The 61084-nt window shown below is 37.5% G+C and overlaps 5 protein-coding genes across 9 annotated transcripts in view; 2 read left to right on the top strand and 3 right to left on the bottom strand.

The window, feature by feature from the left end:
* The first annotated feature begins 9252 nt into the window (after positions 1 to 9252).
* On the top strand, positions 9253 to 12554 carry LOC117924529 (protein IQ-DOMAIN 14-like). Of its 3 annotated transcripts, none has more exons than XM_034843163.1 (4): positions 9253 to 10056; positions 10351 to 10921; positions 11235 to 11435; positions 11532 to 12554. In XM_034843163.1, exons 2-4 carry the CDS (start codon positions 10511 to 10513, stop codon positions 12225 to 12227), a joined length of 1308 nt encoding a protein of 435 aa, XP_034699054.1. In that variant the 5' UTR covers positions 9253 to 10056; positions 10351 to 10510; the 3' UTR covers positions 12228 to 12554. The 3 variants fall into 3 exon arrangements, with proteins under 3 accessions (XP_034699054.1, XP_034699056.1, XP_034699055.1); XM_034843165.1 differs by having other exon boundaries at positions 10478 to 10921; XM_034843164.1 differs by having other exon boundaries at positions 9253 to 9869.
* A 1259-nt stretch (positions 12555 to 13813) lies between these two features.
* Positions 13814 to 17035, bottom strand: LOC117924643 (probable pectinesterase 53). Its single transcript, XM_034843329.1, has 5 exons — positions 16609 to 17035; positions 16045 to 16234; positions 15762 to 15968; positions 14748 to 14983; positions 13814 to 14155 (listed from the first exon to the last, which is right to left on the bottom strand). Exons 1-5 carry the CDS (start codon positions 16965 to 16967, stop codon positions 14008 to 14010), a joined length of 1140 nt encoding a protein of 379 aa, XP_034699220.1. The 5' UTR covers positions 16968 to 17035; the 3' UTR covers positions 13814 to 14007.
* A 3675-nt stretch (positions 17036 to 20710) lies between these two features.
* Positions 20711 to 28290, top strand: LOC117925170 (probable glutamate carboxypeptidase LAMP1). The gene is made up of 12 exons (XM_034844080.1): positions 20711 to 21832; positions 21975 to 22042; positions 22234 to 22315; positions 22420 to 22512; positions 22599 to 22751; positions 22945 to 23013; positions 23248 to 23335; positions 26476 to 26559; positions 26970 to 27058; positions 27174 to 27290; positions 27374 to 27517; positions 27875 to 28290. Exons 1-12 carry the CDS (start codon positions 20888 to 20890, stop codon positions 28055 to 28057), a joined length of 2115 nt encoding a protein of 704 aa, XP_034699971.1. The 5' UTR covers positions 20711 to 20887; the 3' UTR covers positions 28058 to 28290.
* Positions 28291 to 30017: 1727 nt separating this feature from the next.
* LOC117925169 (serine/threonine-protein kinase VPS15) lies at positions 30018 to 41997 on the bottom strand. Of its 2 annotated transcripts, XM_034844077.1 has the most exons (11): positions 41605 to 41997; positions 40934 to 41056; positions 40725 to 40770; positions 40458 to 40618; positions 38736 to 38815; positions 36751 to 36856; positions 36265 to 36441; positions 33044 to 36190; positions 32246 to 32493; positions 32061 to 32160; positions 30018 to 30496 (listed from the first exon to the last, which is right to left on the bottom strand). In XM_034844077.1, the coding sequence occupies exons 1-11, from the start codon at positions 41875 to 41877 to the stop codon at positions 30320 to 30322; spliced, it is 4638 nt and encodes a 1545-aa protein (XP_034699968.1). In that variant the 5' UTR covers positions 41878 to 41997; the 3' UTR covers positions 30018 to 30319. The 2 variants fall into 2 exon arrangements, with proteins under 2 accessions (XP_034699968.1, XP_034699970.1); XM_034844079.1 differs by lacking the exons at positions 40725 to 40770; positions 40934 to 41056; positions 41605 to 41997 and adding an exon at positions 39178 to 39238 and having other exon boundaries at positions 40458 to 40614.
* Positions 41998 to 42860: 863 nt separating this feature from the next.
* Positions 42861 to 61084, bottom strand: part of LOC117925605 (arginine--tRNA ligase, chloroplastic/mitochondrial-like) — a 26928-nt gene continuing 8704 nt past the window's right edge. For both annotated transcript variants that reach the window (XM_034844666.1, XM_034844667.1), the window contains exons 8-18: positions 48634 to 48717; positions 48317 to 48421; positions 47237 to 47415; positions 46965 to 47049; positions 45717 to 45903; positions 45560 to 45629; positions 44615 to 44684; positions 44296 to 44385; positions 43773 to 43841; positions 43566 to 43664; positions 42861 to 43206 (exon numbers count right to left, since the gene is read on the bottom strand). In XM_034844666.1, coding sequence (XP_034700557.1) covers positions 43096 to 43206; positions 43566 to 43664; positions 43773 to 43841; positions 44296 to 44385; positions 44615 to 44684; positions 45560 to 45629; positions 45717 to 45903; positions 46965 to 47049; positions 47237 to 47415; positions 48317 to 48421; positions 48634 to 48717 — 1149 coding nt within the window. In that variant the 3' untranslated portion in view covers positions 42861 to 43095. The remainder of the gene's footprint in view (positions 43207 to 43565; positions 43665 to 43772; positions 43842 to 44295; positions 44386 to 44614; positions 44685 to 45559; positions 45630 to 45716; positions 45904 to 46964; positions 47050 to 47236; positions 47416 to 48316; positions 48422 to 48633; positions 48718 to 61084) is intronic.

The following is a 61084-nucleotide window of genomic DNA, read 5'->3' on the forward strand; positions in this document are numbered from 1 at the left end:
CGGAAAAAGGGAAAAAAAAAATAGGCACGTTAATGGCTCCAAAGGAAGCAAATTGAATCCAATTGGCCCCAAAAGAAAAGCAAGCCCGGAGTCCATATTCAAGTCAATAATTTCCATTATTTTATTTTATTTTTTAAGTTTTATTCTGCATTTAGATTGAAATATTAGATAGTAGTAGTATTATTAGACTTCAAAATGTAGACATTTTGAAACTTTCTTAATTTTCCGTCTCCAAATTGGGAAGAAGGTTTAAAAGGATTATTGAATCAATTTGTAGTTTTAGTCCTTTTTTAAAAAATAATTTTTGGATATTTTATGGGACAAAAGTCAATTTAGAATTTTGAAATGTTTTTAACCTAGCTTTAAAAATGATTTTTTTATCCGGTGCTTTATTTTTAATGATTTTATATGTTTGTATAATAATTTTTTAAAACTAATTATGTAAACTCAAAATAATTAAAAAAAATTATCATAGTTTCCATTTTTAAGAATAGAAAACATAAAATGGTATTTTAAATACTAAATATGTTTTCCTACTTTTTGTTATAAAGAATAGAAAATAGTTTTTCAAAACTTTAAACACTGTTTGATAACTGTTTTCGAAAATAATTCTAAAAATCAGTTTTTAAGAATAGTTTTAGGAATTTGAAATATTTTTAATTTTTTTAAAAATAAATTTTGTATTTAGTGTTTTATTTTTAATTATTTTATATGTTTATATAATTATTTTCTAAAACAGTTTTCACAAAACAAATGAAAATAATTAAAAGATGTTATCTGAAAACACCTTATTTTTTGTTTTTAATAATTAAAAAAAATAGTTTTTAGTTATTTTTTACGTTTTTATTTTAGAGAATAAAATATTATTCTCGAAACGGTTGCTAAATAGGCCCTATTTTCCTATGAGGGGGGTGGATGGGGCCTTAGTTTTTTGTTATGGGTCAAGCATATAATGATCAATACATGGGGGTATTTTCGTAAATATGAGCCATGAATTTGGTTTGTATGGAAATACGGATTACGGACGCCATATCAGAGAAAAGCCAGCTAAGTTTACAAGCCCGAATCATAAGTGATTGACCATTTTGACCCGATTGAAATTTGGGCATGCTGGTACATGGACTCTAAAAAATCAAGGACACATCCAGAGACGTTTTTGTTTTCATTTGTCTGCATAAAGTCAGAAAACCCAAAAGGCTAGTTTGAAATCCATGCATCTTTAGCTCTTAAATTCAAACATCATGATTGGATATTTATTTTGGTTTTTTACTTTACTTTTAAATTATTAACTATTTTAACAATTTTTAATTTTAATTTCATATTATAAAACATTTTTTACGAAATTATAACAGCCATTTTAAAGACATAAATTTAATAAGTTTATCACTTTTTCTTTTTTATTTTTTAGACAAACCAGTTAGTTCATTTATTATATATAATTAAGAGTATTTATGTCATAAATAAATGAGTTATTTGATCAAAATAATTCAAAACCTAATTTTGAAAACTTAACTTTTATCATTTTTTGGTTTTATTTTGACAAAAATACCCTTATCATTTTCTTACAAAAATAACTATTTATTTTAAAACTTACATATAAATACTTAAAATTGTAAGTATACTAATTTTCAATTATCTTTTCCTTAAAAGTTTTTTTATATTTATAATTATTAGGAATCCACATGTCATTCTCTTATTAGAGAAAACAATAACTTCTTATAACACAGATGAACTCATTTATGTTATAGGTTATAATAAGAATGATTCTCTTTCAATTATATGTGATCATATTCTTGACAATACATTGTTTAGTTTGTATTCTTTAGAACATAGCACTTGATTCGTTTTTCTTAAGAACGATATTTAGTTCGCGTTCTTATGAACACAACTTGCTAGATATCGTTTTATGTGACCATAACATGACCATTCTATTAATGGCTCCTTCAGAAATGGTAAAAGGAATTTATGTCCAAAGTATGTTACTTTTCAAATAAAAATATTGGAAGGGTCAAGTTCACAAATTTAAGGATTATTTCATTATATTTAATAGATTCATTTTAAATAAATCATAAGCTTGGGGATAGTTTCTTATTCATACTTTTATTAGAATTAGAAATAGAAATATAAGCTATAATTTTTATTTGGTTTATAAGTCGATGTTTAGAAATTATATTTTAAAGATATTTTCAATATTCAAAGGTTTTTGTTTGTTTGGTAAAAATATTTTTTAAATGTCTTATTACTTTATAATGACCATTTTTTCTTCTTAAAAAAAAATATTTTCTAGCCATTTTTAAAAAATTCATTTTATACCTAATAAATATGAGAAAAAGTGAAATTTGATTCACTAATATGAAAATATATGATAAAAATACCCAAAATATTTTAAATTAATATTATCTTCATCTATTTAAAAATAATTTAAAATACATGTATTTTTAATGAGTCATTTAATTATTTCCAAAAATTCCTTTTTACTTGTTATGTTATTTAAATCAATTGACAACTAGACTTCTTGATATAAATATTTCCTTTCTTTTTAGATAATATTTTATTATTATTTTTATTATTTGATATTTTTTTCACTAGAAACAAATACCCCCTTAGTATTCTTATTTTAGTTTCCTAAAATTTTAGGAAATATTGTGCAAAAAATATCATATTTAAATAGGATTAATATTTTTTTATTTTTTCAAAATTTAAGAGGAAATATTATCAAACAAATCCTATTTAATAATAATTACTAATTTAAAAAGTAATAAAGGTTGTTTATTAAATAATAAATTTAATAATATATAATTATTTTAATTATGATTAATTTATATAATATAAAATATTTATTTATTTTTGTACTATATATCAAAATACAAACATATATTGTAAAATATTTTATATCTAAAAAACTCTTATAACAAATTTTATTCGCTATTATATTAAACAATTATTAATATAATAAATAAAATTTATTTTTGGTTTATTTATTATCAAGAATATGAATTTATTTGTAATTTATTAATACTATAATAAACTCTTTTTTTTCTTTTCAAATTCTTACATTAAAATGTTTATAGAGAAAATAAATTCTCAAATAATAAAATAATTATATATATATATATATATATATATATACATACACTAGGAGGAGTCTAGTTATTAATTGATTTAATGACATGACAAATAAATGAATATTTTTAGGAATAATTAAATGACTAGTTAAAAAGTGTATGTATTTTAAATTATTTTTAAATAGATAAAAAAAATACTAATTTAAAATATTTGAGGTTATTTTTCTTATTTATTTTTATATTAATGAATTAAATCTCACTTTTTTTAATAATAGTTATTAAATAATAAATTATCCCATCTAAAAGTCACTGTGGACCCCGCATTTCGCGCTCAATGCGTTTCCCACTCGATGGCGAACTCGATTTTTATTTGAAAAATTGATTTTTATTGATTATTCGAAAATGACTTGGAGTCGCCACTTATTTTTGTTTTATTTTTAAAGGGTAAACAAAATAAGAAAGAAAAACCCTAAGTGTGACTCCTTATTTTTGGAAAAGGTGGTCTGCGAAAAACCGGATCGGGTTCGGGGGTCAGGTTACTTATCGGGAAGGTACGGTAAAGACCGTAGCACCCCTCTAAGTCCCTAGAGTCGGGTCTCTACTAATGAAATGAAGCTAACATGGCAACCAATGAAAAAGTCAATGAATACTCAAATCGATCATGCACGTATGAGAATTAGAAACAAGCATAAAGAGTGACAATGATGCGAAAAAAAAATACGTACCTGGGTGGCGAACCAATATGCGCTATCAAGAGGAGGTTAGTGCATAATAACAATCACGAGATATGTCACAGAGCATAATAAAATCAATCAGGTATGATAATCAAGTTAATCAATCAGTCAATCAATCAATCATAAAATCATGTATGTGGGGCCCCCACCAAAGCCCGATCTATTTTAGCATGAATTAATTTCGTAAATTCCATTAATTGGAATTACAAAATTAAAGTCTGGCTTATTTTTAAAACCTTTTAAGAAAAGAGAAAATGTGAAAATTGCTCGCCATGAAGAAAAATGGTAGCAGAATTTTATTAAAAGAATGGGTTTTTGGAATGTAAAAATAATGCTAAGGAGGAAATATAAAAGAGTCTGAAATTATTTTAAAACAAATTAAATCTAGAAAATTATTTGAAAAGAGTTATTTTCGAAATTAAAGAAGAAGGGATGCAAGGATGCCCAAGGGGCGTGAAGACTTCACCTCCAGCTCTTGGGAGATTTGATCCTCACAATTTTGTTAGGCGGCAATCTAAAGCATCAACAAGGAAATCCGCATCATCTTTGCAGAAACTCATAGGTGGCTTGATTCTGAAGACGTTTCCATGGAGTTCTCCCTTTCTGATAAGAATACCGAGCTCTCGAAGATCCTCAAACAGGACTGCGGTTTCTGTTTTGGCAGGAGTTTGCTCTTGTCTGTCAATTACAAGTTCCACCCCTCCATTAGCTGCGTGACTCGGGAGGCTATCCATACATTTCATTCCACGTGGAATTGAGACGACACTTTCTAAAGATCGAAGGGCAGCAATAGCATTGTCGCATTCCAGAAAAGCATTACCACGCTCAGATATGGCAGCATTTTGTTGCATTAGTGCCTCATATCTTGGGATTGTCGATTTGGAAGCTATTGTCATGAGGATCTCACATAACTTTGTAAAGCCTCAATGTGGAGACAAGGATTTATTATTTGAGCAGCAGAAACAGTGACAGCTGGTAAAACAGGGTGGTTCTCTCGCTCGCCACTTTGTTTCAAGCAAATTAGTACAATTGGCAAAGCAAGCATTGCATTCCAATAGCTCATCAACTGCCTCTGTGCATAGCCCGAAGGTGGGTCTCCTTCAAAGCCATATGTATCGGAAGCTTCCTGATGGTTACTAGCATCCTCCACCTCTTTCATACTCCAGCTGTTACAGAAATAGCGATGAGAAAGCCACTAACAACGCAGTGTAGATCGCCATTGACAGCACTCTACAGAATTATCTCCAAGGTAAGCAGTCCCCGCAACACCAATAATTCCTTCCCCTTCTCCTTCAAGATCTCTATCATGCCTTCCTCTGAATTAAGATGGTGGAGCTCATTGAAGAGGGTGATGGGGTACCATTACCATCTCAAACTATAGCCAATATTGGGAATGATAATTGGTGGCAAGAGGGAGTAAGGAAGTGAATCTCCTGATTTCCCTTCAACATTAACAGGTAAATTTGCCAAAGATCCAGAAACTTTCTTCTCTGACAATGTATCAGCCGATGCTGAAGAAGAATGCAGCACCTTACCAGGTCCTTCGTTTCCTGGTATGATACAACCAAAAGGTTGAGGGTCTGCCTCCAATGTATCAAACGAAGAGCAAAAGGAAACGGCAATAGGCGAAGCCAAGCCATTTGTACTGTAGGGTGAAGAGAAAGCAACCATGTCATCAACAACCCTATTCATGTCTGCTTCGTGCTAAGCTCGCTTATTATTGAAAACACCTTTATTTTAATCACTGACAACTCCCACCACTTCTCCATCATGAATACAAAGTTGCTCCAAGCTGAAGTAGTCAACTGTTCGAGGACCACATCCTTGGCCACTGTCTTTGAATCTTTCTTCCCTTTAAAAAAACTTATCCAGTAGTGTATGCGGAAAATGTCCGAAGGGCTTAAGATGACCAGATCCAAGAAGCACTTTGAGAAAGAGATGCTTCAGTTGAAGTTTCTGCATACCCGATAGCTTTGGAGAAACTGTCACTGACAACTGACAACACAGTCGCTATAATGGTCTTGATTCTCAAAGGGTGACGCTGAAGTTGTAAAAGGTACTGCTGCAAACCCTTCTTCGCCAATGATCCCATATTTCACCTCTTCTCAACCCGTGATTTCTTGTTAGAGAAAAAATGGGAGAGTGAGACTCTGTCCTTGTCACTTTTGCAGATGAAGCCTCTGCTTCTAAACTTCTATAAATGGCTCTTATAATCCGCCAATTCTGATTGCAACTGACTAACAACAGTCCACAATTGAAACATTCTGTGCTGATTGATTTTCCCAGAGTCGCTGGTGCTTCTGAGAAAGCTTCGCTGGTAGCTGGATAGTTCCTCGTTGAAAGTGTTGTTCAACAGTTGCTGAGCAGCCTGGCAATGGTGATGGCCTGCAGGCATGGCTCCACTGTAGAGTAACTCGAAGAGAGAGTCGAGCTTTTCATGGATTAATTCCGAGAGGGTTATGGTGTTATTTGGTGCAGCTTTGCATCTCTTTGAGTCCAGCATGTTCTTGAAGAAGTCATGATGTCCAGGAGCATCAGTGACAGTGCATTAGCATTTAGTGGTCTCAAACTTCCATGAAACTTGCCGATCTCAAGCCAATTTCAAATGTCCACCAATCTGTTATTTTCCGAACACAGGGTGGTCAGATCTGCCAAATTTCTCAACTCCTTTGGTGCTCATCAGTAACTTCATTCCCTTTCGACATGAGCGGTCAGAATTCCAATTTAGAGGAGCAAAGAGTCAAATAGTTGCATGCATGGCATGGGAAATGGGTATATACGTGTAAGAATGACATGGGTGGGAACGTAGGCATAATGGTATGAATAGAGTTGAAGATGGAGAGGGAAATGGGTATGATGAGGGTTTAGAAATGGAATGGGGTGGAGTGGTCACGCACGCATGGTTCAGGTGCATGTGGGTATGAAATGGATGTGATAGTTAGAGAGGGAAATGGGTATTGGTGAGTGGTGGTTTTTGGGTTTGACGTGGGCATGCATGAGATGGGAAATGGGTATTGTGGAATGTAGAGAGAGAAAGTAGTGGACGGGTATATGAGAGTAATGGAAAGTGGTGATATGGGTAAGGTATTTTCATGCATGGTTGTTGTCTTGGTCTAATATCAGAACCAGCTTCAGTAGAAGTAGATTTACCACCGAAAAGGAAACGACCTGGGGGAGCAGCTGCTGTGGGACCTGACTTTGCCACTGAAGAAGGTCGAGCAGGATGGCATTGCTGATCTTGATGGTGATTTGGAAGCTGTGACGGATGGTCTGGTAGTTGGTATAGGATGACGTGCAGCAGATCTCGTAGGCGTGGAGGATCTCACAGGAGGAACTGTGCGCTTTGCAGAAGGCAATGTGGCTCGTGAAATAGGTGTAGAAGGTCTTGAGGACTTTGATATTGCTGGTAAAGCGGACCTTCCAGTTAGCGTAGCAGGTCTACTTGACGTTGATTTTGGGCCTTCTGATGACAACGGTCTTCTATTTCCAGCATGAGAGGAGCTCAGTCCAGAGAACATAGCTGGTTGCCTAGCTGCATCATTACTCCTTGAAGATTTCCTAAGGCACTATTATTGATCTCATTTCACACATAACCTGAAGTCATAGTTGAAAAATGCACCAGATGTCTCCCCTAGCTTCTTCTCTGGCTTCCTTTCCTCATTTTCCTTAGAAACAACTACTACTCTTCCCCTCTCATTCAGAGAAACTACTGGGATCTTGGAGTTTCAACAGATAAATGGGGAATTATAGTAGCATGTGCCCGAGCTGGGCCTTGAACCAGTGTTTCTGCCATATTAAGGCCACTTGTGGTGCTTGGAGACACGGGAGCTGAACTTGTAGACACAGAGGGCTGAACAGATGAGACGCTTGTGGTGTTGCTTCCATTTGAAAGTTCCAGAAATGTTTCAGTCACCTTTATTTTACATCTCATCTCTTCCACAAAGCTTTTCTATATCATAATAGTCCCATCAACCCGTACAGAAATGAGATACCTCCATGGATAAATCAATGCAAAAGCTCAGACCCATCAACCAACTTACCATAAACTGTTAGGCTCACCTTCGATCCAAGTCCTCACACTTTTACAGCTGGAGGCATGTATTCAGGGGAAAACATAGAGACTTGAGGATAGCAACAGGAAACGAACACAAATCCTTTAACAACCATGTCGAACCCATCTCATTATTTTCTCCATGGGTCCAACAATCAATGGGTTATGGTGAAAAGATAGAGTATAAAACACCTCAAACTCTGAAAGTTTCAAAACAATAATCGCCAAACCAAAACAAACCAGCAAGCGGGATAAAAGTCACAGAGGAATGAAACAGGGGTGATATGAAAAATAAAAACATACGGGGAAAAGTACAGTAACCAAACCTGAAAGTTTCCCCCTCTTGCTATGTTCTTCCCTTCTCCAAAGCTCTCTTCAACTCCAAGTCTCTCTCACCTTGCCTCCTCTTCGACTTGCCTTCTCCAGCTAAGGAATCTCTCTGGTAGCCTCCTCTCTATCTCTACAGCTATCTAGAATATCTCGTCCCCTTCCTCACTTCCTCCAAACTAACTTGCTCTAGGCCTTCAAGACTCTCTCAAGATATCTCACTGAAAACGGCCAGGAAGACCTCTCTCCCGGCAACCCAAAAGCACCCAAAAAACTCACTATCCTCTGCAAAAAAACCCCCCCCAGAAGAAAAACCTCACTCAAAATATCTCTAACGACGGCACTAAAAGCATCTCACCCTTACCTCTCCACTATCCTGCAGCTGGCCTCTCTCCCCTCCAAAAACGACCCAAACAAAAGCCTTCCCCTCTGAAAGCTCTCTGTCCTCTCACCAAAACCCAGGATACCTCTCCACAAAAATCCTCTCTCCTGCAGCTTTTCTTTTCCTTTTTCTTTATCCCTGATCTGCCCCTCTAACCACCTGCAGAGACAGCCACCCAAAAACCCCACTACCAGCCTGCAGCCTGCCCTATTTCTCTCTCATCCGCTCCCATGCAGCTGGCAGGAAACTTCTAGAAGACCCCTCCACGTGTCATCCTTCCATTGGCACTTCAAAAGGCAAGGTTGATTCACCTGTGGCTACTGAGGGTGCGACACGTGGCTCGCTGGGGTGGTGACACGTGGCTAAAAGATCTGCAGAAAAGAAAGACCTAAATGGGGGTCTACAGTCACATATTCATATTTTATGATTTAATGGTAATAAATAATTATAGAAAATAAATTAAATAATTTCAGATTTTCAATTTGGGAAAGAACGTTAATTCGAACTTTTTATTTTTTAAAGTCATAAATGGCCTTTAATTTTGAGTATTTTTCAAAGTTTTTGAAAATGAAAATCTTTATACATAAATTTTCTTATCATTTCCTATAAAATGTTATTCAAATTCTTGTCCACCAAACATGTCATTTTCTTTACTCTCCGCTTTCTGTAGAGAAAAGGAAAAGGAGGAGGAAAGAGGAGAGATTGCTTCAGCCTCCAGCTCAACTCTGCAAAAAGTAAATTCTCTGCACCAGAGCCTTTTTCCGTCAACTTTGAGCTGAACAAAAAAAAAATGACATGAGCCTGGAAGATTTGAGCCTAGAAACTGTACAGTCAAAAGAAATATTGTGAAGTCACAGTAGATACTGCAACCAACCGAAAGATCTTTTTTACCCCAAAAGAGAGAGAAAAAAGAAGGGGGTGGGTCTGTTTCAAGGGTTGGATATGATGATGATCATTTGGGGACAGAGAAGAAGACGAAAGAATTCAATGGTAAAGTCGCTTTTAATCGGTGTGATTTAATGGGGAAGCAGAGAGATGATTGAGAGAGAGAGAGAGATGACTTGTTTCTGCTTAGGAGCTAAGGAGCCGAAGACTACAGTTGCTTTGGGTTTGAAGTTGAGGAGCTGAGCAAGGTAAGGAAAAGATTGTTTGCAGGATGATGAAATGGTAAAAAAATGATTCGTTTTTTCTGGGTTATGAAGAATAAATACTGAAAGGGAACAGTTGCAGAGAATAGATACAGAGTTTGAAAAAAGAAGCATAAAAAAATGGAAGGCTTCACGAGCTTGTCAGAGCCTGTGGACTCTGAGGTATCTTTCTTTTTAAGGACACGTCGCTCCAGAAAGTAAGAATCAGAGAGAGAGAGGGGTGCTTTACTGCTTTTTCTTTTCAAAATCCTTGCTGAGTTTCTCATTGGAGGGAATGAAAATTCGAGCACTTCCCTTTCCTTGAGTCTTCCTCATTCTTTCTCTCTTTTGGGAATCTGATTATAGGAAGGTGGGTTCCTCTCTCTCTTCTATTACTTCAATTTTTTTAATGCTTCTCTTTCTTGGATTTTTCTGCAAACTCCAATTATTTGTTTATAATTTCTGCGTCTCTCAGCGGCATGTTTTGTCTTGTAATGCAGTTTTTTCACGAGCTCGTGACACCTTTTCTTTTCTTTCTTTTTTTTTTTTTTTCTTAAAGATGGAGAATTCATCACTGATCTTTGTGGGTCTGGTTTTTCTCATTTTTCAAAAATGCTTTTTATGTTTTTGTTTTTTGACAACAATGTATCATACCTTTCTGCAGCATGGAGAGAGTCTAGGTTGGGAGTTGGGACCCAGCTGTAACCTAAAAGAACAGTGCCTCTGTTTCTAAAAAATTCACTCTTTTGGGCTTTTGCTCTTTGTAACGTTCCTTTTTCTTCGCTGCTCAGTGGTATAGTATACTGCTCTTCCACTGAGAGAGAATGGGAAGGGCAACACGGTGGTTCAAGGGCTTGTTTGGGTTGAAGAGAGACAAGGAACACAAGGACAATTCAAATCCCGGCGACCGGAAGGACAAGAGAGGGTGGAGTTCTGGCCATTCCGGGAGGGACTCCGTTGGGTTGTGTCACAATCCAACCACTATACCGCCGAACATATCGGCGGCGGAGGCAGCTTGGTTAAGATCTTACTATACCGACACTGAGAACGAGCAGAACAAGCATGCAATTGCAGTGGCTGCTGCCACGGCGGCGGCCGCCGACGCTGCCGTGGCTGCCGCTCAAGCGGCGGTGGCCGTCGTCCGACTCACCAGCCACGGCAGAGGCACCATGTTCGGTGGTGGCCGTGAGAGGTGGGGTGCCGTCAAGATTCAGACTGTTTTTCGAGGATACTTGGTGAGTGGGTGATGTTAGACTTGAGAACTGTTTCTCAAAAACACTTCATGTGCTACGCATTTTTTAAAACACTCCGGTTTTTTTAGTGTCTCATGCGCATGAATGAAGTGAACTGTTTTCAAAAAACAGATTAGGATGCGTTTTTGAAAACGCTTCTGTTTTGTGGTGTCTCGACTCTCCTGTCAATCAATTTTGCTTAGAAACGCTTGTGCTTTAGCACTCCCATTTCCGCTTCCCTTTTCGGCTTCTGTTTTCTTTGCTTTGGAAATCAAAATCTTGTTTTTTTGTTGCCTGATTTTGGGCACGAAAACAGGCGAGGAAAGCCCTGAGAGCTCTGAAAGGACTGGTGAAGTTACAAGCGCTGGTCAGAGGCTATTTGGTGAGGAAGCAAGCCACAGCCACACTTCACGGTATGCAGGCTCTGATAAGAGCCCAGGCCACAGTTCGAGCCCAGAAAGCTCGAGAGCTGATCAGCAATGAGAAAAGATTCGAAATCCAAACTAGAAAATCTATGGTAAAGGACCCGAAAGTAGTCTGGTTGTGAAACTGATTCAATGTAGGTTTTGAAAAGCAATTACATTTTGTTGTTTTTGGTTTGTGAAAATTACAGGAAAGGTTTGATGAGAGTAGGAGTGAGCACACAGCATCAATCCATAGCAGAAGGCTTTCAGCATCTCTCGACGCTACTTTCAACGCCATTGATGGAAGCCCAAAGATTGTGGAAGTTGATACTGGGAGGCCTAAGTCCAGATCCCGGAGAACCAACACATCGGTTTCAGATTCAGGCGATGACCAGCATTACCAAACACTCTCCTCCCCCCTCCCATGTCGAACTCCAATTCCAGTTCCAGTCCGTTTATCAACACCCGATCACCGCAATTATCAAGACTCCGACTGGGGTTTAACGGGTGACGAATGCAGGTTCTCTACTGCCCAAAGCACCCCTAGGTTTATGAATTCAGAAAGGTCCAATGTGCCTATTACACCGGCCAAGACCGTATGCGCTGACAGCTTCTTCCGGCAGTACACAAATTTCCCAAATTACATGGCCAATACACAATCGTTTAAGGCTAAATTAAGGTCTCACAGTGCTCCAAAACAACGGCCGGAGCCAGGGCCTAAGAAGAGGCTTTCACTCAATGAAATGATGGAGTCAAGGAGCAGCCTAAGTGGGGTTAAGATGCAGAGATCATGCTCAAGAGTTCAAGAAGCCATTAATTTTAAAAATGCTGTGATGGGGAAGCTTGAGAGACCCTCAGAGATTGTTAGAGAGGCAGAGAGATGCAACTTGCAGAGGAGATGGTAAATATGTATACATATAGAGAAGAAACGATGATGAGAGGTAAACCACTGCTTGTGTGCTATGTTGTTTATTGCTCCAGTTGGTCTCTCAGATGTGCAAGTTTGAAAAGGAATAGGTGACAAAAACAGAAAACAATGTGTGTAAATTTAGTAATTTACAGATGATCTTCGTTGGAATTCCCTAGTATCTTAAGCTAATGTCTGTTGTTTAGTTGATTCAAATCTTTTTTCTTATGGAAATGTAGAATCATTTGGCTATAAAGGCTGCTGACCCACAAATCTATGGGTTTATTTAATAGATGTAAGTGTACAAAAATGAGGTTGAAATTCATTGATGTTTTGGCACAATCATGAACAAGTAGGTGGGTTGATGGCCAACCCATTTATAAAGGCTATTAGGGAAATCCATTCTAGCCCAATCTAAACTTGGAGGGGGTCAACTAAAGTTTCAATTTGATTGATTTCTTTTGAATGTGATGAATTTTTAAGGGTATTTTGTCCTTTTGGGAAGGTTTGAGGCATGGAAGAGAACCACCCCTATAGGGTAGTCCATGAACCTCAATGAAGAACTATCCCTATTAGCTTAAAGCCCCAAACCTGTCTCAAGTTTGTGGACACAAGTCTATTTATTGTAGGTTTCACTCAGCCCATTTTATTCTGGGTTTTTTCATTATCTATAAAGAGACTGAACTCTACCCATGTTTAGGATATGGCATCCACATTTGACTAACAGAGAATTTAGCATCTTTTTGCAAGAAATTAGCCTAAGATCCAAAAATAAACCCATTGAAAAGCAATAGTAGAACTGCAAAATTGCAAGGTGCATGAGCCTTCCCTTTAAGGGTGGTAATGAATTGTGACACATCCTATCACTGAAAAAAGGTAGGGAAGTAAAGAGATTCGAAAAGTAAAGAGATTCAAATATTTACTCCTTTTTTCTCTTTCAGAAGGTGATGCACTGTACATATACTTCCCTTCTTCAAATTCAGCTACCAAACACTGTTGGAAGAGGTGCCTGGCCCCACCAAGTGCTTGGTGTACTGTAATGGCTTTCTTGTCAAATTTCTCGGCTAAAACAGAGTTGGAGGGTGTTTGGCTCCCACCAGCTCCCATGCTTGGAGTCAACTATTCACAGTTTCTGATCTTTTCCTAGCTAGCCAAACAGTCTTGTTAGGCGTAGGGAGCAGCCCATGTATGTAAAGTTTCAAAATTTGTCCACATTTCACATTGCACTGTCCCTCCCATGCTAGACATTTCCCTTAAGTGATTACCATACAGTATATACTACATTTTGTTTTATATCTCCATTAACTAGCATTCACCACCTAATTGTCATCACACTCCACCCCATCTTACTCATAATGCGTATTCAAGGCAACCCAAAAAATGCAACAGCCAAGAGATTTAGGTTCTTTCCCTACCCCAAGCAAGTTATCTCAGGGAGTGAGAAGAGAATTTCACATCTTTCCTTCAGTTTAAAAATTCATGTGGGTGAAAATGGTCCTTCAAGTTCAGGCAAAGACTTGCCAATTGAGTGTAGGATAACCAATAAGTTTTAAACATGCCCATCAAGACAGATAACTTGGAGACTTGAGGATAACCAGTAAGTTATAACCATGGCCATCAAGACAGATGAATTCAGAGACTTGAGGAAAGCATAGAAGGGATGGGCTTTATCTTGGAAGGATTTATCATGATTATATACCAAGCAACATCACCATTTTTCATGCCTTTTACAAAGATTAATGGGAAAAAATAATAATAGTAAGTGGGGAATGGAATCATTACAATTTGATCCATTCAGACCCATCAATGTAGCTAAGTGAAATAAAAGGCTTGGCTTCCTGATCAGTGAGCTCTCTTGACCATGACACTCTTCCTGCAAAGGCTGCTCCTGGCCCTGTGCATTTGTATTGCCCATAAAACACAGTCCTGCATCCACCCCCAAAAGCAACAACAGAATGAATACAAGGCCTCATGTGCTTGTTGCAATGGCCAACTATAATGACAGCATACGCAAACAAAGTTTGAATTAGGTGAGTAATATTGTAGGCTCTATGCTTATGCCAACTTGGATTAACTTAAGTATGCCAACACAACCAACATATGGTAGGTGGGTAGGGCTTTTTTAAAACAATTCTCTTTGAGGTGCATTACACGTAGATTGCAGTATAAAAGAAGGGAACATACATGTATGGGTTAGGTTTCCACCCACATTTTTGTTGTCAGATGCCAAAAATGTCCTCCATGTATATAGCGACGAGTGACTAAATCAAGTTGGGTTTGGTGGGTATTTGTGTCAGTTAAATAAAGCTTAGCAAGCTAGGAAGTATATCAGTGCTCTTGAGCTTCCAAAGGGCAAAATGACAAACACCTATGCCCATCTAAAGAGGGTTTGTAGGAACGAAAGAAAGGTAGTGGCACACTGGCACCGTCCCATTACCAATAGGTCGGTATGGCACAAAAGGTTCCAACATGATAAAATAAGAAATGAGAGAGAGCGAGAGAGAGAGAGAGAACTTACATTTCCCGGCTGGGGTCACCCCAGTTATACCAGCCTTTGGGAATGATAATATCGTCCATATAAGTGTAGGCAAAGACCACCCTGGAGAAGGGACCCCATGCCCTCCCAAGGAACAGAGCTCCTGAGCCCGTGACCTTACAGTTCACAAATGAGAATCCCGTATCTTCTAGGAGACTACTCCGGCCTTGTGCTGTAAGGGCCCCTGTATTTTGTGCTATGGCATGCACGTGACATCCCTGCAAATCAACCCATATCAAAGGAACATACAAATTATACAAAATCATCTCATATCTCCCTGTTCTGTTCTATTGTTTTTACACTGCTATAAAATGTGTTTTTTCTCCTAGCTTTAACTATGACTGGAAGTCTGAAGTCTGGGTTCAAGATAACATTTTGGCAATTCCTCTGCTTCACCCATCGTTGTTTTCAAGTACAGTGGTCATATCACATCATGCCCCAACATGGTACACATTACGGGACCTAGTAATAAATCAATTCAAAGATTATCGTCTTCCAAAACTTCTAAGTGTCATGCACATACTAGGGTTCTCTATGTGCTGCTTCCTATATATGCCAAGAAGGCAAAAAGAAGCTCCTTGGCCCTCAAAAGTCAAGAAGTCTATTCTGTTAGAAAAGAAAAGGCTTTGGAACATAGCATTAACTCAAGTAATGCTAAACAAAAACGAGGTCCTCCACTCATATCTGTTCTAAGACAAATAATAAAATAATCAATCATTTTTCTTGGTCACTTCGACCAACTGGGACTCAATCATTTTAGGCATCAATGCTAATTTGGGTTTATAAAATGAGGAGGAGGCAGAGGGTGTGGATTCAGTTCAAAAAGAATAGTTTCTTTAGGTCCCAGTTGCTTTTCAGCTTCTAGCACTCTTCTAGCATTATAGCTCACATTCAAGGAGATCTTTCTCTCATGCTTGATCTACCTAGAATGCAGGGCTAGTGAATAAAAACAAGAGTAGGATACTTTTTAGTGTTCTTGATAATTGAGAAGCTAACCTCAAATAGGGAGAGGGCGTTTCCAAAGATGAAATCCACAGAGCCTTCAATGTAGCAATCTTTGTAATAATGCCTACCCAGATGGTCATATAGTGTGTCCTGAGCTCCCAAGAATTTACACCCCAAGAAAGCTGCTGTGTCTCCTGATATTCTAAATGCCACCGCTTGCTTTCCTACAGCTCCCGGAGCTGGAACTGGTGTAGTGTTCTGCAACATATTTGCTTGCACAGTGAGAGAAAGACCAGAGGGAGAGAGAGAGGGGTCTATAGTCTATGTATGTTACCTTGAATGTGATGTTCTTGGCAATGAAATAAAGGGAATTCACAGCAAAAGTTGCAGAATTGAAGGTGCCAATAGGCTGTCCTTTTCCCCCAATTGTCTGAGCAGTATCTCCCCATTGAACAACTGTTTTATCTGCTCCTGCTCCTTCTATGGTTATGAAGGATTTCAATGTGGGGATATTAACCTTCTCCCTGCAAATTTTCCAATTTAGAACAGACCCATTTCACATGCTAATAATGAAATTAAAAAAAAAAAATTAAAAATTCAATAAGCATCATTAAACAAGAGAAAAAGATGGAATAAAAGACAATTCAATCCACTACATGTTATTTTTCTGTGTCCCAAGACCAGTTCCTAGAGCAGTTTTATAAGAAAGAAAAGGACATTATAACAAGCAAAAAAATGAACGCTTTGCTCCTTCACCCTGAACTAGGAATAACAAAACTTGAATGTAGACAAACTATTGAATCCATGCTTCAGCAAAACACAAACAACAATGCAGCACATCACATGAAAATCAACAAAATTCACAGCAAAATCATACAACGCATGGCCCAATACTCACGTGTAAACTCCCGCATGGACCTTGATAACAACTCTCACTAGATTGACGGAAGGCAGAGAATCAATAGCATCCTGAATAGACCTAAAGTCTCCGGCCGCGGAATTCTTATTCACAGTGATTGAGTAAGAGGGGAAGAGCTTATTCTTGGCTGCCTTAAACATAGAGTGCCTGAGGCTCCCAACAAACCTTACCCACTTCATGAATTGCTGTTCTGCGAATTGGGTCTGTGTCATATTGGTCGACAGCCTCTTCCCGGCGGAGTTCTTGGGTCTTATTCCTTTGGTGTGGCAGTGTGTTGGGGTTGAATTGAGAAGAAAAAGAAGAATAGCAACACAGGAAACGCATTGAAACTTTGACATGGTGAGAGAAAGAAAGGAGAAAGTGCATAGAAGGAATGCAGTTGTGCAGAGTTTGAAGTGGGCTTCTATAATGATTTATATATATATATATATATATATATATATATACAACATATAAGTGAAGGGAGTCTTGTGAAGTGGAAAGCAATGGTGGAGCAAGAGGTCACGGGTGCTTCTACTGACATCAATGTAGAAAAGGAGAGAGAGAGAGAGAGAGAGATCACAGGCAAACAATGTAGGCCACAGGACAGATTACAATGGTTCCACATTTTGGCTTATAAAATCCATGTTTGAATGACTTTTACACTTTAGCTCTTGTTCCTGTTTGGCATTGGTGGTGCCCGTGAGCCTCTCTCTCCCTGTTTGTGTCTGAAATGTGAATATATTCTTCATGGCTAATCCCACTGCTTCTCTTCTCTAATTAGTATCATTCTTATCTACCTGTCTAACTAATTCAAAACTCTACCTCTATGTATGTATGATGTATCTGCCCTTCAATCACGACCCTTGAAAACAATGGACTCAGGAACCTGGTTTTTAAAAATACTTCCAATTATTCCTGGAAAACACTTCAATGTTTTTGTAATTGGTTATCAGTAGATTCAGTACAATGAAGTTGTTTTTGTCAGGGACGATGGCATATTGATATGACCTACTCTCTGAACTAGGAAAAATTGCCCAGGCACACTCAGGCAAGTTGCCACATAAGTTTAACGTTGCAGGGTCATAGAAGATTGAAAAGAAATATTTACAGGGTACGACTGTCTGTCTTCACTCTTCCTTATATTACCAAAGCTTTTGTTTTTGCTTTCAATAGTGTGAATCTTTATTTTATTTTTTATTTTCAAGTGTTTTTTGTTTTGGGGTGGATTTGTTTAGGGGACCTTGGAGGGAAAGGTTGGGTGATGTGCTGTTCTGACTGAATCTTTCAAGTGGATTTTCTTTGGGCTCATCATAAATTTTTTAGGATTTCTTATGATATTCTTAAAAAATATAATGATTTTTACAAATTAATTATATCAAATTTAAAAAAATAAGTTAAGTCTATGTTTTTATATAAGTTAATTTACTTTTACCTTCATTTTTGTTTTTTTGTTATCCACCGACAATATTAATTTATTTTTACCGACGTGACAAATGATGATTAAATATAATAAAATTTGATTTTCTTTTTGGTAAAGTCAACAAATTTTAAACATCCAATCATCTTGTAATAAGGTAATAAGTATAGTGTTAAAACATATTATAGAAGATATGATCAAATTTTTTGAGACATAAAGTTTGTTTGATCATATTTTTTTATACTTAGTTTTAAAAATTATTTTTTTTTAACTTAAAAACGGTTTTTAAAAACAAATTTAAGAAAACATAGTCAAACGGATTTATATTTTTCTTGAGTTTTTTAAATATCAGTGAAAATAACTTCTACTTAATTTTAAAAATTATTCTCTATTTCATTTTATTTTTAAAACTTATTTTCAAAAAACAACAATAAAAAAGTGTTAAAAACTTTTAAAAACAATTTTATGTTTTAAAAAACCTATTTTTTAAAATATTTCTTAGAAATATAATTTAAAAATAAAATAAAAACACTTTTTTATCCATTACAAATTGTGATTTATAACACTTTCTTGACTCTACAATCCCGAGCAAAAGAGGGATAAAAGATATGAAAAAAATTGAAAGGCAAGATGAACCAAGCATGGTAAGCTCCTTGGATGAAAAGACAACCCACCAATAATTGTTTTTTAAGACCATGCCTCAACATTCTCGTGAACGCCCTCATCATCAGCTTCGTCATTGATCCTGTTCAAATACCTATTTCATCACATTTTTGAAAGGGACAACTATTTTCTAATATTTATTTTTCATTATTTTTTTTAATTTCTTCAAAAATTACACAAGATATTAAATTGTTATTTGATAATTGTTTTTTTTCTTTTAAAAAATAATTTCATAAAACTGTTTTTAAAAATTATTCTTTAAGATTTTATAAAACAAAAATATGTTTAAAAATTTAAAATATTTTTAAATTTATTTTTAATATTTTAAACTTATTTTAAAAATAATTTTTCTATCCAATATTTTAGTTTTAATCATTGTATAATTATTTATTAAATAGAATTCGAAAAACAAGTAAAAATAATAAAAATAATTATAGGGTGTGCGATAATATCGTATTTTATATTTTTAAAAATAAAAAATAAAAAATAATTTATTATATATATATATTTATTTATTATTATTTAATTTTAAAGAACAGAAAATAGGCCTCGAAAACGATGGGAAAACAAGCCCAGATATTTCAAAACGCATACTCCAATATTTAAAAGAATAAAAATAAAAATAAGACAAGACTTGCCACCCACCCTGAAGGCCTAAACCATCGGAAAGTGATACCTAACCAACCTAATTTGCACGTTCCTATGGCTGCATCATTTTCAATTTTGAGAAACCAAATCACAAACGGATCATCCCGTGATCTTTCCCTAATGTTCTTCGAATTGAGTTGCGATTTGGAAATTATGTTTTTAAAAAATATTTTAGGATATTTTTGATGGTTTTAAAATTTTAAATAGAATAATAATGTGTTCATGAAAACTTCATTAAACATGGTTAAGAATTTTATTTTGAAAAAATTATGTTTTGAGTTTAATTGGATTTAAAAATTAAGATTTGGTCCCTAAAAATTATATAATTGATAGGAATGATACGATATATAAAGAGATCAATAAACCCTTTAAAACTGTTTTAAGTATTATCTATCATGATGTTTGACAAATTTTTTTATCTTAATTTTTTTTGTTGAAAAATTATTATTTTTAGAAAACTATTTTTTAAAAAAATATTATTTTTTAAAATAAATTTGACATATTTTTAGTTATTTTATATATATATATTTCTTTGATTTTTAAATAAAAAAAACAATAATAATAATTTATTTTTATTTTTTTGAAAAATGGTGTATTTTTTTTAAATCATTAAATTAAATTAAATTTTATTGAGATTTACAAAATTAATAAAATTTAAATTAATATTTTTCTACATTTTTTTTTTTCATAATCAAGATAAAAAATTCATATCATTTTTTTTTTAATTTTCACACTTTCTTTAGATTTTGGACTTAAATAATAAATTATTATGAACCAAATCTTAATTTTTGGGTCCAACTAAATCTAAAACATAATTTTCCCTTTTATTTTTTATTTCAACTTAGGATGAAGGAAGGTGGGTGTGAAGAATTCACATCCACTTTGGCTTCTCCATCCCGTGGAGATATGGCCGAGGGAATATCCATCACAATGGCTGAAAAGGATTGACCTGACACAGTGACACACCAAGCCTATGCTATCCATTGAACCCATAAAAGATGAGTTGGTTCAACACTCACAATCACACCCACAGGCCACAACCCTTTGCTGATATCCTGGATTTTTTACCAACTTTACTAATACCTGGTCATCAATACCCAATTGGGTTTTGCAAATTCCTATCAACCGAGAAAGGTGAAAATGATATATATGACATTTAGCCTCTAATCTCTATCATTTGATTGTACCTTTTATTTCTTATTTCCCCCATCCCCATTCCAAGTGGGACAAAGATAAGCGATTAAAAGTCGTCTCAATCACAAATGGACCAGAGGAATGGCACATCATATTCTGTCCCCAGCGGGAATCAAAAGCAATGTATGATTTGTTTACCCAATTGGCAGCTCAGCACTTGAGGCTGTAGACTATAATATCCAAAGTCACTCTCTCTCTCTCTCTTGTTTTCTCAGAGAGAGTCTTTGGTGTGTTTCAGAGCTTTTCTTGCTTAACCGATCCTTCCAAAACCCACAGAGCCGCCTTGAGCAAAGCAGCTTCACAACAAACATTCAAGCCTCCAAGAAATCTACCGACAACCAAAAATCAAACCCCATGTTCAAAGTCTCCATCTGTACGGCAATAGCCACTTCTCTCTTCTTCCTCCTATTTTCTTCGCCTCCAAAACCCTCCCATCACTCCCTCTACATCTCCAGTTCCCTATCCGACAATGCCTCAATATCACACCACCTCTACACCCTCACTAGGCGGCCACATATCGCTGGCTCCAAAGCAAACGCTGATGCTGCGGCCTATGTCCTGTCCACCCTCTCTTCCTATGCCATCAAATCGCATATTGTGTCCTATGATGTGGCCCTAACATACCCAGTGTCACGTTCCTTGACACTGATAAGACCATCCCCGGAACCATCCACCACCTTCGATCTCCGGCAGGAGATCTACGATGGCGACCCATATGCTGATGTGGCAAGTGAAGTGGTGCCCACTTTCCACGCATATGCAAAGTCAGGCACTGTGGCAGGGCCGGTGGTGTATGTGAACTATGGACGTGTCGAGGACTATGAGGTATTGAAAGAAATGGGCGTAAGCGTGGAGGGTACTGTTGTTTTAGCGAGGTATGGGAAGATTTTCAGAGGCGACATTGTTCAGAATGCCTTTGCAGCTGGTGCTATAGGGGCAGTTGTGTATACAGATAGGAAGGACTATGGGGGCGGGGGAGGTGATGCAAGGTGGTTCCCGGATGACAAGTGGATGCCACCAAGTGGGGTTCAGGTGGGATCACTGCTCACTGTGGATGGAGACCCCACTACGCCGGGTTGGGCAAGCACCAGGGACGAGTGTGAAAGGCTATCAGAAGAGGAAGTGGAGAATGGAGGGGGTGTTGGTATGATACCTTCATTGCCCATATCTGCAGCAGATGGTGAAGCAATCATGAGAACAATTGGTGGGCAAGTAGCAAACGATGATTGGCAAGGAAGCACAGACGCCCCAGTTTACAGGGTTGGACCAGGACCAGCAATTCTGAATCTCAGTTACACTGTAAGTACAAAAGTATTAAACTGGGCAAGATAGGGTATTGTTAGCTCATCTTAATAATCCGTGGCTTCAGCTCCACTAGTGTATCAGTGGAAGTGGAAGAGAACAGGCAAATAATGAAATCGGTTTTTGGGTGGGATTTCAGGGTGAGCAAAAAATAACCACAATCCAGAATGTGTTTGGTGTGATCGAAGGAACAGAAGAGCCTGATCGGTATGTTGAAAATCTTCCAAAGTAGTAATGCAGGTATTAAGTAGGAACTGCTGAAACAAGTAGGGTGTTTTAATATGTATTAAACCACTAAACATCCATAGAAGTGGCACAAAAGCTCTTTAATAGGGAAATTGATCGATATGAAGGACCTCACCTTTAATTTCATAGTCACTGAATTGCAATTCCTTTAGATTTGTTCTTCTTGGTAACCACCGGGATGCCTGGACATTTGGAGCTGTTGATCCCAATAGCGGCACTGCAACTCTGCTTGAGGTAATTATGATTTCTAACACAACCTTCTGCAAATTATATCCAAGAGAACTACAGCTTCCATAATTCAAGAACAGCTCTTCACCTGATCTCTATGTGGAATGTAGGTTGCTCAAAGGTTAAGAAAGCTGCAGAAGAGAGGGTGGAGACCTAGACGGACGATAGTCCTTTGCAATTGGGACGCAGAGGAATATGGCCTGGTCTCTCTCTCTCTCTCTCTCCTCCCCACCCCCACCTCAGCCTACTTAAAATAAAAACTGAAATTCAAACTGCGTGCTAATTCCAGACAGGATCAACAGAATGGGTTGAAGAGAACAGGGAAATGCTAGCTTCGAAGGCTATTGCTTATTTGAATGTTGACAGTGCAGTGTCTGGAGCAGGATTCTATGCCTCTGCAACTCCACAACTTGATGAGCTACTCAAACAAGCTACTCAACAGGTTCAAGATCTAAAATGTAGCACTAATAATACAAGCACTAGAAATCATAGGCAATAGTAGCAGCAGCTGCAAAAACAACAAACACAATATAAAGGGATGACAATGAACTTCATTGTAGTCTTCTTGATGTCCCTTGGTGGTTAGTTCATCTTCTCATTCATCTCAATTAAAATGTTAAATTATTTTGTTGAAGGTTCAAGATCCAGATAACTCCTCCCAATCTATCTATGAATCATGGGTTGGCTCCAGCAACTCTCCCATAGTAAGCATCACACTCTTTAATCATTTTGCTCCTAGATGATATGATTAAGCACTCATGAAAGAGATGAAAAGCAGGCCACTGACTTCCAAATAAAAACAAGTGGAACTCACCTCTCCATCCTATCACAAATTAGTTCCACATGGTAAATGAATTTTATCAAGTGAACCTTAATGGTTTTACTAAATACATCGATACCATTAACTCTATTCATAAATGTGAACTTCCTATTCAAAGATTGGGCGCTTAGGTGGTGGAGGATCGGATTTTGCGGCTTTTGTGCAACATGTTGGTGTTCCAGCAACTGATATATCTTTTGGAGCAGGTAAACAGATACATTCTTTTTCTGACATCAGATTGCATTTAGTAAGGACTATAATAAAACACATGCTCTAAAGTATTACACACACATATAGGACACATGTATTATTATGTCTTTGTATATGTATATCTATGTATAGTGCATGTATTTGTCTGCTCACACTGTGTTGGTATAGAATCAATTACCAATTATGCATTAAAGTAACAAGGTTTCAAACCCTACAAGCCTCTTCTAGAAATGGAAAAAGGCATGTGCCAACCCTCTGAAGGCTATTCCACAAGTATTTTTAGAATTTTTCCAAATCATTTTGTGGTGGTGCCAAGGGCAAGGATTCAATTTGGGCAAACCTATGGTAGAGGGATCAACCTCTTTGCTCTCAATTTCCAAATCTTTTCAAAGTTGTGACAGCTACAAATTCTCTTATTTCATCCATCTTTGGGATCTCTTCCCCCTTTTCTTGAAACCTTAACTTTTGTTGTAACCTTACTTATTTGGAGATAAAGGGCCTTGAAAGACTCATGCCCTCTCTCTCTCATATGTACTTGTCACCTTTTGTTTCTAATGTAAGAGTTTGGTCTTTATCTGCTTCTAACTTATTTTTAGTAAAATCCTTCCTTTTAGCCTTGTCCAATCTATCAACTCTAGTTCATCTTTCTCTAGCAAAATTCATATAAAAATCTAAAGCCTCATCCAAGGCAATACCAATGACTTATTATAGGCAAGAGGATTTTACAAAGCCCTTAATCTTGACCATTGCACCATATGCACAAGGAATAGATAATCAATTGATTATCCTTTTTTACATTATTTGATGACTTTGAGGCTATGGCACACACTATTTAGAATAGCTATGTTAGATTAGAATCCTCCTAGGAGCATAAGTGACATGATCATCATTCCCTTTAGGAGTTTGGGAGTACAGTTAGAGACAAAGTTCAATAACAAATCACTTGTCTCATGCTAATTTAGATAATATGGAGAAAAAGAAATACAAGGAACTTTTAAAAACAAGTGGAGGGCTTCAAGGACAATATAAGACATAATTTATTTGTATCCTTCCTTTTGGACCTCTACTACTACAACTTTCAAGGGCACTGTTGTCAATGTTATTTAGCTCCATTGGTATTTGGTATGCAAATAAAAAGTGTTAAAACAGCAAACGAGGAGCAAGGCTTGGTTTCCTTTTGTAGGAGATGTATTGAACTTATAGAGTGTTGTCACTTTTCCTTGTATAGTTTCATATGGTACTATATCAAACTATAAGTCTTGTTAGTTTACTAGAGAAAGCTTATCCATCACTTCTTTTAATTAGATTTTGTATATTTGGGAAAGATTCCTCATCCTTGACCTATACTTTTAAATCCATATCAATGAATATTTCATTTCTGATTAATAATTTGTTTTAAAAAAACAAAACAAAACAAAAAACAGGGGTTCCACTTAAGCAACTTGAACTAAGAAACCTAGGGGGAATAACTTTGACCCATCTATTGTAAGGAAATGAAGCCACAGGTCTCTTCTTCTGATTACACCAAACAAGCTGGTCAAAGCCAATAATTAAGCTTCTTTTTGTTAGAAAGGCATTCTACCAAATATTTTGCAAATTATTCTCATCCATTGATTTATAAGTCATGTCATTCAAACAATCAGTTCAGCTTCAACCACTAGATCAGCAGAATAATAGTGATCCTATATATAATCTAGACTCTAATGACCCAAACCCTTCCGCCCAAGAGCAGAAAAGGAAAGTGGGGATGGGGTATCTCTTGCTTTTGGCATAGTGCCCCCCTGAAGGGAGGCCTGCATGGCAGCCTGTTAGCTCAGTGACTGAGCGTACCCTGGATAATTGCACTGCTGTGCCTGGGCTGTGAGGTCTCTTAGCCCCATGGATAGTTCAATGTTCTCACCAGAACCTAATAACCCTGAGATATGAATTAGAAAAAATGTCATAAAGAAAACAATCCATTGCTGGCCAGAGCAGAAAGCTTCTCCCCGTACATGTGTACAAACCAAAATGACTGTCCAGAGTCTGCTTTTCTTTAATGTTAAAACCACCATCCCTTGTTTATAATGTAAATTGTTGTCAAAAAACTTGAACAAAGACTTGTTAATGGCCCAATAAATTGTCTATGCGCTTATCCAGTGGTGATATAGAAAATGGTAGACAAATTTCATTCAACATTTTCATGCCAAATCAGGCACTAAAGTGCTGCTATTCAATAGAACATGATAGTTAGACAGTGCCAACATTCATTTATTAATTCTAGCATCCCATTACTTAAAAAGAAAAACTAAAAATAAAAAACAAAAATAAAAAATAAAAGCACTAACATCCCAATAGAATGCAAGGATAAGGTCCAAACAAATAGACACAAATGAAGTTGCATTTAGTACCAAATCATAACTTCAGTGATTAATAATCATTGCACAGTTGTTCTTCATTCAATTATATAACACTTCTGCTTTCTTTTCCTTTCCCCTTTTTCTTCTAGAAATAAGGTAGTCGAATGATACAAAAATAAAAATAAAATGCCAATATTCAGTCAATACATCACTCAATGTATCAACATCTCAAAAATGTTGGGAAAGTTTTAATCATCAAAAACAATATATGATTGTTGATATCAACAGCATGTCAATATATTAAAATGATTAAAAGCATGCGAAGTGTGATATTAACACTAGTCACATACTTGAATTTGAATGTTAGAGATTATTTGAAACAGAATCTCTATCTAAATATATTGATAACCACATTAATAATACTACCAATATATACAATAATATTGATTCTGAGTGTAGATACTGGGATGTGGGAAAATATTTAATTCCATTCAGAAATCGATACTCATATATCAGAAGAAAGCATTAAGATTTACTAATTAATGACTTATTTTTCTGTCATATCAAGCTAACAAACATAAATAAATTGAAAATGCCCATTGTTTTAAGGTGCTTTCATTTAGTCTCCCTCGTAAGTTTCAGCCTATATATTCTATGTCTTTAATTACTTGAAAAGTTTTTACAGATTTTATTGTGTTCAATTTATGTGCTTTGAAACCTTAGGAAGTTGGACAGGAATAGAAGGGAGCATTATGTTTTTCATACATTTCATGAATTACAAGGAGTATTTATAACTGCAGGATACCCAGTCTATCATTCAATGTATGATGACTTCATCTGGATGAAGAAATTCGGTGACCCAATGTTTCATAGGCATGCAGCAGGTATGTCAATGTTTTTTGTCTGAAAATAATTAGTTAAACATCTAAGACTCCCATATCACATAGATATGAAGCATTATTTGGTTTGCATTGGGGACTCACACATATCCTATCATCTGCCAAGTCATATGAAGTTTGAGGTATTGCACCATGTTAGATGAAGTGAGAAAATAGAAATCAGCATTCCTATTGATATCAGCTACTTTAGCTTCAGGGAAGCATTTGATAGTCTACGAAATAGAAAAGCAAAGAAATCCAAAAAAAAATACATGTTATATAGTAAATTCACTTTGTTTAGAACTTTAGACACTTCTTTGCCTAAAAAAAAAATGCACTTGATTAAAATGCATTTGACAGTTCAAGTCTTAAAGCTCCAATTTACTCAATTTCAATTACATTATCCCAAAAAACAGCGGCTAGCATTTGGGGTTTGGTAGCTCTTCGGCTTGCAGATGAGGAGTTTTTGCCTTTTGATTATCTCTCCTATGCATATGAGCTCCAGGTATGCATCTTGAGCAAGGGCACAATCATTAGATGGAGTCTAACCAGTAAAAGCAAGTCTTATTTTGGTTTTAGTGGCAAAACTAAATGAAACGCATTAAATCCCCACATGACAGAAAAGTGCAAAGGAGTTGGAAGGAGAGATCTCAAATAAGGGCATAAACCTTATTCCCCTGTTCAAGTCTATTGAGAAGTTCAAAAGGGCAGCAACCAAGATAAATCACCAGAGAAAGGTATTACTTGATTTTCTGGTAAACTAGATCTCCATGAAATAATATCTTAACATGTGTCAAATAATACGAGTATAATCTTTTAGGAAATAGAAGAAAACAAAGGTTGGGCATCAATATGGAAAAAGGAGCACTTGAAAGTGAGGGAGCTGAATGACAGACTAATGATGGCAGAGCGAGCATTTACAGACCGAGATGGACTCCTTGGAAGGCCATGGTATAAACATTTGGTATGTTTCTCTCTAACCAGCAAATGAGTTACTGAATTTGTTCAAAAGATAAAATGTATCAATAGAAAAGTGTCAATAAAGGGGCAAACCCTAGTACACATGCAGTATACAAGGAATCACCCAAAATAAAAAACAACAGCTGAACCGAGGCCATGCCAGGACTAAACTCTGAACTTTGTACAAAATAAGAGGAGGATAAGTTCCCTTCCTAAGCCTAAGAAAACAGTGTCAAAGACATTCCTGTTCAGATAAATAATGCAGCATATTTGGAGATATTGGACTAATTGATACTATTAAACAATTGTCACACTATTACAAATATGACCTAGAATTTCCTGATTATTTTCCACATTGCAGATTTATGGGCCATTAAAGCATGATGACTATGGATCCAAATCCTTCCCTGGAATAGATGATGCTATCGAAAAGGCAAAGAGTCAGAGCACAGAAAAGTCATGGAGTTTAGTGCAGCACGAAGTGTGGAGAGTTTCTAGAGCTGTCATAGACGCATCACTAGTTCTCAATGGTGAACTGACATGATTGTGTCTGACATGATGAACCCAAATGCAGTTCACGTACTTCCTTTCTTAAGCATAAGAGTTGAAATAGGCAAACACCATGGATGTCTTGGATTTTTCACCGCAGACAATTTCACATGGTTCACCAGAACTTCACTAAATAAACGATTATCAGGAACATGGATCCTTCTGAAACCAACCAAAAAGAATTCCAAAGCAAAACCCCAATAAGATCAATCCAGATTCCAGATCCAATTTGGATGGACAGGCCCAGTCAGATTTGGGAATCCAGTTTCAATTCTGCTCAATCTAACATTTGGTATGGCATTATTTGATAGGAAATCCCATTCTTCTCATAATGAAATCCCCGTAAACAGTGGGTGCTCGGTCCTCACAAATTGGGTGGTTCTCTCATTCCCGAGTTCGTGAGAATCAGAAAATAAGAGAAGTTCTGGGCAGCGATGTTCTCCAACCACTAATAGTGTTTTGGCCACAGTGATCAGATCTCATACAAAGACTCTGACAAGCCCCTGACTTCAGCAATTATCCAGGGAAAGATCCCAATGGCAATTCCATATACATTCAAACATCAGAGCATTAATCATTTTTCAATTACAACTACATCCTATTCCTTCCAACCATCCAAAAGAAGCCCGATAGTCTTATTCTCACAGTAACTGCAACATTCCAACAAAATTACTTCTACAAAATGGAAAATTCCCACTCAACTTTGTTCAACCAATGCCTTCATAAAAGTTTTCAAATCAAAATCCCAGTTACGGAAGCAACAAGGTCATATGAGGTATGCTTAATACTACAAGTAGTTCATGAGAGACACATAATGAGGAATTGAAATAGTTGTTCCCTAGGAAGCAACAAAGTAAGACGTTGCATTCTAAACTCCATTGGAATGAAATAAAATTCTCTGCTTCTATGAATAATGTGCACTGCAAAATTGTCCAGAGAAGTGATTCCTCCATTCCTGTTAGGTATTCATTCATCGGTTTATCTCTTTCTACTAATTTCAATACAGCCTCTTAGTAGCCTTTTACTTTCCCAACTACATTCCCTTCTACCATTTTCCAACTATAAAAATAAAGAAATAACCCCCAAACATTCTGTCCTTATCGTTCAGCCTATTGTCAATAAACATAATTCCAAATGTGCTCAAGGACTGTCCTACATCAAACCCACAAAAAGATACCTAATGATAAAGCACAATAAAATTCATTTTAAAAGCCCAAGCCGAGTTATTCCTAAAATTCTTGAGAACCACAATAGCGATAACACTCTCCAAATGGTATTGTGCTTCCTAGTAGCAATGCCTTTCTATAGAGCAACACAACAAAATTCTAATTGGACAAAGATTGTCAAGTTAGAAACTCAATTCTCTCAAGAAAAATCTTAAGAGAAGTTTCAGATAAAGATAACTTTATAAAGAGGAACCTAAACAGCATAAGAATTTGTGAAAATTTCCTAACAAGGTCATATATTTATTTATAGCTTGAAAATAGAACCTAATTGAGGTAATAATTCACATCTCATATAAAGCCTTAATAAATCAATTAAATTCTGATAGAAGGAAACAGCAATAAGGTTTGATTATCTGGTAATTATAGTAGAACAAAGTATAAAAAAAATCCAACAAAATAAATAGTAGAATAAACTATTCACCATGTTGGAATAATATGTTCTTGTAAATCCAACAACTTTTTACAAACATGAAAGGCATTTCCCTGATGAAAGAGACCACATTATTTGAGACTAGAGTTGAATTGTTCATGTGCAACTCTTCCATAAGGTTTGGACTTTTTAATAGTATAGTTAAGCTGCAAGTAAGCAATAAGAATTGTAGACTGACATGCTAAAATCAAGGCTATGCACCGCAATACATCCTTAGTTTCCCAGAGTCCACAATCCAGGCAGCTTAAGTCAATAAGCCCAACCATGTAACAAAGAGGCAGAAGTGCAGAATACATGCATCAGGAGAAACCTTGCACAAATGCTTAGATATCTCATTTTTAAGAGAAGTGTAGTAACAGGGAATATCATATGGAAATGAAACCTATAGTAAGTTGGCATTCAATTTGAATTCCTATCCATTCCTACATGCCTACATGCTTTACAAATCGGCAGGGGTATAACTAAAACAGATGCAACTTGTAAGGAAATAGAGTTCATATCGGAATGGTAATTTGACCTTCTATTCTTAGTATATAATATACAATTTCAACTAGCACTGGACCTAAATATGTACAATAAATAACTGGAATGCTTAGGACCTCTACTTCCAAACCTTGATAGCCCCATCTCTACTGCTTGATATCAAGAGTCTCTGATTCAACTTGACAGATGCCAATGAGAGGACAGAGTCACGGTGACAACCAGCAGAATCAGTGGCCGCAGCTGCAAGAACTGCCTTTGATGTCAACTTAGTTGCAAGAGGACGTCTCTTTGTCTCCTGTTTGCCAGAAGGAGACCTCAAATTTAGTCTTACAAATCTTAATTGCATAAGCTATGTCAAATCACAAAGACTCCTCAGTTTCCCTACGATATATCTTATTTCACAAAGTTCAAAACAGAAAAATGCTGAAATTATGACAAAAAAAGAGGAGTCAAGGAACTTATAGAGAAGGGCTTTTTGCAAACGCTCTAAAATAAGATTTCCTGATTAATGCAACCAGTCCATGGGTTACCAGAGTTAAAATAATTTAAATCCATGAAATAAACTCAGATGAAATCAAGAATTGAAAATGATTGTCCTTCAATTATGAGTGTAGCACCAAAGATTTTTCTATTTAAAAGATCTAATACTTAATAAGTTTCCTTTCCACTTGGTCACAGACTGGACAACCAGTCAACCATGCAAATTGTTTGAATACAAACAAGTACATTGGAAAGTAATTGAACCATAGGATTGAGATCAATATAAAAGTTTAAAGTAGCTTCCAAACAAAAGGAGGAAAGAAATAAAAGCAGGAACAATTCCCCCGCCCACCAACAACCAACCCCCGCCATTTTTTGTCTATAAGGAAACTACCCTAATCAAAGCCATCTACCCATCTTTGAACTGTGCATTCCCCTACTCTACTCTCCCACAAAGGGACTGTTTTAACCATAGTTGTTAACTCGTAAAACGTATTGTGTATCATATCGTATCGTGTATTGTAAGTTTTTTTATATAATGAAAAATAAATAGAAAAAATATGAATATGTGTGTATATATATTAAAATTATAAAGTATAAAGTAATATATAACCCATTTTATAGAAGATAAAAGGATCTAAACAGTGAAACTATATTATATCATATGAAAACATTGAATATTAAAGTTTTGACAAGTTCAAATTAACAAAATATGACTAATATAGAAATTCATCACATAATCCATAAAAATAAATTTCTTCAATTTTTAGCTATGATTTTTAATTCCAAATTATGTATATACATATATGCCTTTATGTGTCATCTTCAAAGTTCCAATTTTTCAGGTTTGTCATTAATCCTTTTCCACCAAAAAAGAAATGAAAAAAGCTAATATATCAAGTAAAAAATGTTATTCACTAATTACCATCATTTTTATTGTCAACATCAAACCATTCAAATGAAATTCTCCAATATTCATTGTAAAAATAAACTTATTTGACTTCTAATATTGCATTTAACAACAAGAATGTAGCTTCTCATATAAGATTACTTAACCTATTTCTCCTTTTTATGATCAATTTTTAATCTTTTAGTATATTTTAAATAATTAATATAATAAATTCTTTTAACAATTTTTTTAAAAAAAAAATTATAGAAAATAGTTAAAGATATATGTATCATTGTATCATAATATCATGTGTTGTATCGTGTATCATATACATATCAAACAATACGCTTTAAAATAAGATATGGATTGTGATACGTATCATAAAAAATGTATCGTATCGCGTATTATAAGTTTTTAACAACAATGGTTTTAACACCTAGCCAAGGATGGAAATTCAAGGGGAAAGACCATGAAAAATTATTTCACAAACCTGCACCACTTGCACCCCAAAACTAGATTTCGTTTCAAAGAAATCATCATTTCCAACTCCCTTTATGGTTGGTCCACAAATACAGTAACTTCGGTCGGGGCTGCAATATGGAAGAACCAGAATTTATTAAATTTCAGAAATGTCAAAAGATGGTTTGCAAACAGGAATGGAATTCAAATATGAACCTGTAATGGTCCCATCGACGTATCTTCAAGTCAGTACCCCCAGTTAACAAATCACCCCCAGGTAATGGAAGCAAAGATCGGATGCCAGGAAGACGGGAAGCAGGTTCATTCAGCTCATCAACTCTGTACTTAGGATTGACGTTCCGTCTTATATCTGGTTTAGAATTTGACTTACTGGATGGTCTGGCCAAGGCCCAAGGTAGGTCAGACATTTCAGCGTCACTTTCATTATTTGCTACCCTTAGTACCTGCCAAGAAAAGTAGAATGATTAAATTTCAACTTACATGGGTAGAGAACTGAGAGAAATGATAAGAAGATTAATAACAAAAAGTGCCTCATCCTAAGCAATTAGTCATTAAAATTATACTATTGTGTGAAATATGAACACATCCTCTTCATCTTACTCTGATGAATTCTTATTTTTAAGTGTTTCATATCTTCCATATTACCATATAGCCAGAGTCAGTAACTCCATACAATAACCTATAATGATTAACCAAATCAAACAGGATAGCTGTTACTCTGCGATGTCTAATCCCCTTCCACTCCAAGCTCACTTTCTATAAGAGCCGTGCTATTGACAAAGAATCAGATTTTAATCTATGCTCTAACTTTGTTCATGGCCTCTCTCTCAAAACACATACAATCACTTCTCATTGATCATCTTTGTCCATCTTTGTGCATGTTCAGATCATAAAAGTCACTATCACCTGGATGAGATTATTTAGGCTCCTAATTTATCAAATATCTTTAATGCTAACTTTTACACACAACAATTAAACACAATTGTAATGTACCTGGTGGCAGCTACCGTTCTCAGCATTCCAAAGAGATACTTCATTGCAACCCGCAGCAACATAAATTAGAGGTCTTGCCATAGTAGATACAGAAGCATTTGGAGGAGGAACAAAAAGGCATATTTCCTCTATGGGGCATACAAGAGAATACTGCCAGGAGTTAACAGGTACCAGGAACCTCAGATCCCAAAGTGTAAGCACACCCCTTGAAGACCCTGATACAAACCAATTCCCACATGGACCAGTTACCAGAGAAGACACATAACCTTCCTCAGGAATTGCTTTCAATGTCCACGCATTTGAATTTGTCCTAGTATCCCACAAATGGATACCACAATTTTGGGTGCTGTACATAACCATTTGACTAGGAGAGCCATCAGCACAGTAGTTCAAAAGGCTGAGGATGGCCCCCTCCCCAACGTCCTTCTTTTTAATATCAGCAATACCTGAATATTTCTCAACAACATTTCCAAGTCCTCTGGAAATGTAATCAACAGAGAACATATGTATGATGCCATCACATGCTCCAACAATGACTTGAGCAGAGTTCCGGAGCATTGCAGTACACAGTGCTCGGCTTCCCTCTAGAGGATAAGTTAGCCTTGACCTAAATGAGATGTCCTTTTCCAATTTTCTTGAATCCCACACCTTGACAGTGGAGTCATCAGATGCACTCACAAAAAAACTGTGGTCAGTTGAAATGGCAATGTCATTGACAGCAGAACGATGCTCCTGTAGGTGGGCAACCAAAACCCCGCGTGGCCTCCACCCCATATCTGGAATCGATGATGTCCGTGCAAAAGATGGCAATCCTGTTATATCAGTTGAAGAGGAAGAATCCTCAACCGTAATAGAACTTCCTTTCGATGTTCCAGATATTCCCATATCTTGAAACTTGCTGTTGACATAGGCTGTTTGGTCATTTTCCCTGCTTTCCGGTTCATGTACCACTCTGTAGAACTGTTTAGAACCATTACTGAAGCTGAATGACCCTGATACAAGCTTTGGTGCAGGAAATGAATTAGCCAAGTTAAATGATTTACTTACTGGGTCCATCCAAGTCAAGGATGGTGAACCAGTTCCTAGGGAGTTCAACTGTAATGATGAATCGGATGCTGGCGGAGGAACCCCAGCTGCCCGTTTGTCCATGCTAAAGGAGTATAAAGGTATGCCTTCAGATGATTTATCACAAATGAAGCTGTTCACACCCCCAATCTGTGGAGTCATAAAACCGGAGAATTGTAGCTTATCTGAGCACAGAGGATCAGAGATGTCAACAGTGCTAGAATCTTTGTGCATAAAACTTCCCACTGCTCTCCACCTAGCCTCACTATTGTTGGATTGAGTCAGCTCCAGCTGTTGTGCTGCATTGCCAACAGGGTTTTGAGCCTCGAGAGCTCGTTGTCCATCAGGCAAGCTTTTCATTAAATTTAATTCCTCTGCCCCTCTCCTGTGTAAATCAACAGTTTCCCATTGTTTAGGTTGTACCGATGAATTGTACCATATCTTTCTCTGTCTCTCCAACATATCTGAGCTCCTGGCATTCTCTAAAACTTCATAAAATACCTGTCTTGAGACAGGGGGCTTAAGACATGAAAGAAGAGCCTTCTCTGAAGCCAGAGATGCTGGTTGCCTGCGGAGGAAAGGGCGTATCACTGGAGCAAGGAAAACATATGAATCCACAGCACCTAAGTTTTCACTACTAGCAGCAATGAAGGTGACAGCTGACCTTCTTACCCATTGACTAGGATAACATAACAATGGAAAGGCATGCGCTATCATCTCCAGTAGTATCCTCTTCCGCAAGAAACCACTTTTGCACAGAACAGCCAAGCAATCCAATGCATTGACAATGACAGCTTCCGTTGCATCACTTAGAGCCTGCTCAATATAAGGTAAAAGGTATTCCTCTACACTTCTTTGGCCCACAAAGAAGCAAACATACACAATCTGGCCATAGAAAACTGCCCTTAGCTGCTCATCTCTGTCATTTAGAAAAGCAGGAAGGATGGGTAACAGAAAGTCATTACTTTGTCTCTGGCCAAAGAAGCAGCATAAGTTGCCAATGTCCTGCAGGAGGGCTCTCCTGATATTTGGCGTTTGCTTTGGGCCCATTACAAGTTCTTGAACAACCTCGGCTATGGACTTCCTCAACTGTGCAAGCTGTGTCTTCTGCAGCCTTCCAGAAGTCTCAGTGGATGGTGCCAATGATTTCTGCTGTGAATTCAATTCGTCAAGTACCCCTGCCTCACTCAAGCTTAATGAGTGGATCAAGAATCCATAAGCAGTTAATGCCAGCTTAGATATACTTCTAGCATAACATATCCTCACACTTTCCTCTGGATCATCAGGAAGCATGGAAAGCATAGGAAGAATGTATTCAGGAAAAATTTTAGCATCACTAGGAGGAAAATCTCGAACTAGAGGGAGAATGTCACAAAGAGTCTCCAGGGCAGCACAGCGCACAATTGCTACTGGATCAGAAAGCATTGCAATAACATAAGGAAGCACACGCTGCAAGCGATCTTCATCATCAATATATAGGGAACAAGATTTAAGTAGAAGTATCGCACCCCTCCTCAAATGAGGCAACTTGACGTTGCGTATACAGGAACAGAGCAGTGAGGCAATAAGAACCATACCTTCACAGCTCATACAATCCTGAGGTAGTGGTAAGAAAGGCATGCCAAAAGTATCTGACTGGCTATCATACTCAGACATCAATGTATTCAAATCATCCATTGTAATCTTCTTGAGAAGGGGATAATCATTTTTCTTGAATACATTGGAGATGGTTTCAACTAGCCTGCCAGGAGAATCTTTGCCCGAGTTTTGGTGTGAAGAATTAGGTGCATCCTCCACTACTGACTTTGCACCAGAATAATTATTACTTTGTTTTACATCTTTGAGTAGGCTATTGATATCACCAAGGAGTTCAAACTGGTTATGAATTAAGCCTTTCTCATTCTCTTGTTTTCTCGAGGAGTTCTTTGTCAAGTTCAATTTTTGTTTTGCAACCACCTGTTTTGATGGTTTGCAGCCTGTGGCATTTAAAGGTGTGCTCAGCTCAGCACTTGTGACCTCAGCTGATGCATTGCCCATCATTTGCTTGTGTATCTCATGGAAAAGACTCTGGCAGACTGCAACCTGCAACAGAAATTATAGAGTAGCTAAGCACCAAAATGTGAGTGCTAAAAGATTAAACTCTAAAAGCTCCTTACCCTTGTATCTGAATCAAGAGGATTCAAGCAGGAATAAAAATTGTGTAGAAATGGTGAGAAGTAGCTTGGGAACAAAATGGATGCATAGTTCTGTAGATAGCTTTCAGCAGAAAAACGTAACTCCGGGTCCAGCTGAATCATATGAAGAATCATCTTGCGAATTCCAGAATCTGGGATCTACATTTGAGAATATAAACACCAAGCATGAATGAATGTCAAAAAAAAAAAAAAAAAACCCTATGAGTTCATGAAACTCTAGTAAAAATATTCAAAAGATAAAACCAATGAGGACAATAGGAAGGTAAAAAAAATACATATAGACTTGGGATAAAAGGAAATGTATGATAGTATGTAATCCAATAGAACATATGGCTCCAGATATCACAAAATGAAGAAACCAGGCTTTTCGGTTCAAGTTGAGCAAAATTTTCACTGAGCAGAGTTGAGTATAAATAAGAGAGAGAGAGAGAGAGAGAGAGAGAGAACCTTCTCCAGATGTTGGCTAGGATCATACTGCCCTCTGCGATAAGCCAGTAGCTGGGATAGTTCAAACAATGGCTGACCCTCAAGGAAAAGTTCTGCAACCACACACCTAAGACAGTACCAAGATGAATATAAACTAAGTAAATTTTGAAGAATCTGAATGCACCATGCATGATAACACAAAATGACACAAAGATGTGGATGGCAGAGTAAATAACAGTCTCAACAAATAGATCGAGTTTGATTTAACTTGCTCTGAAAACATATCTCATAAAATGTGATTTCTTCAAACAAGAAAAGGGAAAGAGTAGGTTAACATGTTAATCAATTGAGACCTAAAAATGCCAAAACTCTGAACCATACATCTCATTCGAGGTTAGATGCCTTCCAAAACTCTGATACCCTCAATAACAGTGTCATGCCTTGATTTACTGCTAGCCCTCCAAATGAGACTTAAGAAAATGACTGAACTTTTCTTAAGGCTTAAGTTGAGTCCCATTACAACTGAAAACAAATTAATGCATGCTCCTAATAAATCTTAGTTGCTCATTTAATGTGACAAAGTATCATCAGCAAAAAAAAAATTAAAGATATACAGGGTCCGCCCATGGCCAAATGGAACTCAAGAAAAAAGGTCCAAGCTTAGCTTTCTGCAGCATTGTACTCAACATTGTGATAACAGGAACAGCGAGGAAAGAGAATACAAGATTTTTTCCAATGAATGTATAAGCCAATGTCAATTTTGATGGACATATTAGCCAATGTCAATTTTGATGGACATATTAGCCAATGTCTTTAAGGACAAAATATATATTGACATATCAATATATCTACCGCTACAATGTTGATATCCTTGATATTTGCTTATCTATGTCAAGATACATATCGGTATTATAAAGGATATCTAGAGCCTCTTTGGTAACTATTTTTTAAAACAGTTTTTTGTTCTCCCAAAAAAAAAAAAAAAAAAAACAGAAAAACACATTTAACAATCAGAACGCAAAAAACACTTTCCTCTTCTTAAAAACAGAAAACATGGTGTTTTCAAATAACATTTTTTAGTTATTTCCAGTTATTTTTTTAGGGTTTTTAAAAAAATAATTATATAAATATGAAGAATAATTAAAAATAAAGCAATACATATAAAAAAATATTTTAAAAACATAAAAAACAAGTTAAAAGCATTTCAGGTTCCCAAACAAACATTTGTTTTACAAAACGTTAGAGAACAATTTTTCTCAAAACTTGTTTTTTAAAACTATTTTCGAAAACAATTACCAAACAAGGCCATAGATAACTCCTTAAAATTTGGTTATGAAATAAATTACCTTATTATACAAGCCTATTGATACCCACGTTGATCTTAATCTTAGGTTTGTTCTCATATATGCATAAGCGTAAACCACCATCTTTGTTTCCTTTTTCATAACCTCTTTGATTGTACCTTTTTTTCCACTGTTTTAAAATTTTGTCTTTCCTTTTATCTTGGTGAAAGATTGAAACCAGAGACTTTAGCTAACATTTATAAGCATATTATGGAAATTCTTGAGTCTGCAGTCAAAATCAGTCATCTCTAAGATTACTTATTTATTTATTGATTTCTATAATGTAATAAGAACCAAACTACTAAAAATTTGGGTAGGAAAAACACATTCTGTTCCTCAGTTTATCATAAGAAGGAAACTTAAGAATTTGTGCTATAGTTTTGACCAGGATTAGAGTAAATTTCTCTAGTGGTTAATGTTGTATTTTATTATGAATAATTATATCATCAACATTACAAGTCTTGCCCAATTTTATTGCATATTAATGTCCCACTAATCATTTCCAGTAGTTTTTTTAAACCCATTCAATTTGACAAATTGATTCAATTTTTTAAAACATTCACATTAGCATATCCAACAAAAAAATTTCTGGATCTCAACATCTTTGTTGGCATCAACAAATTCTTCCAAGATAACAATCTGTGAAGCATGGAGAACGCTCACCCTACAGCAAAGATGTCCATAGAAGGCCTTAAAGGTGCACCTTGAGCTACTTGCATCTCACCTCCAGGCTCATAAAATCGCTGAAAATTAAAGAAAAAGTTTTAGCTGCATTTATCCATATAATCAGGATATTCATACAAAGAATTTTGTTGACTGGAGGTTTGTTAAAAGAAAGGTATATTTTTTTGATAGACATTAAAAGAAAGGTATATGCATATTAAACATATGAGATCTTCTCTCAATACTAGTAAAACATTTTTCCCAAACAATCTAATATAATATGATTACGAGGACTGGACGAAAAACATCACAGGACCTCATTTTCTCTATAGCTCAAATAAATCCAACATATTGTTCACTCCCTAATTGCATAATCTAATCTAATATAATATGTTATTGATATAGCTCATTAGAAATTAATTGCATAATATTGTTCACTTACATATCCACTCCCTATCTTTTCCCCATTTCCAACTTTAAGAGGTTTCTCCTTTAGTTCACTCCTAAAATGTGCAAAAAAATTAACACAGTATTTAAGAAAACTGTTGACATCAAATGCAGAAATTCAGTATTTCAGCTATAAGTACCTTCCAAAAAATTCCTATGACCCACAAGAGCATATGCACAAGGAAGATGAAAGTAATTACAATCACTAAGATCTCTAATACTTGAGTTATATAAATAAAAAATCAAATCCCAACAAAGTAACGTTTCTTTGTATCAGAACTTGCATTAGTATCTTAATTTCAATTTAAACATGGATTCAATTTAAAACTATGTTTTCTGGTCTCAATTTTTCACCATTTGAATAAGCATGCTGAGTGCTATGGAATTAGTTTAGCCTCAGAAGTCCTTTCCTAGGTTCTCAAACCTCCAACAGAGAATTTCCATGTATGCATTCTTGATCTACAATTGACCTCAGCCATGCATCTTTTTTTTTCTTTTACAGTTTTCTCCATTTTGTTGGCTGTTGGCTCTTTTTTTAGCCTTTTTTTAAGTAGGCAAATAGCCAAAATAAATTAAAGAACCTATGCAAGAGGCGCAGCAATGTACAGGCTCTTTTTTAAGCATTAAAGCCCACTTTAGGTGCTGCACAGCTCTCCCCTCCCGACTAATGCATTCCCCAAGGAGAGAACATTTTTTTTATGGGTAAAGCAAGAGAATATCATAAAAAAGGGAATGCTAAAACATCTCAAAGTACACAGGAAGTATACAATGGACGTCTAAAGACACCATCAAAAGAATAGAAGGGCAACAAAAAACAATAACCCCCTCAATAAGAGCCCAACTAGTCAACAACATCTACTACAGAAGAATGACCAAAAACTATAAACAAACATTTTTTTTCATAAGTATAAACAAACATAAAATCTAGTTCTTTTTTCATATTGATATTAGTGCAAGAAAAAGACAGAAATTCCCACCACCCTGTAAGGGAAGAGGAAGTGCTGGCTTCCGGATGTGACATGATTGTATGAAGGTGTTGGGAGTGAGGCAGTGTTGAGATGGAGGTGTCGCATGAACTTGGAGTGACCAAAACTTAGATGGTAATCAGTGTTGATGTAGTAGCATATTATGAGCAATATATTAGGATTATCACACAAAGATGAAGTTAAATGTTTCAGGAATGGCATTCTGATAAAAGACTGAAAAAAAAAAAAAAGGAAGCATAAAGACAGGATAGCTAGCTAAAATTCATAAAAAAATAAAAAATCAATGGACCTCAGGTGCGAGATAACAAAGCCTTCTTCCTCCAGTATCAAAGAAAAATGAGAAATCCGATGGGTCATCATCAGGTATGTAAGTGGGTTTAAATGAGGCAAAGTCAGCAAGGTAAAGCCAATTCCATGACGTAACCAGCACATTCTCACACTTAATATCACCTGCATATATGAATAAATCAAACCAACACTCAGATATCAAACAACACATTACCATACAGTCCATACCATCACAGCAACAGAAATTTTATTTCATAACTGAGCTTACCATGACAAACCCCATTCTCATGACTCTGTTTCACTGCACAGAGTAACTGCAAAGCCACAGAAATTTTGTTATGAGAACAAATTAAATGAAAAATATTGAGAGACAGAAAGAAAGCAGAAGCCCAAAGACAGAGAACACATAATCTTTACTAGAGAAAAAGGGGGAAAAATAACATGCTACCAATTTAAAATTCTAATTGAAAGTATAACCTGAAAAGCCAACCATTTCTTCTCAATGAGACTGAGGAAAGGTCGAGTACTCAACCGATCATGAAGATTATTGAAGAAGTATTGCCTCAAAAGATAAGCTGCTTTATCAGTTTCAATCCAAAACTGCAGACACATCATGTGAGCAAAGTGATCAACTATGCTTAAGCAGAAGGATGCCAAGTAAAACATAGGAAAAAGAAAATAACTCAAGATTTTTCTTTTCCTCATCTTCCCACCCGCCAAATTGAATAATGGAGATCAAATTCCATATGAAGACATCAAATAATCCTCCCATCCGGTTGCTCAGTGAACAGAGGAAAAGACGGGAAACAGTTCCATTATTTTCAATCAACTAGGAATGAATGGATTCAAAATTTTAATTTTTTTCTTTCCTTATATTTTGAAGCTTCCAACTGGGGCAAATTTCCAACCCAAAACCCAAATTGACCAAATTTCTATGGTTAAAACCAGTTTTCCAAGCAACCAAACACAAGCAATGGGAACTACAATAGCTAAAAAAGCGAAGCACAGCCACTATTCGACTTAATTGGGGCGAATTCCCCATCCCAAAAGCCAAACACCAATTTCTCCAACCGAACCCAGATTTCCCAGCAACCAAACGCAAGAAACAGAAAAATAAAAGTAAAATAAAATAAAACAAAAAAGAGTACCTGAAAAGGCCAGACATGGGGGTGGTCAAGGGCGCGGAAGATCCCCTGGATTTGGAAGAGGCGACGCTCGTATTCCCTGAGATCGATGGAGTCGCCACGCTTGAAATAGACCTTGACGAGGACCAATCCCTCATCGTGCTTGCACTGAATGGATTTGAAAAAGCGGCCTCGCCCTAGCACCTCCTTGAGCACCAAATTGTAGGAGGAAGGGAGGTCGTGGAGGTAGTACTCGGAGGCCGACGCCTGCGTCGTTCGCGCGATCTTGTTCCCCATCGTCTCTGCCTCTGCCTCTCACTCTGCTCATTATTGCAGGTTTGGGCCTGCGAGGGAATGCATTTTAGGATTGCTAACACGCTGCGTGCCCTGAGCGAAGAGGTGGCCAGATTGTGGAAATTCCTTCGGACGCAACTTTTGCATACGTGGCGTGCACCAATTGATCTTCTCTTTCTCTGGACTCGATTCCAAGTGTTTAGTTGCGTGCTGTTACGCAACGCACCCCTCTGTGGGTCGGGTTGCCCTGCATGGCCACACACAGCCCAATCCCAATCCAATAAAACTTTAATAATATATTTAGATATTGTTTAAGATAATTTCTTGATTTTTTTACCCTAGTTGAAAGCCCATATAAAAGTTAAAATCATCAATTTTTAACAATAATATAGGCATTATAAAATTTTTATTAAATATAAATTTAACAACCCAATGTCATTTGAATTATCAGATTATTTTTTTTAATATTTAAATATAAATTTTATGGGAATGTTTGTGAAACTTTAACACTTAAATAAAAAAAAAACCATATTGATGGTTTTTTTTTTTTAATAACATTTAATAGTATTAATTATCCAATTATTTATTTTTTTAATATTTTCATTATATTAAGAAATAAAAAAAAAATCAATATGTTACTTTCACGTTCAGAAAAGGTCAAATATTTTAATTTTTTTATTTAATGAAAGAAAAATTAACAAATAAGAAATATATTAACAAAAAGTTAAAGTTACAAACAAAACTGATCGCTTAGAGAAATGAAACATTGATCTTGAAGTGGCAGAGGGGGATGGAAACTGGTTCAACAATTGGTGAGATTAGAGGGGAAGGAAAAACACTTGACTGCCCACAAGCCCAGACTACTAAAAATTGGAAAATAGACAAATTAAACTAAAAGAAATTCAAGATGACTCCAAAATATCATAACCAAGGGAATGGCCTCTTTTGTGGCCCACAGCCTGTGAAGACTCGATTCATCCTATCCATCTCCAAAGTAGGCTCCAGGTTTAACTTTTAAAAACAAAACAGGCTCCATACAAATTAACCATCTTTAGCATAAATGATTGGACAAAATGATGAATATCGCATTGATATTTTGACGTTAGCCAAACTTTTGCCTCTAAAATTGCTCTAACTGCAGTGTGTATACAATTTAGTGGATTACTCAAGCCAAGCATTGAAACTTCTAATAATGGGCTCAAAAATTATATAATAAGCATGTCATATTTTGTAGACAGGTGTGATGCCGAGGAGATGGAAGCACTTCCTCATGACCACAGCTGTTGCTTCACATAGCAAAAGTCTGCTTGTTTCCTCTGCTGATCCAACAACCTGCCCAATTTTTTAAAATAACATTTGTTAATTTGGAGTAAATCCCAATGAAACCAGGCATAGATTGCTTGCAAATATACCGTCTATGGCTATGTAAAGTGGTGAATAATAGATAAAACATCACTAAAGAATTTGGTTGATAGATGCACAAGGATAATCAGAACCAAGAAATCCATGAAACCCAGGGAGTGACCACCCTTTAAAAAAGTCTTTACACTTTTAAACCAAATAAATACCAAAGCGATATGCTCTTCTTGTCACAGCAGATCCTCTTACTGACCTAATTTATTAGGGTGGGTGACATGATAAAAGTTAATATTCTATCAAGATACAGAAAAAGAGAGATTGAGAAACTGTACCTGACAGTTGGAATAGAATTTTGTGAAATTTTCTGATAAATTGTAAAGATATTCACACAAAACATTTGGCAAGAGATTGGTGCAAGCCTCTTCGACAACCTGGAAAATGAGAGTGCAAACATAAGAACATTTATCATAACTACAAGCATCGCAAGTAATAAAGCTAAGCATTCAACGTAATTACAAGAAGCAACAGAAATGTCTCACCTCCGAAAATTGGAGTAAGTGAAGGCCCAATCCACGTTCATCATCATGGTCCAATGATAGCACTCCCGTCTGTCTCAACCAAATAGACATGAGAAACAAAACAGATGCACACACAAACACAATGGTAAACTTTAATAACAATTTAATATGTTGGCTGGCCGACTACCACAGGCCTTGTGGGCTAGTGGTATCTAACAGCCACCTCCTTCACTAACTGTCAGGGATCTAGTCTTGGGGATTGGTAGGAACATAGTGTAAACCTAAAGCTTAAGCTAAAGAAGGTAACTCAAAATTGAACTGGAGATCTCCCTGTCTCCTTTTTGTGGAAACTTGTCAAATTCTAAAGGATGGTTATTTGAACACCAGTTTTTGCTGCTAAGAAACGTACTCATTGTGTGGAAGAATGGTAATTTATTAAAAAACAGTGATGGAGCACAAAGCATAATCTTTGAGAGCAAGAATGCATGCACAACAAAAAGGTTGCAGTGAGCCATTGATTACTACTTCAAGTAGGAGAACTTACCTTTTTTAACTCATCAATGTCTTTACCAGATTTCCTAATGATTGAACAGATTCGAGCATGTGCATACAACAAATAAACAGCAGTATTTCCCTGCCCATCAAAAAGTTAGTCAGTTCGAAAAGAGTAGCAATAGTAATAAAAATAGGAAATACTAAGTTAGATAACAAAACCATATAACAACTTCTGATTAGCCAAACAAAGTCTATTTGAAGTTTAAATTAAAATCTTGAACAGGTGACCACAATAGGAATTGCAAAAATGTTAGCTTTGTGCTTCATAGGAATTGCACAATGAAGATAAGAAGTAACAGTAAACGCACTTTATCATTAAGCATCTGATCAAAATTAAATGTGTAATTAGTCAATCTGTTGTTCTTCAAGTCCGCATATCTGTCAAGACAAATTAAAATACATCAAACAAGAACTGACAATCTGATTAAAAAAAACAACAAACAGACAAATACCAATAAATTAAATAGACCAAAAGGAAACAGCAGGATGCAATCAAAGCAACCTAAGGGGCACTGTGAAACAACCATGTTCTTTGGCAAACAAATCCTATTAGAATCATCTTTTATTGCAATATGACAGACAAAATATGCTGAGGACCTTCTACAGCATATTTTTGTTGCAAAATGTTTTTTTTCATATTATGGAGATATAGTGTTTTAATGGTGGATGTGGTGGCTATTACCTAAAATTATCATCTACTATCATCTACCAACCATGAATCTGTTGAATAATTATTCAAATTATATTGCATGCTTTTAAATAACCCAATATATGAACCGGAATTTTGAAAACTGAAAGGTTTATAGTATAGTTATGAGTCTTATGACATAACACCGTAGTACATTTTATTAGAAGTAATTAATTTTGAAAAAGAAAATATTATTGCAACATACATGTTTGAGACTATATGAGGTATGATAATCATTCCATGAGATGACAAAAGAAAATATAATTATAAAAGGCTATCTCTGTGTTGTTTGGTCAAGATGTGGATAATTTTGACCAACTAAATTGCGTGTGGTTGTATTGCATTTTACAGGGATGGACATCAAAAACACAATGCAAATACTCCATGCAAATATGGAATAAATGAAAAACAACAGCATGATTGTCAGTTATTGTTATCATCTTATTGGTCTAAATACACAATAATATTCCAAATTCTTTATTTCCTTCGTGTAAGACACTGTTAGTTATAAAATCTCAAAAACATTCTAACATTAGCAAATTTCATAAAAGCACAGGAAGCTTACTTAACAGCCCCATAACCAACTGCCTCTGCTGTGTGCTCAAGCTCCTGCTCAGTCCATTCGGCAGCCTTACCTGATCAGGATTCAAATTAATATAATTATAAAGGGATTTAACTATGTGCTACAGAACCAGAAAAACAAAGAACATTTATTACTATACCACGTTCAATAAGTACAGATTTACTGCGATTCTTGGCTTCATCAAGTAAATCAACTAATCGAACTACTTCAGTATTGCGAGTTCGAAAGCGCTTGCCATCTTCTCCAAGAACAAGACCAAAACCAACATGGCTAGCTTTGGGGTACATATTATCATTGGCTGGAAGCCAACCTGCAAGTTTGGCAGCCTGAAAAACCAAAGTGTCACTGACCTTTAACCTTCAATTTCAATAACGCTATCCTATAGTTGTTGTAAAGTCCTATCAAAAAAAAAAAATAGTTGTTGTAAAGTAGAAAAAGGTAATCTGATTGCAGTAAAGTATCCGTTATGCAATCCAAGCCAACAAGTTATCACCAATGTTTTAAAAAGGGGACCGGACCGACCGGTTCGGCCTTGGATCCCTTCTTACCTTATTGGGCCAAAATGGGCTTTAACATTGTTGGGGGGCTGAGCTAGCAGAAGGGCTATTTGATGTTTGCTTATGAGAGGAGTTCATGTGCAATATAAAGGCATTTTTTTTCCTATCACCTTTCGATGTGGAATTGGTTGGAGGGACGAATGAGAAAAAAAAATTTGAAGCATAACACATTTTGAGGTTTTGAACTGGAGACCTCCGATTCAAGGGGCATGGACAGCACCACTGTACTACTTGAGTTTTTTTTAACATATTCACATAATAATAAATTATAAAACAATAATGCTTTCAAAATTTTTATAATAATAATAAATAATATAAATAAAATAATATAATAATTTTTACTACTGTAAAATAATAAGATATATAACTTTTAATATATATATATATAGATAAATTAAATAACTTTCAATTAATATCTTCACATTTAAATGTTATATATATTTTATTTAAAAATAAAATAAAATATTAATACATTTATATATATTAACCCGATAATATTAAAGATGAAAAAAATAAATATTATTGATTTTTAATGTTTTATACATTTAAAAAAAATTATAAATATTTTTAATTTTAATAATATATAAAATACATATTTATGACGTCACCAGTTCGACCACCAATCCGACCAGTGAACCGTGAACCGGTAACTTTTCCGGTTCAATGATTGGTCCAATTCTGAAAATATTGGTTATTACAATAGGAAAGAAAGAGAACTCACATGCCACAAACAATAAGCAGAGAACTCTCATAACAACAAAAATTTACACCACGAAACAAACAAAATGAAAGAACCATCACATAATAGGATATGGCCAGTTGATACATACACTGAATACCATTTCAAAGTGCTGTTGTTGGCCAACATCAGTAACATATATAATCCATTCAACTTTTTCTTCATTAAGGCGATACCTACAGATCACAAGCAGCACAGTCAATTAGAATGAGATGAATGCACACTCCAAAATATAAGAAAATTTTGAGTAAATAACAACAGTCTAATCCAGAATGAACATTTGAATATGCATAAACAAAACTATAAACAATCATTAAATTAACTGTTTGAAGAGTCAAGAAGTCCAAAATTTAGATAACTAACCAAAGAGCTGCCATATCAGTTGAAGCATAGTTGTAACCGCCATCACTTTTCACAACAATAAGAGGTATATTCACCCCTTCAATGTGGATCACACGGGCACCCTGACTTTCTACAACTAACCCTTGATTACTCAATTGCTCTATAACTCCAGGGATATATGGATTGTAAAAGCTTTCTCCCTGACAGAAAGGGCAAAATTATAATCATACATATAACTTTGCTGCTTAGTTTTGGCAATAACAAAATATGCAGGTAAAACAGCACACACGTACAATAAGCACTTCCTGCAAGCCAATAGCAAAATACAAGCCTAATACAAAATTTCATTTAAAGCCAATATACATAATCATGAGTTCCAAATAAGGAAATGCTCTGATGTTGAGGATATGTTCAAGACATGGAATCTCTATTAGATATCAAACTTTTTCCAGTCAATAATGGAGGATATATCCATGACCAAGAAGGCGATTCAAACAAATAAGAAATATGAATGATCACTTACAAGTCTATGGTTTAATGTAACCAGGGCCATGTAAAGATGACAATTTGAATTGAGAATCTAATCTGGCACATGTTAAGAAATAGCATATACATTCCACTGTTCCATCGGCCATGATAAATAAATTAAGGACCACAGAAAGGTTAATCCTTCTCAACCTTTTCCTGGGCATTATCAATTGCCATTTGAGAATACCACTAATACCATGTGAAAAAGAAAAAAGTTGCCTTACTAATTACTTTACGCAAAAACTTATAGAAAAACAAGATTATTAAGTCTTCATTCCACGTAACCGATCAAACAGTTATTATTTTCTTCATTTCCGTATGGTTCTTTATTTTTACATGATTATTGTTTATACAATATTTTCTCCAGCATGAAAGAAAGAAAAAAAAAACAGGTTTTTAACACACAAAATGCAGATAAAATTTCCTAAGCACTTAGTTCTTTCTCCAAGTGAAGCCTTACTGCAAGAAGCTTGCACGTGCACTACATGCCAAGAAATATAAAATAAAAAAGGCTATCCACAGGATGTTTCCCAGGTTCATAGGTATAGATAGAATGAAAATATCAAATTGTACCTTTTCCTCTAACTGAACTCCAAGGCGTTGATAAACTTTATTGAATTCATTTCGACTTATTTCACAGATTTGTGCCCATGCCCTACGATAGCTGGTTTCCCCACCCTGCAGTACAAGTTATAAAATAGGAAGTAATAAGGAGAAATTTAATAGACATAATGAAATCTCCAGCAATAAAAAGTGCTAAATTTCTCTTTTTAAACAAGTTAGAAATAAAGTTCCTAAAATCTCTGACAGGCAGAGCAATTTTGTTATCACAACAATCACAGAGGGATCAACCTCACATTAGTTCTTCAGCATAAAATTATTGTGTTCACCTGCAGACGGACGACTGCCTGTTGTGCTCTCCCCTTAAAAGCAGGATCCTCGTCAAATCTCTTTTTTGATGCCTTGTAGAATTCCTAATGAAATATCATCTAAGTTAGAATAACAATAGATATTTTGCAAAACAATTTCACTATATCTTTTCATTTATTGAAAAATGCAGATTTTGATTCATTACAAATTGATAATCTTTAAAACAAACAGGAGCCACAACAAACACACACAAAAGAAAAGGAGAAAAAAAAGAAAAAAAAAAAAGCACCATCATGTTAAGGAGAGGGTAATTCTTGATATTATTATCCACAAATTTACTCCACGTTCCAATACAACAAGAACCATCCCCAGAATGACAAGGGATTCCGTAAACAAACAATACCAACCTCACTGAAGCTCTCTAACACTGTAATGCCTTCTGATAGTATAAGAAAAATAAAATAACATAAGGATGCCAATTTCATATATAAATGAATCAGTTATAAAAGATGGTCCTTCGACCTTAATAAATTTTATAGAATGGGTGTGCATGCGTTAAGGGAGGGGGTTTTTTGTGCTTTTTTAGTGGCTTGGGTTCTTTTGTAAGGGGGTGAGTTGTTCTATACTGTATTTATTTGAGTCGCTTCTTTAGCACCTCTTTTGAATACACATATTACTTACTGATCAAAAAAAATATATATATATATATATATATATATATAAATGAATCAGTTATAACAGTTGACAACCAAATGTGAGCATGAAAATGATCAGGTCCCCTCTAAACCTTAAATTTTGGCAGATGACTTATATTTTGACATTTGAGATGATTTTTTAACACTTTGCTACTAGATTTTTTCTTTTTTTTTCTTTTTTCTGATAAGTTCTTTGCTACTAGAGTTTGGAATATAATGAAATTATGGATGCACTAAGATAAGCATCACCTTGAGGTAAGGAGAACCTTTATCCCCATATGTTTGTTGTTATGATGGAGGCTCTAGTTGCTTCATTGGAAGAAAGGTAGACAGATGCTTTATAAGGGTTTCAAGATAAGGAGAAGAGCTGGTGAAAGGGTGGAGATTTTTGAATTGTTATTTGCAGATGGCTCCCATTACATGAGGCGGATCCTTCTCCATTTTGAGGCAGTGATCAGTCAGACAGTTTATGAGACACAAACTTATCCTAGTGGGGAATGTTTCCAATGTTGTTTTGATGGCATCTTGATTTGGTTGTAGTGTGGGAAAGTTGCCTCCAACCAACTCAGGTCTGCCTACATCTAGCAGCTCCATTTTAAGCCTTTTTCTACATCTAAGACAATATTTTTCTAAAAATGGCAGAATTATACTTATCAAAAGTGTAATAAGGCTTACATGACAAGCGGTTGGAGAGATTGTTATTAGTAGGGGATTATTTTGGGGAGGAATGTCATTTTGGGGAAGTCTGGTGAGATGGTGGAGAAACTCCTTCAGCAAAGTCACATGGTTGCAGTTACGAGTGGTTCTTTGGACAGGTTGGTGGGGAGGTGCACCAAGAGTGAGGCATTTGATCCTTATGTAAATCCTTATCTCCAGATGGATGAGTTGTATTTCTTGGCAAAGAGGTATAAGGGTGAAGTTCTCCTGTAAAACTTTTGCTTTTTCTTTTTCCTTTTGGTTTGGGAAGTGATCTAGATGAAAATTAAACAATGGATCAGCTGATAAAGAGGGTCTGATCCTTGGTTAAATGGTGCAACTGATGCAAAAGTATGAGGAACCAGCAGCAAATCACGTTTTTATCCACCACAGGAAAGCCTGTACCTTGAGGCATCTTTTGTCCTCTTTATCTGGGTGTTCTTGTGTGCTTTCCATAATAAAATAAAGACTTCTTGCTTAGAGGCATTATAGTTTTGTGGGGTTGAGGTGTTGCAAGGTTTGGAGAATAAATTGTGTTTGTTGTGTTGCATTTGAAAGCAGCACAACCGAGGGATATTTCAAAACCAGGAATGCTTAACTCCGGCTTTAAAAGAGTCCTCCCTCTCAATGTTGTTTGAATTGACCACAAATTGTTTAAGGTTAAGCTTTCTGAGGTTAGGAGGGGGGCAGTCGAAGATTTCAAAAAGTGGGCAGAAATGGAGGAAATCTCTTGGAGACAATAATCAAAAGAACTTTGTCTAAAAGGGGGGGATAAGAATAATAATTTTTTTTCACAAATGGTCAATGCTCAAAGAAGAAGAAATATTTTAGCCAAGTTGAGGGTGGATGGTGAATTTCTAATTAAGGAGGGAAACGTTATAGAAGGTGTGGCAAATGCTTTTAGCATGATTCTTGCTGAGTTAGGGGGATGGAGGTCGAGCATTAGTGGGCTGACCTTTAACTCCTCACCTAATGTTGATTCACAAGCTCTGAAGATCCCCTTCTCCAAGGAGAAAGTCCTAGCTACTTTGTATAGCTTAAGTGGGGATAAAGCCCCCAACTAGATGGCTTCACCATGGCATTCTGGTAGTTTCATTGGGTTTTTATGAAAAAAGAGGTTATGGGGTTCTTTAAGGAATTCCATGAACTAAGGTCTTTTCATAGGAGTTTAAATGCCACATTTTTTGCTTTGGTGCCAAAGAAAGTGGGGGCAGATGACCTAAAGGGCTTTAGACCAATTAGCTAGATAGGGGGTTTATACAAGCTTCTAGCCAAGGACCTTGTAAACAAATTTTAAAAAGTGGTTAGTCTTGGATTTTTAACATGCTTTTGTGGCAGGTAAATGAATTTTCGATGTTGTTTTGATAGCAAATGAGGCCATTGATTCTAGACTTAAAGTCAACTTGAGAGCAATCATTTGCAAGCTTTAAAAAGGTTTATCACCATGTAGATTGGAGTTTTGTTCCTACACTTCTAGAAAAAATAGGTTTTGGATCCAAGCGTATTAGTGGGATCAAATGGTGCATCTCTATAGCCGGCTTCACTGTCTTGGTAAATGGATCTCCTTCAAGCTTCTTCAAAAGCTTTAAGGGGTTGAGACAAGGAAACCCTTTGTCCTCTTATCTATTCATTCTAGGAATGAACACTCTCTCACACATTCTTATCAGGGTAAAAGAGGAGGGTTTTATTGATAGCTTTTTAGTGAGAGGTAGAAATGGTTAAGGGGTGGAGTTATCTCATTTGTTATTTGCATATGAAACCCTCATTCTTTGTGATGCTAGAAAGGTGAATCTATAACAATTGAGTTGGGCCTTTGTGGTTTGAGGTGATATCAAGACTAAAGATTAACCTACAGAAAAGTGAGTTGATCCTTGTTGGGGATGTCTCTAATATGGAGGAACTTACTAGGATTTTAGGTTGTAAGGTGGGTGTTCTTCCAACCACCTATTTAGGCCTACCGTTATGAGCTCTTTACAAGTCCTACTGGGTTTGGGAAAGGATGGAAGAATGATTTCAAGAAAGGCTTGCTTTGTAGAAGAGGCAATATCTTTCAAAAGAAGGAACAAACTTAGATAAAAAGCACTTTGTCCGATTTACCATTTATTTCATGTCCCTCTTTTGCCATCCCAAAAAGGGTAGCTATGAGATTAGAAAAGATTCAAATGGGTTTTCTTTAGGGAAGGAGGGCTTTGGATCACAAGTCACATTTTGTGAATTGAGCTATTACGTGCATGGCAAAACAAAAAGGGGGATTGGGCATCAAAAATATATCCATCCTTAATAAGGCTATTTTGGGAAAATGGTTCTAGAGATTTGTGTGTGAAAGAACTCTCTTTGGAAACGAGTAATTGTAGGAAAGTACAGATAGTAAGAAAGGGGTCGATGCACTAAAGAAGCAAGAGAGGGGTATAGAGTGAGAATATGGAAGGCAATCAAAGGTGGATGGGAGGCATTCAAGGATCAAACAGGCTTCAAGGTTGGCTCCGACCACAAGGTGAAATTTTGGATAGAAAAGTGATGTAGGGACACACCTTTGAAGGAATCGTTTATGGATCTTTATTCTATAGCCTCTTCAAAAGATGCTTGGGTGGTTGATGTCTAGGACAACGGTAGCTAGGGCCCTAGGCTTGTTAGATAGTAGCATCATTAGAAGCTAGAGGAGGTAGATGTATTTTTTTTTTTTTTTGATAAGTAAGCACAATTTGTATTAAAGGGCAAACCGCCATAAAGCATACAGGGAGTATACAAACGCAGCCACACCCCCAAAAAACAACAAAAACAAGCAGCCCCAAACGGCCCTTAACAAGCCGCTAGCCACTCCAAAAAGGTTAAAAGCGAAGAGGACTCCTCTCCCATGTACAATCTAGCCCAACTCCACAAATTACAAACAAAATAATTTTTGAGTTTCTGTATGTCTAACGAGCCCCCCCTAAAGGCTAACCTATTTCTCTCCTTCCAAACCGTCCAAAAAATACACACCGGTATGGAATTCCAGATTTTTTTCCTCTTTTTCCCCACAAAGGAGCCCCTCCAACTAAATAAAAACTGTAAGACCGTCTCTGGGAACACCCAATGAACACCAAATAAGGCAAGAATGACATCCCAAAGAACCCTAGCCACTATACAATGTAAAAGAATGTGATTTACACTTTCCTCTTCACAACCGCACAAAAAACAGCAATTAGGAAGCTGCCACCCTCGTCTTTGGAGCCTATCCAAAGTAAGGATCTTCCCCCATGTAGCTTCCCAAGCAAAAAAGGCAGCTTTAGTAGGGACCATGTTCACCCAAATGCATTTAACCGGGAAGGCAAGGGTATTAGGAGCAGCCAGCAGCTTGTACGCGTGTCTAACTCCAAAAATACCTTTACCTCCGCCTCTCCAAACCACCAAATCCTCTTCTTGGGAGATCTTGACGTCCCTCAACATGTTAAACAAAGCTCCTATTAAATCCAGCTCCCAATCATTTGCGTCCCTAGCAAATCTGATGTTCCAGCCCCCTTGACCAAGGCTAGAGTCCCAAACCTCGTTGATTGTTGCATTTTTATTCACCGCCAAAGTGAATAATTGGGGGAAAATTCTGGACAGCACCTCCTCACCACACCAGAGATCCGTCCAAAATTTTACCTTAGTCCCCTTGCCCACCTTAAAACTTATGTTATCCCAACACCAATTTGCCTCCTTCAATATCTCCTTCCAAACCCCGACCCCAAACGCCCCCCGAGCTTCATTTGTCCTCCACCCAAGGCCCTCTTGACCATATTTCACCCCAATCACTTTCTTCCACAGCATATCCTCATCAAAGGCAAACCTCCAAATCCATTTACTCAACAAGGCTCTATTAAAGAGATCAATCTTCCGTAAACCAAGCCCTCCATTCTCCTTTTGGGTACACACCACCTCCCAATTAATAAGATGTACTTTCCTTTCCATTCGCCCCCCTCCCCAAAGAAAGTCTCTTTGCATTTTTTCAAGCCTTTTCACTACTACCTTAGGCATCCGGAAAAGGGACAATTGATAAATAGGAATGCTTGCCAAGGTGCTCTTGATAAGGGTGATTCTCCCACCCTTAGAGATGTATTGTCTTTTCCAAAGAGCTAATCTTCTCCTCATTCTTTCTTCTACCCCATCCCACATTGATATAGCCTTGTGATGGGCTCCAAGGGGCAGCCCCAAATAAACTGAGGGAAGAGCTCCCACTTTGCACCCAAGCTCCACTGCCATCTCCTCAATTTCTTCAACCTCTCCAATAGGGATTAACTCGCTTTTAGCTAGGTTTATTCTTAGCCCAGACGCTGCCTCAAACCAAGCCAAGATCCAGCTTAAAGCGGTTAGATACTCTTTCTTAGCTTCACAAAATATGATTGTATCATCCGCAAAGAGTAAATGGGAAACCTCCAAATCCGGCCTCCCTCTACCCCTAAGGCTGCACCCTGAGACGAACCCCCCCCCAACAGCCCTTCTCAAGAGCGCACTCAACACCTCCATACCCAAGACAAAGAGATAGGGGGAAAGGGGGTCACCCTGACGCAGCCCCTTGGAGCTCGAAAAAAAACCTGCTGGAACCCCATTAACCAAGATAGAAAACTTGGCAGTGGAGATGCACCACCACATCCACTCCATCCACCGAGTCCCAAATCCCATCTTTTTTAAGACCTTCATAAGGAAATCCCAATTGATGTTGTCGTAGGCCTTTTCAATGTCCAATTTGCAGATCAGCCCCTTCTCCTTGCGCTTGTACCAGAAGTCGATCACCTCATTAGCTATAAGAGATGCATCCAAAATCTGCCGCCCCCTCACAAACGCGTTCTGATCCAAAGAGACTACCTTTCCTAAGACCTTTTTCAATCTGTTAGCCAACACCTTGGCCATGAGTTTGTACAGCCCCCTAGCAAGCTAATTGGCCTAAAATCCCCAAGATCCTCCGCTCCCCCTTTCTTAGGAATGAGGACCAAGAAGGTGGTGTTGAGACTCTTTGCAAAAGATTTTTGCACAAAAAACTCCATAAACAGCTCCAAGATCTCCTCCTTCACAAATTCCCAACACGTTTGCCAAAAAGCCCCTGTAAACCCGTCTGGCCCAGGAGCTTTGTCTCCATTCATGTCCATCAAGGCAGAGTGAATCTCATCCACAGTGAAGGGCACCTCCAGTCCTTCAGCTTCACAGGGGTTTAGTCTTGGGAGATGCAGCCCCTCAATATCCGCCTTCCAACTTGGCACTTCAGTGAGAAGTTGCTGAAAATTTTGCACAATCCCCTCCCTTATCTCCTGCTCCTCAACCCTCCATACCCCATTGATTTTGATTCTGTCCATGGAATTGTTTCTACGATGGGCATTGGCCATCCGATGGAAGAATCCTGTGTTTTTGTCCCCTTCCTTCAACCACAACTCCCTCGACGCTTGTCTCCAGTGGGTTTCTTCCAAAAGAACCCACTTCTTGAAGGTTTCCTTAGCTTCCTTTTTCAATTCCGTTTCACTTACTGACAGGCACCTTTCACCTTCCACCCTGTCCCAGAATTCAACCTGCTGGAGAGCCAAATTCTTGTTAACTTCTAGCCTGCCAAACACCTCCCTATTCCACTCTTTGATTTTCTGCTTCATCACCTTCAGCTTAGAGGCCAATCTAAAACTGGCCTTCCCCCTCACCACAGTGCCCTGCCACCACTCCCGGAGAAGGTCCTTAAAGCCGTCTACTTTCAGCCACATGTTTTCAAACCTAAACGGCGATGGACCTCGTCTTAACCCTCCACCCTTCAGCATAATAGGAAAGTGATCAGATGTGGGCCTCGGCAATCTGCATTGAACAACCCCACAAAATTTATCCAGCCAGTCCTAGGTTACAAGATATCTATCTAATCTAGCCCACGCTTGGTTATTTCTACCCCCACTCCACGAGAACACCCCACCTTGCAACGGAAGGTCAATAAGCTCTAAATCATCTACAATCTGGGCGAATCTTCTCATTACACCACTTATCCTTCCCTGACTGCTCCTATCTCTTTGTGAGAGGGTGACATTAAAATCGCCCCCTATACACCACGGGTCACTCCAGATGCCTCTAATTGCCCCTAACTCTCCCCAAAATGCCTCCCTATCCTCCCTAGAGAACGGCCCATAAACACCTGTGAAAAGCCAGACGAACCCATCCTCCACATTCCTAATCCTACAGGAAATAGAGAACTGACCCACCTCCATCTCACTCACTTCCAAGGTTCTTTTATCCCAACAAATCAGCACACCACCCGCAGAGCCATTAGCATCCAAAGCACCCCAGTCCAGGAACCTCCCAGAGCCAAGACTCCTAACCACTCCCTTAGACATCGACTGAATTTTTGTCTCTTGAAGACAAAACAGGTCCACCCTTTGACTCCTAATCATTGCCTTAATCACCTTCCTCTTAGAGCTATCATTAGCTCCCCGCACATTCCAAATTAGCAGCCTTAACTTCATTAAACTTCCAACATCTGCTCCCCTTTTTCTTGCATATCACTCTTCAGCTTATTCCCCCTTTCATAGTTAATGGAGCATTCTAATCTTTTTAGCTCCCTTTCAAATTTTGATTTGTCCAGAAGAATTTTACTGTGGACTTTTTCCCTCCTTTTTCTGATCTTAACCAAAAAGTCCAATATTTCCTTCTCCAAGCCTTTTGTCGAAAACCCCAGAAATTTACTGAATCTGGCCAGTTCACTGTCTTCCCAATCAACCTCCTCCCATCCTTTGTCTTCCTGTGGCATTGAACGGATCAGACATAGCTCCCCTCCACCTTCTCCATTGCTGCCATTGCTGACCTCCATCAACTCCCAGTTGGGAGCTGCCCCATGCTCCATAGACCCTAGCCCATTGACAATGCGGCACTGAGAGTCTCTCTGGGCTACCTCCCAACCAGCCCCAGAGAAGTCGTAATACTCCCCCAATGGAGTCCGACCAGAAAAAAGAGGGGAAGAAGACAAGGCAGCCGGAACCAATAATTCACCAAGGTTAGATGAGTTTCCATACCTCTGAGCTTCTTCCAATAAGGCTCCGTCAGTCTTTGGACTTTCCACAGGACATGGTTCCTCCATATCCTCCTTGCTCTTCAACCAAAAAGAAGAAATTCCTGCATCTGGCCCTTTCAGCAGACTTGGACCGGTCCAAACCCCAGTGCGGGCCTCACTAGCCGGGCCTAAATCCAGCCCAGGCACAAATGATGGCTTGGCCCGCTCCAGATCCTTGCTATTTAACGGCCCAGAAGAAGGTGACCCAGAATGAGACAGCCTAGCCGACCCAGCCCGTGACGGCCCAGCCTCCAGATCCGGTGGATCAGGCCCAGGAGATTCCCAGTCATGGCGCCCAGGGGATTTGGCGGGGCCCCTCTGGTTCGGCCCACCCAGGCGAGGATCCACAGGTTGCCCCGACCCGCCAGACTGCCCCAACGTCCCATCTACCAGCTTCTGCAGTGCCTCGATCCTAGTGCCACCCCCCTTCTCCATCACGCGCTTATTCGCGCGTGCACTAGCCTCGCCCCAACCTCAACTGCTGCTGCAATCTTCACTCCTCTCAACCCCGCCGATCCTACCTTCAACACCGGCCTGACCTCCCACCAGAGAGTTAGCACATAGCACAACTCTTCAATCCATACTTCCACCGCATTGGGTAATTCTTCCCCATTCATCTTAACCAAGATCCGCGCCCACTGTAGCTCTTCTAGCTTCTCTGTTTGAGAATCAACTGCAAGGAACCCCCACACTCCTCCCCTATCCTTCTCAGGATGGTCTGGTCCCAAAGGGAGACCGGGAGGCCCACGATTCTTACCCAAGCCTCACGCCTTTTTTCCTTTTCCGGCATGCATCCCGTCTCGGGCCTCCATTCTTCCAGACTGATAGAAACCCCCTTACCATAATGCTTCTGAGACTTAGGACCCTCTTCAATTCTTCCACTCTTTCAAATTCTAGCAGAATCTTTCCCCTCTCCAGTTTTGCAATACCCAAATTACCCTTCAACTCCCAAGCTCTCGCCAAGAGAGTCCCCCAGGTCTTCATGTCTTCCCCTCTCCCTGATTTAGGGTTCCAGGACCCAACCAAACATTGCCTCAGTTTGTCCAAATTTCTGTTAATCTCCTTCTCTCTAACCGCCACCTTGATCACTGCTCGGTCTTTCCTCATCGGCTGTTTGATTACCTCCGCAAAGGTTTTCGTCGTGATAGGCTTCAGCAGCAGCGCCTCCTTTATCTGACTCTCATCCCCTTTCCTCTCAAAGCCCAGACTCCTTAGCGACTCTACCATTGAAGTCCATCCCCCCACTGCTCCTCTCCCTTTGGGGATGAAAATACTGGCATTTTTGCCCTCCAGATCCACCACTCCTAACCTTATGAAGCATCCGCCTCTGTTTTCGTCACGCGTCATGGAGTACGCCCTTCCATTTTCCTTCCAGCTTCTACGCCATTTCCCCACACTCGTGTCCTTACAGCACTGGACCAGCCCTTCAAGAAAAAACCCTAGACTCTCTATTCCCATCCGTACCCACGACGAGATCCCTTTTTTTCTCTCCACCACCACAACTTGAGTTTTGCCCTTCTTTTCTTCTACCTCGACCTCAAAAGATTTCGATTCCACACTGAAGATGCTCTTCCTAGAGTTATCCCGGTGCCCCGAGCAGGACGCTCCCTCTGGGCTTTCATTTCGACTCGAGCGCCCTCGATCTTCTCCCCCGCTCCCGTTCAGTCGTCGAACCCCTCTTTCTCCTCCGTCGGCTTCCTTCAGACGCGAAGACCCTCGCTCTTTTCCTTCGCTTTCCTGAAATCGCAGACCCCCTCGCTCGCCTCCATCGCACTCAGACTCCCTCTCTCTAGTGGTCTCGTTCCCCTTCAGTCGCAGAAGCCCTCCCTCTCCTCCGTCAGTTTCCTTCGGACGAGAGGACCCTCGCTCTTCTCCTTCGCCTTCTTTTGGTCGCAGACACCCTCGCTCGCCTCCATCGCACTCAGACTCCCTCGATCTGGCTGTCTCGCTCTCTTTCTCTCTCTCTCTCTCTCTCTCTCGCTCTCTCTCTTCCATCGCTCCGTATTAACATAGGTAGATGTATTTTTTGGAGATTGTATGATCACTCCATTAGTTTAAGCTCTAGGTTAAGTCTTTCTACTTCTCTTTAAGAAGTAGGAGAGTAGAACCATTCCCTTACGACATAGTATGGAACTCCTAGGTCCCAGTGAGAGTTGGCTTCTTTGCTTGGGAAGCAACCTAAGCTAGGATTTTGACTCTGAATCAACTCAATAGGAGGGTTTGGAGGATTCCTAATAGCTGCTACATGTGGAAAAAAGAAGAAAAAATGGGTGATTATATTCTCCTTCATTGCATGAAAGTACGCAATTTATGGCAGTTGATTTTTTGTTTTGCTCAATATACAATGGTTGATGCACTCTTCAGCTATGGGGTTTCTCTTTAGGTGGTGTGGTTCTTTTGTTGGAAAAACAAGAAAAAAGGCTTGAAAGAGAAATAGGAGAGCCTTTGATAATTGTGAAAACTTGGGCAAAACAATTAAAATTCTTTCTTGAAACTTTTTTGGAATTGGATTAGATTGTATACTTGGGACAGTTTTTTTGTCATTGTTAGAATTTGTGGACTGGTTAGGCTGTTTGTAGGGCACAGTTACTGGTTTTTTGTGTCTTCGCACCTCAATTTTTGGTCTTTTGGTTACTTTGTATATATCGTGTATACTTTCATTTCTCTTTAATACATTTTTTACTTATCTATCAAAAAAAATGCTAAGCTTTCTGTCTTGGATTTTTAGGGAGGATTTGGTGGTTCTAAATCTTTATCCAGATTACTTTTTCTTTTCCTAATGCATTAGCCTTTTGGCACTCATTTGCATCCTTGATACTTCCTTGTAGTAGGATAGTGTCCCCCTTTTTGTAAAGAGTCTTTTAATATGTCACTACTGTCTCTATCCAAAAGAGAGAGAGATAAGGAGAGAGGGAGAGATCAACATTATTCTCACCCATAAAGAGTATGGTCCTGTTTCCAATTGAATAAACTTGCTCCAATCAAAATAAAATAGAACAATCACTAATGAATTATCCATGCATGGCCCAAAAGTGTATTAGCAGTTTGTCACTTAATTTTTGTATATCAAATTTTGTGATAAGTAAGCACAGAATATATTGATAAGAGACCAAAAAGCCACACGTATACAGGGGGTATACAAATTAGCTAAGCCTCTCCACCAAAAAACAACAGAAAACCCACCATCCCTTAATTGGAGGCTATCCACTCCAACGAGCCTATAAGAGACATCGACCTCTCTCCACTATACATTCTCGCCCAACACCATAAATTACAGACAAAAGAATTTTAAGTTTCTGAATATCTATCATCCCTCCCCTAAAAGCAAGCCTATTTCTTTCCTTCCAAAGGGTCCAAAAATGTACAACGGTATAGACTTCCATATCTTTTTCCTTTTTTTCCCTACAAAAGGGCCCCTCCAGCTTAACAAGACCTCCTTTACAGTTTCTGGAAAGACCCACTGAACACCAACCAAAGCACATATCATATCCCATAGGACTTTTGCCACTATACAATGTATGAGGATGTGATTTACAGTCTCCTCTTCGCAACCACACAAGAAGCACCGATTAGGGAGGTGCCACCTCTTTTCTGAAGCCTATCAAGCGTAAGCACCTTACCCCAAGTAGCTTCCCAAGCAAAAAACAGAATTTTTGTTGGGACTTTATCCACCCAAATGTTGTTCTTCGGGAAATTATTAGCCACGGTATTTACCACCAAGTTGTATGCTTCTTTTACTTTAAACTGTCCGTTTCTCCCCCCTTTCCAAAAAACAGCATCCTCTTCTAAAGTAGGCTTGAACCCCCTCAAAAAATGGAGCATATTACCTACCATTTCCAGCTCCCAATCATTGAAACCCCTCACAAATCTTAAATCCCAATCACCATGGCCCACATTCTGGTCCCACAAATCTGCTACTGTGCCATTCCTATTAGCAGCCATCTCATAAAGGTGAGGAAACCTTTGGGACAGCACTGTACAACCGCACCAAGAGTCATTCCAAAAGCTGATTTTGGAACCATTCCCCATATTAAACGCCATGTTTTCCCA

The sequence above is a fragment of the Vitis riparia genome, chromosome 11, assembly GCF_004353265.1.
Source record: "Vitis riparia cultivar Riparia Gloire de Montpellier isolate 1030 chromosome 11, EGFV_Vit.rip_1.0, whole genome shotgun sequence".
NCBI lineage: Eukaryota > Viridiplantae > Streptophyta > Magnoliopsida > Vitales > Vitaceae > Vitis > Vitis riparia.

Coding starts and splice junctions, on each gene's coding strand:
- LOC117924529 (XM_034843163.1), top strand. CDS start 10,511: ATGGGAAGGGCAACACGGTGGTTCAAGGGCTTGTTTGGGTTGAAGAGA. Junction 10,922..11,234: donor CTGTTTTTCGAGGATACTTG/GTGAGTGGGTGA, acceptor GCACGAAAACAG/GCGAGGAAAGCCCTGAGAGC. Junction 11,436..11,531: donor TCCAAACTAGAAAATCTATG/GTAAAGGACCCG, acceptor TGAAAATTACAG/GAAAGGTTTGATGAGAGTAG.
- LOC117924643 (XM_034843329.1), bottom strand. CDS start 16,967: ATGTCAAAGTTTCAATGCGTTTCCTGTGTTGCTATTCTTCTTTTTCTT. Junction 16,235..16,608: donor GTCCATGCGGGAGTTTACAC/GTGAGTATTGGG, acceptor GAAAATTTGCAG/GGAGAAGGTTAATATCCCCA. Junction 15,969..16,044: donor CCAAGAACATCACATTCAAG/GTAACATACATA, acceptor AATATGTTGCAG/AACACTACACCAGTTCCAGC.
- LOC117925170 (XM_034844080.1), top strand. CDS start 20,888: ATGTTCAAAGTCTCCATCTGTACGGCAATAGCCACTTCTCTCTTCTTC. Junction 22,752..22,944: donor TCAAACAAGCTACTCAACAG/GTTCAAGATCTA, acceptor ATTTTGTTGAAG/GTTCAAGATCCAGATAACTC. Junction 27,518..27,874: donor GGCCATGGTATAAACATTTG/GTATGTTTCTCT, acceptor TCCACATTGCAG/ATTTATGGGCCATTAAAGCA.
- LOC117925169 (XM_034844077.1), bottom strand. CDS start 41,877: ATGGGGAACAAGATCGCGCGAACGACGCAGGCGTCGGCCTCCGAGTAC. Junction 40,771..40,933: donor AGAAATGGTTGGCTTTTCAG/GTTATACTTTCA, acceptor GTGGCTTTGCAG/TTACTCTGTGCAGTGAAACA. Junction 30,497..32,060: donor TTGGGGTGCAAGTGGTGCAG/GTTTGTGAAATA, acceptor TCTGGCAAACAG/GAGACAAAGAGACGTCCTCT.